The sequence below is a fragment of the Eumetopias jubatus genome, unplaced genomic scaffold (assembly GCF_037043125.1).
Source record: "Eumetopias jubatus isolate StellerSeaLion01/CBP00866 unplaced genomic scaffold, mEumJub1_p1.0 scaffold_6, whole genome shotgun sequence".
Taxonomy (NCBI): domain Eukaryota; kingdom Metazoa; phylum Chordata; class Mammalia; order Carnivora; family Otariidae; genus Eumetopias; species Eumetopias jubatus.
In genome coordinates, this window is record NW_028274812.1 from 119,176,746 (window position 1) to 119,248,579 (window position 71,834).

A 71,834-nucleotide genomic window follows, 5' to 3' on the forward strand; every position below is an offset into this window, starting at 1 on the left:
TATACTGGAATTAAAGTAAAATAATAAAAGTAAATGAGTGAATGAATAAATAAGTAAATAAAAGAATGAGAAGTGGGTTTGGCAGTTCAAATGAGATTGAAAACGGTAATCGTGTGCCTTGACGGCAGGTCTGGCAGAGATGAACAAAGGGACAGAATATTTGGTTACTCAACTTCAAGAGTTCTGTCTGTTATGGTGACTAAAAGCTCCACATGCAGATTTCATTTAACTGCTGTGTTTTTAAAGCCAACCACAATAGATTTGTCAGTCAAAATTTGAATTGGAAAGAGGAGAAAACAAGATCACCTTTATTGTATTCTAGATCCTTAAGTGACATTATTTCCTTCCGAGCTTTGAAAATATAAATGTAGATACATATATAAATAGAAAGATGTTTAGAGGTTTGAGATCATAGTGAATAGGCTAATTTGTAACTACTTTTAGATCTAATAGATGATGCACAATTTTGTTTTGTCACTAAATGTCCTTCTAAAACATTGTTTTGAAGGACTGTATATAATTGTGCTATAATTCATTTATTTAGTTCTTTAACATTTTGTACACTTAGGGGAATTAATTGAAAGCATCTTTAGCCTCTTTATTGAATGGTTGGCCTTCCCCTACAATAGAACATGAGCATCCATTTATTTACCATACCCTCACCCAACCTCCCCCAACTAAAAGGCTAAAAGTTTCCTCTTTGGATATATGAGTCACCTAAAGAGAAAAACTTCACATTATGATATTTCCAGTGAATTGTCAGTCAAGTCAGCCCAAAGCCCATCTTTTCATAAGCCTCTTACTGCTACAGTCTCTTAAGCCACCTTTTTTTTTCCTTCAGAAGACATGACACTCTTGAAATACATAATTTTATTTAGAAACTCTTTAAAGTAGGAAAAAAACCCTATCAAGAAAGACCAGGGGGAAAATGGGTTCCCAATAAAATGGAATTTTAGGACAACAAAAATCTAAAAGGCCACAAACAAGAAATAGCATCACTGATATTTGAACAATGGCTAGTTACTTGCATTTTTTTGGTATTGTTAATCACTGAATCTGGGTTTTCCTCTGAATTCCACACAAAGCATGCACCACACAACAATTTTATCATAAAATACCTGCTTTCTACACACATTTTAGGACAAGCTACCACCAGGAACAAATCAATACAAATACATCTCGGGCTGAACAATCTCAGTAGTGCATGACACACATTTTGCAGAATTCTGCCAAACAAAGGAGCTGAACAGGCTAGGGGCAAAGCAAATGAGGAAGAGTTAGGGAATGAAATATTTTAAATATTAATAATTAATTCAGACACGGTACTGTAACTTCTGCAAAAGAAAATTAACATTTAATAACATGCTAACGAATTTTATCCCTGAAGAGATTAGTGTACTGGCAAAGTATTCCGATAATAGTGGAGGGTGGTGGACAGCAGGTATGGAGAATACCCAGCCTTGCAGATCCCAAGGAAGCAATGGCATTTCACTGGTCACCCCCTTTGCCAGAGGTCCAGAAAGAACTTGCCTTTGCCAGACGTCCAGAAAGAACTTGCCTGCTGAACTTACACTCTAAGCAGCAAACTTTAAGGAGCCAAAGAGGAGTCCCCAGTGGGCAAGGAGAGCAGAGAAGAGAAACATGTTCAATGTAAACTTAAAAGACAGTAAAATGGGACACGACCCCCGTTCAAATCCCAGAGATGTGGGCAAGTCCCCAAAAGTAGTTGTTAGATTTAAAAACTGGACCCATCTCATTTCCCAAAAAACACTATGCATAGAAATTTCAGGAATAACTGGAAAAATCATCAGAGAAATGTTCGATGAAATTCAAATTCTTCAACTCAAACATCTCAGGGCTGAAACACACCCTCTATTCATCCAGGCAACAATGCCTCTTGCTTCTTAGAGCAGGGATCCTATTGGTCAAGGACACCAACTGGCTTTACAGACCAACTTTTTTAAACTTTCCTTTTGGGCCAAGATCTAGGTCTTTGAGGATTCAAGCAGCCGTCCAAGGCCTGTGAACAGCACATTCTAAAGGTCCAGAGGTCTGGTCCTTCTTCCTTCCTGGACACAATGTCAAACATGTAAAATCTCCAGTCATGTTACATTTTATATTTTGAAATATGGAAGCACATTTTAAATACTCCTAAGGCATTCATTTATTAAAATGTTCTCTGCCAAAATTTCACATTAGCTTAAAATTCAAATCAGACTTTACATTTCTCTGCTGAGATCTCCACCTCAGTGTATTACATAAAAACTCCTTCTCCAGGAATCAGTGTTATCAGCATCCACACGCTGAGCCCCATGGTCAGCCTCTTTGTTCCCTATGTGACCCAACTAGATGTTAATACCGCTCAGCTACAGGGTAAAAGTTCCTAACTCAAACTCATTGGAAAAGGGGTGAAACTTCTGCAAAGAGCACTTTATGAAGAGGTACTGTTTGCTCATGAAAAGAAACCAGTGAGTCTTCTAAGAATAATAAAAGGGGGTATTTTACAGGTAAGCACATGATTTTGAGGGAAGAATTCAGATGTTGTTCTGTTGGTCCAAGGTGTTAGTACTCTTCTTGTTCCTCCTGTGGGCCCCCTTCATCAGGTATCACAAAGCCTTCGTCTGTGCCATAGAGAATGTCTGCGATCCTCTACAATACAGGGTTGTTTTCCCTCTCTTTCTCCTAGCAAATCAATTCAATGCTCCTTAACTTTCCAAAATAGAAGTATCTTTCTCCAAGTCTTTGACGGTTAGTTTCCATACGTTGACCTGCTGCATCAATTCACTGCTTCGTCATCCCCATTGCCCACGCCAGGATTCTTTTGCACCACACCCGGCCAGCCTTAGAGATGGCAGTTGTTCTGTGTGTTGTAATGGGCCTCTGTGGAGCTGCACTGCTGGAGCTGAGAGGTTTCTTCGGTTTGTTCAGAGCTGGAGCAACAAAGGAGGGAGCCACTGTAGCTTCTTGCCCCATGTAGCATGTAGAGTTTACTTCAAAAAAAATAAATTTTCACCTCCAATCTGTGGCTGTCTTTCTCCTGGGTTCCATGGTTCCCTCCTTGCCGCAGTTCTTCCATTCCCCTCCCTATTTATTCTCCCTCCTTCTCTGCCTTGCTCTGTTCTCCCAGCAGCTGATCCACATGGAATTACCTCCTAGCTCCTTGATTGCTTCGAGTAATGAAAAGCATAATGAGAGGACTGGAGGAAGAGAGGAAAGTGGGCTGACCTGTTCCCCCAGCCCCCACTCCAACTCTGGGCAGGTCACAGGAGGCTGCCAGTTTCACTTAACTAGAAGGTCACCTATGTTATCAGGTGGCTGTCTACACAGTACTCTCTGCCTCCAGGGCCCCTTTGTCAGTCTATTCCTTCATCCCTTCAGGTTTGAGGAGGGTAACAATGCTCCTGCTGTCCCTAGCCTAGGCTACCTCTCTGTTGCTATGGTTTGCCTACACTCTGATGATCATAGCTTTGTAAATAGATCTTTTATTAAACTCTCTTCAAATTAACCAATTTGAGTTTCCCATCTTATTCCAGCCAGGAACCTGACTGATATACATTTAAACCCAACTTCCACCTGCCTCCTTCCTCCCAGAATGTCCCTCTCGTTGTTCTATGCTAAAACCTGACTATTTGTCCCTTGATAGTAGCAGGAAATATTAATGTCTGCCACGAGTCATGGGGCCAGTTCGGGAAACACCCATAATTTCTATCTGTAGTATCAGTAAATGAAGCTCTAGGACAAAGGATAAAACATTAATTTACAGAGTAGGCAATGAGTGATAAAAATGTAAGAAATCAGGGTACCCGTCAGTGTTGCAACATGAGGTCTCTTGGGAAATACCTCTACCTACACTAAACATGAAACCAGTAGAAGATTATTATAAAAAATATACAAAAAGTAGCTAAAAACCAAGAAAAGTGATCTACAGATATCAAAAGCTAAGAGGGAAATCCCAGCTGCAGCTGAGTGGAAGCTGAAACTTAATATTTTGTGCAGATACTGGAAAAGACACTAGCCAAAGAAACTAGAATTATTTTATGCATATCAGCAGTGTTGCTCTGGAACATGTTCATACAAGCTTGCAAGAGCAAACTGTTTCATGAATCTGCAAGTCAGTTGTTAAGCACAGCCATTATTAAAAATTAAATTATGTAAATTTGTAATTAATATTAAAAATGAAATAAATACTAAACATTCCTCACTTCCTAATTATTTTACTGCATGTTACTCTTGTATATGCTCTTGAGGTTATTTACAACTGTTGTAGGTATATGTTGAAAATGCTATACAAGGGTGTTCTACTGAACATCTCTTTTCAACTCTTAGTTCAGTGACATCACGTTGGTAACTTGAAATCAGCCATGGTGGGAGTATTTATACTACGGAAATCAGCAAATGCTGGAAGTCAGGGCTTTACTTACTTTTTGGTTGATTGTTTAGATCAGAGTTGGCAATTTTTTTCAAGGCCAGATAGAAAATATGTCAGGCTTGTAATCCATAGTTTCTGTCACAACTCCTCAATTCTTCTATTGTGGTGTTAAAGGTGGCATAGACAATATATAAATAAATGAGCATGGTTGTGTTCCGATAAAGCCATACTTACAAAGACAGGTAGCAGGCCCAATGCCTTCAGTTTGCAGACCTTGGTTTAGATTTAAGAAAGTGATGGATGCAGATTAAAATTAGCAGGATATCATGTTTGTAACCAATCCATTGTGAATAGCACAAAAACAGGAAAAAAGAGCCTTCCAAAATTTGAAAACTATTACCTGACTGAGCAAAACAGTTGTTCACATCATTGACAAGTAAGTGAAGTTCTGACATGTCCTTGGTTTCATTTTCCTTATTCATCAATGTAAATGAAAATATCCATCAGGGCATCTGGGTGGCTCAATCAGTTAAGCTTCCAACTCTTGGTTTCAGCTCAGGTCATGATCTCAGGGTCCTGGGATCAAGCCCTGCGTTGGTCTCCACACTCAGCTCAGAGACTGCTTGAGATTCTTTCTCCCTCTCCCTCTCCCCCTCCCCATGCTCTCCCTCTCTCAAATCTATCTTAAAAAAAGAATAAAGTATCTGTCCTATTGATAAAAATGAAACTGTAAAACCTTGACCTCTTACTTCTGTAAAAACACCAAAGTAAAACATTGACCTAAAACTGGTCGAGGATCATGAAATTTCTAGAACTATAATGGAAGAGATAGAGCCACTTGCCAGGAGCATAATGTAACCAGCGGCTACAGGACTCTCATAAGAGAAAAAAAGCCCTAACAAAAATGAGATCATCATAAAAAGTACAGACACAAAACATGAAACACCCAGAATAATCACAAGGAGATAAATGATGAGGACTTCTGGTCAAAGTGGTGCCAAGACTTTGATACTGGATAAATCCAACCACTCCACAGCTGCAGCACTGATAGACAAATGAAAAAGGAGAAACAAACAAAGAGAAGCTGCTGGAGGGCCCATGCTGCCCACACCAGAGCTAACAAAGACTAGGTGTGGCACCCCATTCCCCACACACAGCCAACCACACTAGCAGGCCAATGTCCCTTGGTCACCTAGAGGCAGAGACTGATCCAGGCCCAATAGTTCCTGCCATTCTGCCCCCAGCAGTAGGAGGAAGCACAGGTTGGTGCTTCTCGCCCCCTGTGGCACCAGCAAAGAACAGCAAGAAGCCTTTCAGCACTGGGGAGGCTGGAGACCAGGCCAACGGATATTTCCTCCTCTGGCTGATTGACCCCTTCCTCCATCTAGCAGCACCAGTTGGCCTATGGGGTCCATCCCCATGGATGACACCAGCTGAAACTGAGTGGGAGGCCCCAGTGGTACCAAGTGAATGAAACAGACCAGGACAGCACTGCAAGGGCTCTGAAAAAAAATTGTCTTTAGAACCACAGACCAAAAGAGGATTTCCAGGATGCATGCTAATCCTGAAAAGGGGGACTGTCTGCTAAAATAAAAGATTTGAATAAGATCCCGAGTCTCCCAATATAATAGCAAAAGTGTCCGGGATACAATAAATTATTGCTCTTGTCATACTGAGGATTAGGAAAAGAACAACTTGAATAAGAAAAGACAATCAATTGATATTAATACCAAGATGAATGAGATGTTGGAAGTACCAAACGAGAAATTTAAAGTATTTATTACCAAAAGCTTTGACAAGCAATTATGTATTTTCTTGAAACAAATGAAAATAATAGAAAATCTAAATAAAGAAATAAAAGTTGTAAAAAAGAACTAAATGGAAATTACAGAGCTGAAAGACAAAATAAATAAAATAATTGCCAGGTGGGCTCATTAGTAGAGTGGAGGATAGAATCAGCCAACATGAGAATAGATCAAAAGAATTTATTCAATTTGACAACAAAGAGAAAACAGACCGAAAAATATGGACAGACACACTGAGATTTTTGGAGTAATGACAAAAGAACTAACATTTTTATCATTGGAATCCTAGAAGGAGAGGAAAAAGAGTGTGGGGTTGAAAAAATATTCAAAGAAATAATGGCTGAAAAGTTTCCCAAATTTGGATAAAGACATAATCCTACACACTCAAGAAGTTGAACTAAGCCCAAGTAGGATAACCCAAAGACACCTGGAGTATTGAATTTGTGAAATCTAAAACAAAGAAAAAAAATCTTAAAGGCAGCCAGAGAGTAATGATACTACGTTTTTAAGGGAACATTAAATTGAATGACAGTGGATTTCTCATCTGAAACCACAGAGGCCAGGTAGAAGTGGTACAATGTTTTTCAAGTCCTGAAAGAAAAGAATTGTCAATCATGAATTCTCTATCTGGCAAAACTCTCCTTCAGGAGTGAAGGGGAAATAAAGATACTTAGACAAAGGAGAATGAAGAAAATGTTGTCACTAGCAAATCTATCCTTAAAATGGGTAGAATGGGTAAGAATGACTAAGGGAAATTTCCTGAACAGAAGGAAAATGACAGTAGGAGAAGGTTTGAGATTTCAGAAATGATAGAACAGCAACAGAATGGGTAAAAATAATTCTAAATATAACAAATTATCCTCTCCTCCTCTTAATGAGCCCCTTAACTCATTTGGTGGTTGAAGTAAAAGTTATAGCTCCGTTTGAAGTGGCACTCAAAATATGAAGAAGAAATACTTAATATAGTTATATTTAAAAAGTGGAAAGTGTAAGGAGTACTAATGGTACTAGAGGTAAGGAATCTATACTTCACTTGGACTGGGAAATTATCAGTACCCATTGAGTGTGATAAATTACATGTGTATATTTCAACACCTAGAGCAACCACCATCAAGGCTATACAAAGTAATATACTGGAAAAAAAGAGAAAGATTAAAAAACATGGTTGTGTTCAAATACAAAAGAGAACTTCAAAAACACAGAAATGCATATAGAGAGTGAGGCTGAAGTCTTGATTTCCATGTCTGGAAGCAGGCTTCATTCGCTGGTTATTTGGTTACTAAGTGGGGAAAAAAACGAAAAGCGCTCCATGTGGAAAGGAGAGTCAAAGATAGACTTTCTGCTTCTCACTAGGGGCTGAGGTTTGTCTCCTCCTGATTTTAAAGGAGATTGAGGGAAATGTTTCCAAACACTTGTGTACTATAGATAATAGATGAGAGGATATAGAACAGCTCCCCATCAGGAGGTGAAGAAGCCAAGCATGACTTCTCTGAGATTAAAGTTGTTCCAGACATCATGACAACATGATAGACCTGAAGGGCCATTGGAGAACTGGGATTTCAACTGGGAACCTACAGAGCTGGGGTGGTGGTGGCTAAAAACTGAAGGTAGGGAGAGTAGAGTATGGAGGAAAGAGGGGTGGAGGTGAAGCAAGAGAGAGCGTAAAAGAGAGGGACAACAAAACCATCTAGAATATAAGTTCCCTGGAAATGAAATTACTTTTATAAAGTATTTTAGTACATACTATGTCAATACATAAAATATAAATAAGTAGAGTGCAGATGACATCAATAACAGTAACTTCATTTTTATTTGTGTTGGTGAAGAGGGGCTCCTGCAGGTCTGGCTAGTTATCCTCCTAGATGTGCCTTCTCAGTGGCCTGCTAGTGAAGTTAGTTGTGGGTTGAAAAAATAGCACCCAGTCCTTCTAGTTAAATAACTACAAATGTCATCACATCTGTGTGATTCCCTATCTCTACCCTCAGGGATCCGATGACATTGACACACTTTGTTCCCTGGATATTAGTTAATAAACCCATCTCATGACTTCTTCAATGTTGGGTTTGGCCAGCAAACCCTGAGACAGTGAATGAAAAGATTACTCCAGACACCTTCGTAGGAGAAAGGAGAGGCCTGGGAACCAGACACTCTAGTGGCGAAAGGCCCTGAGCCAAGTTTTGTCCCCACTTTTATTGGGGTCTTATCAATACACCAAGTGCAAGCTCAAAACGAGGAAGAAAGTGTAACCTTAATGGTCAGGACAACAATATATGGAGCAGTGTGTGATAAGGGCAAGCAGTGCTTGTGACATTTGTGCAAGGCAAGGTGGCAAGGAGTTTGTGAAGTGTGTGACCACCACAGGTGCCTGTTTTTCTTCAAAATTTAAACATTTACCCTCTAGATGAGAACCTTGAGCTGCAGTAAGAATCTGACAGCTTTCAGCCTAGAAACTTCAAAGGAAGCCCGGCGTTCGGGGCACTCCTCTTTTGCTTTTTCAATTAGTCTCATCCAGGGAGGCATATACAAGTCAGATTTTGTCTATACAGAAACTGGGAATTCCCACACTTCAGTCGTCACACACTGGGCATTTCAATGAGCTCCTGACTCTCATACCTCTAGGTCCTGTAATTTGATAGGAAGGTAATGAGAACTTGGACTTTAAGCTAATCGGACTTAAATGAAATATTCAACTTAAGCAGAGGCTATAATGGAGTAACACATTGGGGCTAATGTATTTCCCATTTGGGAAGGATGTGAATTTTTGGGGGCCAGAGGAGCAGTGTGTGATATAAGGGTGGAATAAGGCAAAGTGAATTCTAAAATGGTTCCCAGGAATATTGCCCCTTGGTATACATGCCTTATAAAATCCCCTTTCCTTGAGTGTGGGTGGAATCTGCAAATGTGATGGGAAAATCACCCCTCTGGTTGGGTTATGTGTTGACCACAGTTGACCTTAAGAAAGGGAGATGATTTGGGGTGGGTATGATCATAGAGGTGAGCCCTTAAAATGACTAAACTTCATCCCGATGAGGGAAATTCCATGTGAAGGAGATTCTCTGTTGTTGACTTTGGATATGGGGAGAACCATCTGGCAAGGATCTAAGAGTGGCCACTAGGAGCTGAGAGTGTCTCCTGACTGACAGCCAGCTGGAGAGCAGGGACTGAACTCCCACGAGAAAATGAATTCTGCCAATAGCCAGCAAGCTTGGAAGAGGACCCCAATACTCAGATGAAAACTGCAACCCCAGCTTGTGACTTCAGTCTTGTGAGACTTTAAGTGGAGAGCCCCATTGAGTCCAGCATTCACTTGTGCCTTTCCAATAAATGAGTGTTGTTTTAAGCTGCTAAGTTTGTACTGATGTGTTATGGCAGTAGAAGGAAACTAATACAATATCTTTTGCTCAATAAATTTTACATACTGCATCTCAAGGTAGTTTTTTTTTATATAACTGGAATGCTTAATGATTGATATACATTTCACATATCCATTCTTGATTTTTCTTTTAACTTGTGGTTGTATTTATGATGAGTTTTAAATACAAAGTTATTTTTTAAATTTTTTATTGTTATGTTAATCACCATATATTACATCATTTGTTTTTGATGTAGTGTTCCATGATTCATTGTTTGTTCATAACACCCAGTGCTCCATGCAGAATGTGCCCTCTTTAATACCGATCACCAGGCTAACCCATCCCCCTACCCTCCTCCCCTCTAACCCTCAGTTTGTTTTTCAGAGTCCATCATCTCTCATGGTTCGTCTCCCCCTCTGACTTACTCCCCTTCATTCTTCCTCTCCTGCTATCTTCTTCTTTTTCTTTTTTCTTAAAATATGTTGCGTTATTTGTTTCAGAAGTACAGATCTGTGATTCAACAGTCTTGCACAATTCACAGCGCTCACCGTAGCCCATACCCTCCCCAAGTCTATCACCCAGCCACCCCATCCCTCCCACCCCCAACCACTCCAGTAACACTCAGTTTGTTCCTGAGATTAAGAATCCCTCATATCAGTGAGGTAATATGATACATGTCTTTCTCTGATTGACTTATTTCACTCAGCATAACACCCTCCAGTTCCATCCACATCGTTGCAAATGGCACGATCTCATTCCTTTTGATGGCTGCATAATATTCCATTCTGTATATATACCACCTCTTCTTTATCCATTCATCTGTCCATGGACATCTTGGCTCCTTCCACACTTTGGCTATTGTGGACATTGCTGCTATAAACATTGGGGTGCACGTACCCCTTCGGGTCCCTACATTTGTATCTTTGGAGTAAATAGCCAGTAGTGCAATTGCTGGATCGAATGGTAGCTCTAATTTCAACTGTTTGAGGAACCTCCATACTGTTTTCCGAGTGGTTGCACCAGCTTGCATTCCCACCAACAGTGTAGGAGGGTTCCCCTTTCTCCACATCCCCACCAACATCTGTCATTCCCTGACTTGTTAATTTTAGCCATTCTGACTGGTGTGAGGTGGTATCTCATTGAGGTTTTGATTTGGATTTCCCTGATGCCGAGCGATGTTGAGCACTTTTTTATGTGCCTGTTGGCCATTTGGATGTCTTCTTTGGAAAAATGTCTGTTCATGTCTTCTGCCCATTTCTTGATGGGATCATTTATTCTTTGGGTGTTGAGTTTGATAAGTTCTTTATAGATTTTGGATACTAGCCCTTTATCTGATATGTCATTTGCAAATATGTTCTCCCATTCTGTCGGTTGTCTTTTGGTTTTGTGGACTGTTTCTTTTGCTGTGCAAAAGTTTTTTATCTTGATGAAATCCCAATAGTTCATTTTTGTCCTGGCTTCCCGTGCCTTTGGCGATGTTTCTGGGAAGAAGTTGCTGCGGCTGAGGTCGAAGAGGTTGCTACCTGTGTTCTCCTTTAGGATTTTGATGGACTCCTGTCTCACGTTTAGGTCTTTCAACCATTTGGAGTCTATTTTTGTGTGTGGTGTAAGGAAATGGTCCAGTTTCATTCTTCTGCATGTGGCTGTCCAATTTTCCCAACACCATTTGTTGAAGAGACTTTTTTCCATTGGACATTCTTTCCTGCTTTGTCAAAGATAAGTTGACCATAGAGTTGAGGGTCCATTTCTGGGCTCTCGATTCTGTTCCATTGATCTATGTGTCTGTTTTTGTGCCAGTACCATACTGTCTTGGTGATGACAACTTTGCAATAGAGCTGGAAGTCCGGAATTGTGATGCCGCCAGCTTTGCTTTTCTTTTTCAAGATTCCTCTGGCTATTCGGGGTCTCTTCTGGTTCCATACAAATTTTAGGATTATTTGTTCCATTTCTTTGAAAAAAGTGGATGGTATTTGATGGGGATTGCATTGAATGTGTAGATTGCTCTAGGTAGCATTGACATCTTCACAATGTTTCTTCTTCCAATCCATGAGCATGGAACGTTTTTCCATTTCTTTGTGTCTTCTTCAATTTCTTTCCTGAGTATTTTATAGTTTTCTGAGTACAGATCCTTTGCCTCTTTGGTTAAATTTATTCCTAGGTATCTTATGGTTTTGGGTGCAATTGTGAATGGGATCGACTCCTTGATTTGTCTCTCTTCTGTCTTGTTGTTGGTGTATAGGAATGCCACTGATTTCTGTGCATTGATTTTATAGCCTGCTACTTGACTGAATTCCTGTATGAGTTCTAGCAGTTTTTGGGTGGAGTCTTTTGGGTTTTCCACATACAGTATCATATCATCTGCAAAGAGTGAGAGTTTGACTTCCTCTTTGCCGATTTGGATGCCTTTGATTTCTTTTTGTTGTCTGATTGCTGTGGCTAGGACTTCTAATACTATGTTGAATAGCAGTGGTGAGAGTGGACATCCCTGCCGCGTTCCTGACCTTAGGGGAAAAGCTCTCAGCTTTTCCCCATTGAGAATGATATTCGCTGTAGGTTTTTCGTAGATGGCTTTTATGATATTGAGGTATGTACCCTCTATCCCTATACTCTGAAGAGTTTTGATCAAGAAAGGATACTGTACTTTGTCAAATGCTTTTTCTGCATCTATTGAGAGGATCATATGATTCTTGTTCTTACTTTTGTTAATGTATTGTATCACGTTGATTGATTTGCAGATGTTGAACCAGCCTTGCAGCCCAGGGATAAATCCCACTTGGTCGTGGTGAATAATCCTTTTAATGTACTGTTGGATCCTATTGGCTAGTATTTTGGTGAGAATTTTTGCATCCATGTTCATCAAGAATATTGGTCTGTCATTCTCCTTTTTGATGGGGTCTTTGTCTGGTTTTGGGATCAAGGTAATGGTGGCCTCATAAAATGAATTTGGAAGTTTTCCTTCCATTTCCATTTTTTGGAACAGTTTCAGGAGAATAGGTATTAATTCTTCTTTAAATGTCTGATAGAATTCCCCGGGGAAGCCATCTGGCCCTGGGCTTTTGTTTCTTGGGAGATTTTTGATGACTGCTTCAATTTCCTTAGTGGTTATAGGTCTGTTGAGGTTTTCTATTTCTTCCTGGTTCCATTTTGGTAGTTGATACATCTCTAGGAATGCACCCATTTCTTCCAGGTTATCTAATTTGCTGGCATAGAGTTGCTCATAATATGTTCTTATACTTGTTTGTATTTCTTTGGTGTTGGTTGTGATCTCTCCTCTTTCATTCATGATTTTGTTGATTTGGGTCATTTCTCTTTTCTTTTTGATCAGTCTGGCCAGGGGTTTATCAATCTTGTTAATTCTTTCAAAGAACCAGCTCCTAGTTTCGTTGATCTGTTCTACTGTTCTTTTGGTTTCTAGTTCATTGATTTCTGCTCTGATCTTTATTATTTCTCTTCTCCTGCTGGGTTTAGGCTTTATTTGCTGTTCTTTCTCCAGCTCCTTTAGGGGTAGGGTTAGGTTGTGTATTTGAGACCTTTCTTGTTTCTTGAGAAAGGCTTGTATTGCTCTCTACTTTCCTCTCAGGACTGCCTTTGCTGTATCGCAAAGATTTTGGACAGTTGTGTTTTCATTTTCATTGGTTTCCATGAATTTTTTTAATTCTTCTTTAATTTCCTGGTTGACCCATTCATTCTTTAGTAGGATGCTCTTTAGCCTCCATGAATTTGAGTTCTTTCCGATTTTCCTCTTGTGATTGAGTTCTAGTTTCAAAGCATTGTGGTCTGAAAATATGCAGGGAATGATCCCAATCTTTTGGTACCAGTGGAGACCTGATTTGTGACCTAGGATGTGATCAATTCTGGAGAATGTTCCATGGGCACTAGAGAAGAATGTGTATTCCGTTGCTTTGGGATGGAATGTTCTGAATATGTCTGTGAAGTCCATTTGGTCCAGTGTGTCACTTAAAGTCTTTATTTCCTTGTGGATCTTTTGCTTAGATGATCTGTCCATTTCAGCGAGGGGGGTGTTAAAGTCCCCCACTATTATTGTATTGTTGTCAATGTGTTTCTTTGCTTTTGTTATTAATTGCCTTATATAATTGGCTGCTCCCATGTTCGGGGCATAGATATTTACAATTGTTAGATCTTCTTGTTGGGTAGACCCTTTAAGTAGGATATAGTGTCCTTCCTCATCTCTTATTACAGTCTTTGTTTTAAAATCTAGTTTGTCTGATATAAGGATTGCCACCCCAGCTTTCTTTTGGTGTCCATTAGCATGGTAAATGGTTTTCCACCCCCTCACTTTCAATCTGGGGGTGTCTTTGGGTCTAAAATGAGTCTCTTGCAGACAGCATATTGATGGGTCTTGTTTTGTAATCCAATCTGATAGCCTGTGTCTTTTGATTGGGGCATTGAGCCCATTTACATTCAGGGTAACTATTGAAAGGTATGAATTTAGTGCCATTGTATTGCCTGTAAGGTGACTGTTACTGTATGTTGTCTGTGTTCCTTTCTGATCTTTGCTGCTTTTAGGCTCTCTCTTTGCTTAGAGGACCCCTTTCAATATTTCTTGGAGGGCTGGTTTCGTGTTTTCAAATTCCTTTAGTTTTTGTTTGTTCTGGAAGCTTTTTATCTCTCCTTCTATTTCCAATGACAGCCTAGCTGGATATAGTATTCTTGGCTGCATATTTTTCTCGTTTAGTGCTCTGAAGATATCTTGCCAGTCCTTTCTGGCCTGCCAGGTCTCTGTGGATAGGTCTGTTGCCAATCTAATATTTTTACCATTGTAGGTTACATATCTCTTCTCCCGAGCTGCTTTCAGGATTTTCTCTTTGTCTCTGAGACGTGTAAGTTTTACTATTAGATGTCGGGGTGTTGACCTATTATTATTGATTTTGAGAGGGGTTCTCTGTGCCTCCTGGATTTTGATGCCTGTTTCCTTCCTCACATTAGGGACGTTCTCTGCTATTATTTGCTCCAATATACCTTCTGCCCCCCTCTCTCTTTCTTCTTCTTCTGGGATCCCAATTATTCTAATGTTGTTTCGTCTTATCGTATCGCTTATCTCTCGAATTCTGCCCTCGTGATCCTGTAGTTGTTTCTCTCTCTTTTTCTCAGCCTCTTTATTTTCCATCATTTGGTCTTCTATATCACTGATTCTCTCTTCTGCCTCATTTATCCTAGCAGTTAGTGCCCCCATTTTTGATTGCACCTCATCAATAGCCTTTTTGATTTCGACTTGGTTAGATTTTAGTTCTTTTATTTCTCCAGAAAGGGTTTCTCTAATAACTTCCACACTTTTTTCAAGCCCAGCTAGTATCTTTAAAGTCACGATTCTGAACTCTAGGTCCGACATCGTACTAATGTCCGTATTGAGTAGGTCCCTGGCTGACGGTCCTACCTCTTGTTCTTTTTGCTGAGGTGATTTTTTTCGTCTTGTCATTTTGTCCAGAGGAGAATAGATGAATGAGAGAACAAAATGCTAACAGGTTAAAAACATCCCCAGCAAATATACTGTATACAAATCAGGAAAGACCTGAAACCAGGGGAAAAGAAAGGGAAAGAAAGAAAAAACAAAGAGGAAAAAAAAAAAGAAAAAAGATAAAAACAAAAACAGAACAATACAAAAAAAGCAGAATATGATCAAATATGATCAGGCTAGTGCATAGATCAGTGCCACACACTAGATTTTGGGCGTATTTTGGTCTGTTAGAAAAAAGTGTCTCCTAAAATTTTAAAGGAAGAAAGACATATATGTACAAAATAACGGTTGATACAATGAAGGAATGGAAGATGACTGTAAAGATGAAAATTATAAAAGATTTTATAAAAGGACTTGATAAGATAAGAAGTTGTTTGAAAAAAGAAAGAAGAAGATTTAAGTAAAAAAAAAAGAAAGAAAAAAGGGAGAGAATGTGATCAGGCAGGAGACTAGAACAGAGCCATACACTAGTGATTTAGGGTATATTTTGATCTGTTAGAAGAAACTGTATCTCAAAATTTTAAAGAGAGAACAACTTATATATATATGCCAAAAATAAGGGTAACTACTATGAAGGGATAAAATATGACTCTAAAAATGAAAAATAAAAAATGTTTTTTTAAAAAAGGAGATTGATAAGATGTTTGTTGAAAAAGGGAAAAAGAAAAATAAAAAAAAACAGTTAACAAAAAAATAACTTTGATGAACTAATGAATCATGGTAAAAAAAAAAGCCATGAATTCTATGTGCAGTATTCCCCTAGCGCTGGAGTTCTCCCGTTCTCCTTGATCTGTCAACTTGGTCTTGGCTTGCTGGCTGTTCGTGCTGATCTTCTGGGGGAGGGGCCTGTTGCTGTGGTTTCCAAATGTCTTTGCCGGAGGCTGAATTGCCCCGCCCTTGTCGGTCTGGGCTAAGGAAGCTGCTTGGGTTTGCTCTCAGGAGCTTTTGTTCCCTGCAAGCTCTCGGTACAGCCTTGGAGGACCAGGGCAAAAATGGTGGCCTCCCAATCTCCACCTGGAGGAGCTGAGAACTCGGGGCCCCGCTCCTCAGTGTGCCCCCAGAGAAAAGCAGTCACTCCCTTGTCCCCGGTCTCTGGCTCCTCTCCGCGCTCACCCGGCCTGTGACCGAGCGTTTGTATCTCTGGCACCCGACCCCGTGTGGAGTCTCCAAACCCAGCAGATCCCTGCGGTGCGTTCCCGCGCCGCTCCTCCCCGGAAAGGAAGGGGAGTCTCCCTGGCTCTGCCGCTTGTGGGGTCCCTGCTGGAGGAGCAGTGGCCAGACTGGGCCGCGGATCACGGTTTATGGCCACCCCGAGCTGAGAGCCTGCGCCTTGGCTCCCTCTCTGCAGCCGGCTTCCCTGCTCTGATACCTGGGAGCTCTGCTGCACTCAGGCACCCCCGGTCTTTCTGTGACCCCAAGGGTCCTGAGACCACACTGTCCTGGGAGGATTCCACCCCCTGCTTAGCCACTGGAGTGACGTCCCTCAGCGGAGCCAACTTCTAAAAGGTCCGATTTTGTGCTCCGGGGCTCTAGCACTTGCCAGAAGCGGCCGGCGGAGGCCCCTCCCCCGCGGTCTATCCTCCCGAATATCGCCTCGGATTCACTTCTCCGCACGTCCTACCTTCCAGTAAGTGGTCGCTTCTCTGTTCAGAGAGTTGTTGCTACTCTCCTCTTCGATCTCCTGTTGAGTTCGTAGGTGCTCAGAATGGTTTGATCCCTATTCATCTGAATTCCTGAGACCAGACAAAATCTAGGTCTCCTACTCCTCCGCCATCTTATTCCGCCCCCTTAAATACAAAGTTTTAAAAATATAGTTTAATGATGTTTTTCTCTATAATTTCTTCATTTTGTTCTTTAAAATTATCCCACTACTTTTTAATAAAATAAATATTAATATTTTCTCTATATTTTGAATACCTTCTTATTTCATATGTGAAATTTTACTCTGTCTCAACACCACCATATATGCATTTATGTATGAGCTCTTTTTACTTTGCTAGTAATAATCAATAGACCCAATGCTAGTTTTAGCATTCACTGCATCCACTGCACTAGAAATTTATTTTTATTATGTACCACATTCTTAATTTATCCAAAATGAAGGCAGAATAACTTGTTCTGTCCTTGAAACTAGTCTAACCTGGCTTTTTTTTTTTTTTTTTTTAAAGAAGCCAGAGTAAATGCCCTAGGACATAATTAAAAACAATTTAAACCTTTATTGCAGTCTCTTGAGAAATATCAAATTTGTATTATATTTCTAACACCATGAAAAATGATTTAAAATTCTTTTAATATTTCTTCTTCCCCTAAAACTTCATACTAGAATTTTTTCACTCACCACAGTTTCCTTACCACAATGTTGCCCTCCCTTCCATTCTACCTCTAGGTGTCATAATGATCAAGCATATCTTAAAAGACTCTCAAAAATTGGTCTCTTGACCTCTTGGATCCCACTGATTTCCACTCACTGTTTGTAACTGCCCTTTACCCCACAAACCAGGGTTGACTCCAGAAAAAGGTGTGAGCCCTTCTGTGCCACGGAGAAGTAGAGAGCATAACTGGTAATATGAAAGCTTCTTAAAAATCTGTTTCTGTCCGCCCTCCCCAAATTTTCTTAAAAAGTTAACAGATTCCTACAAATATAGTAATGTTTCCCAGTCTCATTAATCTTAAGAAAAATTAGGTTCTGTTTCTGTGCATTTGATTTCATTCTCCAGCTATCCTTTTTCTTGGTGGCAGTATGAACATGTTTTAATTGTTTGGCTTTAAAATAACTCATCAACATCTATTACAGCAACTCCCCATTTTACTTATTAACAACTATTTGTGTACAATTATTATTCTGGACAAAAATTAGAAATATTTTATTAATAAAACTATCTTATGGATATTTAGATTAAAGCATTACCAAATCTAAGTATTTTGTTTGGGAAATTGACACAAGCTGTCTTGTTCAAGAACATGATTATCTTTATTATTAAACGTCTTTCTGTTCTTAGGTCAACTCTTTTCTTTTTGGGGGATTGTACACATGGTTGGTGAATTTTATTGCTTTGAGTTTTGTATGTTTATTGCTCTTATAAATAACTTTTTTCTCTAACAGACTTAGTGGTTTGGTCTGCCAGAGACAAGTGATGCTACCTCACATCTGCTCACTGGCTGGAGAGTATTTAATGATTTAACTCAAACACAACCTCGATGAATCTTTTTTTTTAAGCAACATTCCATATTTGGTTATGCCCTGGCGTAGTAACCACTTCCTTCAGCCAAGGCAACCCTCTCCTCCTTCTTTAAATGTTGGGTTTACTATTGGAGGGTTTTATATTTGAGAAGTCTGGCCCAGAAACAAGAACTGGATAAAAGTAACTTTGGGTGAAGTTTCCTGTTCAGTCTCAAGGAGGTGCCTGACAGGTCAGGGGGCTTATTTGTCAAAAGATCAATTTACTTAACAAAAGACCAATTCACAGCAAGTAGCCCAAGCCTCAGTTTGCTGAATGACATGACTAGATTTAGTACATTTAGTAATTTAACACAACTTTGCTTGAGAAATAGTTTTACTGAATTTACTCATTACTTGTCTAGTGAACATAACAAAATGTCAGGATTTCAGATAGAAACATTTCAGTTTATATTTAGTACCAAATCCTTTTAAGAGTTGTATTTTATTTCATGAATTTTAGTATTTTAAAGGTTTTTTGCTAATTTCTCTAAAGGATCAATTCATAACATTTACCAAATTCAACCAAAATATATCTTAAATAAAATTTTTATTCCAATTTATATTAAAACATTTTAAACAACTTCTGAAATTGTGAAGTGTAATTGACCAGTTTTCATTTTGTGTTTGTAAATGCATTTATTATAAATCTTCATGAAAATGGGGGGTTGTTTTGTCAGCAGAAAGATGGAGTGGAGCCCAGACAGCAAGACAATGGGGATCATGGGAAAGCGAGAGGGCCCCAGAAACTCGGAGGTCTGGGACTGACAGTCTCCTAATACACTTCCAACACATCATTATGAATATCTACAAACTTTAGAAATAGGAAAAAAAAGAAATGAGTTTGGAGCACATTAATAATTTTGGCAAATTTGGTAAACTGACCATTGGCAAATTTGTTCCTTAGTAAACTAGATTTTGGTGGATTGGGCTCATCAAATTAACCTGGATCCTTTCCAGATCTGTAAAAGGTCATGTACAGATCCTCTGAAGAGTCCCCTCCATGCTGCTTCCAAGGTAGCTTTATGAATGGACCAGCATGTCATGGTGCTTCTCTGCTTAAATTCCCTCTATTTTTCCTTATCTTCTATCTTCCTGTGAGGAAATCCCAGACAACTTTGAATGGTGCTGTCATCAAACCTCACAAGGGCTAGGATAACCGAATCCCACTCTCTACTCACATCAAACCACACGCTGTGAGTGTCCCATCTACCCCTGCACTCACATAAGCCTTTTTGCCTGAAATGAACGGAGCCCTTTATCTGCTGAGCCAACACCTCCTCTAAAAGACACACCTGAAAAGCTTGACTTTCAACTCTCTCATTACTGCCACACCATCAACTCTCCATTCTCATCTTGAAAAATTATTATTCATGAATAAATCTACCACTAATCATCATCTTCTAGTCCTATGTTGCCAACCCTTTCCAAGAGAAAAGAAAATAACTGAACTAATGGGTACCATTATTGTTTTATAGTTTTAAGTGTCCGCTGAACTTTCAACACTGTTGGGTCTTGCCTTTAGTTAGCAGTATTTCACATTGCCCTTTAGTGGTTGTTACAAACTTCTCTTTTATTTTTCCCCACATGTCTCCCCTCCAGTGTGTGACGTCTTAGAAGATAGCATCCATGCATGTTCACCTTTGAAACCCAGGACTTTAACTGTGTAGGTGTGTAAAAAATATTTTTTTAAAAGATTTTATTTATTTATTTGACAGAGAGACACAGCGAGAGAGGGAACACAAGCAGGGGGAGTGGGAGAGGGAGAAGCAGGCTTCCCGCTGAGCAGGGAGCCCGACGTGGGACTCGATCCCAGGACCCTGGGATCCTGACCTGAGCCGAAGGCAGACGCTTAACGACTGAGCCACCCAAGCGCCCAGGTGTGTAAAAAATATTAAGTGACAGTACCCACTATCTGACATCTGTTGGATTTTGTGGTGAAGAGAGACAGAACTATCGGAAATGAAACTACATAGATGTATGTGTCAGAGCTTAGACGCAGGGGGACTCCTGATCATGAAGGTGAGGAATATAGGGCACTCGGGCATGTGGCACAGGATGGGGCTTTTAGACATTTGTCAGTAGTCACAATGAGAAGCGTCCGGTCTCTCTTCCTCTCAGTCAAACCTAGATGAGTGCCATAATTCTCCACGTAGCCCACAAGGCTGTATTCACTCTCTTCTTCTTTCCTCAGTTTGTATTTGCATTCAAGTTTCCACACTTGGCAGCACACTCAGAGGAAGACCAGATTCTGAGACCTGAAATTATAGCTGAAATGGTAGTTCTGTGCAGTGGTATTCATGGCCCTTCAGAGAAGGAACATGTAGTGGGTTCAAGGTTAAATATGTCTACTATACTTTCTGCTCCCTTTATCTGATGAGGTAAGAGGCAGGGATTTAAAACTATCATGATTCTGTCATCTGAAGAGAGATGAGAAACAACAAGAAGAATTTTCTGTCTTTGTTAATGATGTTTAAAAAATGAGCTCACTACTAATATATTAAAAACTAATGTGTGTGTAGCTCAGCATAGATTACAGAGGACTTTTACAAATTATATCTGTGTTCATGACAGTGGTCCAGTGAGGTGTGTACTCCTTCTACAGATGAGGCGAACCAAGACTTTCAGAGCTGAAATGGTTTATCCATGGCCAATCTGCTACTAAGTTCACTCCTTCTTCGGATTTCTAAAATGTGACTTTAAAGAGATAACTGTGCCAAGAGCAAGGGCCTGCTTTATATGTGTCATTGAAAATTCATTTAACTGGGTTGATATAGGGGACATATGTAAGCAGCTTTATAAAGATTTAGACAAATTTAGGGACAATTGCTGGCTAAATTTTTATTAAAGGGAAATAAAATTCTGGGGCGGTATTTCTATCATCTATTATATTACTACTGGCATTAAGGAAGTCGCAGAATCTTTCAGAATATATAGCATTTTAAAATTCCTGAATTAATGCAGAATAGGGTCCCGAATGGCCCTTCTGGTCACAGATGATTATTATTATTATGTTCACAATGAACTCCATTGACCAAGCACATTTTCCAAGGGATACTGACCAGGGATGATGACTTCTCCCTGAATTTCCACAAAGAGTCCAAAACTTTTATCTTTCATCCTAGGCGAACAGAGGATGTCCCCTGGGGAGAGTCTCCCTACTGTAACCCTGACCCATTTCATGACTATTTCTTGATCGCATCGACTAACAACACGAGGCACACACTACCTTCATCCTAAGTGCCCTGCCTCCACAGAGGCCCAGCAGGGTGACTGAGGTAAGCACCTGGAATCAAGTGTCCGAGTTGCCTTCCCCTCAGGCCAGACCAGCAGTGGCTGCCCTGAGTAATGTGGTGGACTGTGAGCAGCACAGAGAGCTCTAGAAAACGTAGAGAATGCTGACTGGCTCAGGGGGAAGCTGCAGACAGAAGCCTGAGCCAGAGCCTTGCAGTTGAGATTTTAGCCAATCAGAAAAAGGGTTCTAAGCTGACACTTTTGTTGCTCATTGAAAAGTCTGTGTGAAGAGGCCTGAGAGACTGGGCAATGCCCAGGTCTGTTGCAGCCTCTACCACACAGTCCCACAATAGAGTGGGGAGAATTTCCCCTTAGGACAAGAGGGAAGGGATGGGCCAGAGTTCTCTGTTCTGAGGGACACTGAGGTGGGGCTTGAGGGGACTAATGTACCTTCCAGATCCCCTTTTGACCATGCTTCCTTGCCCCCCAACCTTATTCCAGCTCTGAGTTCAATGTCCTTCCTTTCTCCTTCCATCCCACCATGGAAACTCTTCTTATTCCAGAGCTACCCTGATCCTTAGTACACCACTGCTAGTGGAAGCCCAGGGACTACGTCTCAGGTGCCCTGGAACCATGCATCTAATATAGAATACTGGAATGACTCACTGCTTTCATGTGCCACTAATGGAAACTTCTTGTACCTCTGCTCTATTTCCTCTTACCTGGTAAACTCCTCATATTCTGCTTTCAGATCCCGGCCTCTATTATAAAAGGAGAACCTAAAATACAGGGAAGAGATAGAAGGAGGGAGAAAAGACAGGGAGATGCTTAATGTTTTGTTTATTAATGTTTGCCACACACTGTTCTAATTGCTCTATAACCATTTAGAACTGACCCTAGTCATGGCAAGAGGAGTCTGATAAATAATAGATCTGTTAAAAAAACACATTGATACTGCTACCATTCAGTTTGATAACTTAGGACTACTTGCACAGTAAGTGCCACATCTGTACACAATCTCTAACTCTTAACATTTGCTCCCTCATTAACACCATTCAGGCCCAAGGAAATGCTTCTCCACGTCTTTTGCTTCTACCCTTGTAACTAGAGGTGATAGTGTCTGAATGCTGTGAATGTTTGTGGATTGCGCCTTTGCTGACATAGGATGACCCTGCTTAAAAGTGAACTTAACTTTTCAAATACTTTCAGTCAAAGAGCACAAATGTAAAAGATTTTTGCGTAGGGGCGCCTGGGTGGCTCAGTTGGTTAAGTGTCTGCCTTCGGCCCAGATCATGATCCCAGGGTCCTGGGATTGAGCCCTGCATCAGGCTCCCTGCACCGCGGGAAGCCTGCTTCTCCCTCTCCCACTCCCCCTGCTTGTGTTCCCTCTCTCGCTGTGTCTCTCTCTGTCAAATAAATAAATAAAACCTTAAAAGAAAAAAAAAAGAAAACAATCATTAAAAAAAAAATTCTTGCATAATGAAGCATCAGATGCCCACAGGGCTGGGTGTCACTGTTTTTCTTTTTTTTTTTCTTGCACCACATATTAACCCAGTATTCCCAACACTTACACATGGCAGCTGAGGAATATTTTACAATATTAAACAAGTCATATTTGTCTTAAGTTTATATATATGATGATCTGGATATAAAATGCATGAAACGTGATCCACATTTTACAAGAACAAGCCTGGGGCAAAAGAGGTTCAGTAATTCGCTGACTCTCATAAAGTCTATTAGTGGTAGAACTGCAGCTAAAAACCATTTCCTCCTAAGAATTATACTTTTCCACCACAACTTAAGGCTCCTCAGAGTGTCTAAGATAATAGAAGTGAACATCTCGGAGACAATAATTCTCTTTTCTCCGAAATATGATCCCACTTATTTCCTACTAAAACTCCCAGGTATACAAACTAAAAACGCCAAATGTCACAAAGATGTCTACTCTTGAGTCATTTTTCATTCAGTTCTTTAAATCCTTGAGGCATACAGTCTCTAGAATTTCTATAACTGGGAGAAAATCTTCACCTCAAATGTTCATCTAGTGTAATTTGATGAAAACATACTGCCAGGCTGAGAATCTTCGTAAAAAATTGGACTAAGAACCTTCATAAAAAATGTCTGCCCAGAGACAGGTGAGGTATTTCAGCTCCAGTGCTGATTGGTTCACTTTCTAGGGACTCTGAACCTAGGACTGAAAACCTTCATAAAAATTGAGAACCTTCATAAAAAATGTCTGCCCAGAGACAGATGAGGTACTTCAGCTCCAGTGCTGATTGGTTCCCTTCACAGGGACTCTCCAATCCTACTGTGGATGGAAGCTTTCACAGGTTTTTATTCTCTGAAGTGAGTACTCAGAGCCACCAGGTAGGAGCTGCGTTGACTACCATTTCTTTCTCCTTGTTCCCAATGATGCCTGGGAAGATGGCTCTGTGGATCCCCAGAGGCCTCTGGACAGCAGCTGAAATGATGATCCTGGTGGTGCTGAGCATCCCAGTGGCTGAGGGCAGAGACTCTCCACGTAAGTGCAGAGCACCTCTTCCCCAGAGCCACCACCCTAGGGAACGGGCTCGGAAGGACCTTTGGGCTGGGGTGTGGAAGGTTCTATGATCTCAGAATACAATCTTTTTTTTTTTTTTTAAGATTTATTATTATTTATTTATTTAGGGAGAGAGCACAAGCAGGGGGAGCGGGAGCAGCAGGGAGAGGGAGAGGGAGAAGCAGGCTCCTTGCTGAGCAGGGAGCCTGATGTGGGGCTCATCCCAGGACCCCGGGATCATGACCTGAGCCGAAGGCAGTCGCTTACCCGACTGAGCCACTCAGGTGCCCCCAGAATCCAGTCTTTTATTACAGATTTTCTCTCTTTGGGGAAGAGAGCTCTGTTACATTCTCATTTCCATCTCTAAGGATGAGATGAGGACAATCCCCATACTATGGACTCAATCCATCCTGGGGATGTCATAATGGGGAGGAAGAAACAAAGTGTGCATTTGCTATCACTGATAGGACAGCGTGACATTTGGATTCCTTTTGAAAATAAGAATTTGTTCAAAGGAGACACAGCAGGATTTTCCATTTCAGGGTCCCCCAAGACCTTGTCCTGGCTACACACTATGGGATTCTCTGTTGGAGAAATGTAGGGCAGTGAAGGTCTCTGTAGTCTTAGTATTTGATAAAAAGGACTCTACATTCCTGATTCTTTTTTTTTAAAGATTTTATTTATTTATTTGAGAGAGAGAATGAGAGAGAGAGAGAGAGCACATGAGAGGAGGGAGGGTCAGAGGGAGAAGCAGACTCCCCGCCGAGCAGGGAGCCTGATGCGGGACTCGATCCCGGGACTCCAGGATCATGACCTGAGCCGAAGGCAGTTGCTTAACCAACTGAGCCACCCAGGCGCCCAGATTCTGAGTGGAGTGCGCATTGAGGCAAACTCTTGGTATTTGCGTGAAACTGGGTGACCACAGACAGGGAGTCTTAACTTCAAGTTTCACTGGTTTATGGTCAGATAGTAACTTGTGTGGGATTCGGAGAGTTGAGTTGATGATGGACTGAATTTAGGAGAAAGGAGAATGTAAAGAAGAGAAATAGCGCATACTGAGAAACCATTTCAGCCACAGGGTTAGTAACTTACCATAAATTCTCTCTGATCTTCCTAACACCCCTATGTGTGGGGATTATGACTTCCGCTTTACAAATTATAAGTATGATATGGATACTTCGTTTAGTAACCTACCAAAGCTGGTAAGTGGCAGGGTTAAATTGAAATCTATTTTATCTTATTCACAAGACTGTGTTCTTTCCATGAATAAAATGTTTTTTTCTAGGACTTGGAAGGTGTGTGTCCCTTTTAGCCCAGCAGGAATGAGCAAACTTCACACTGCAATTGGGTGGGTGTGACAGAAACCCAGTGTAAACCCACCCATGGGAAGGAAGGCCCTTTGCAGGGCACCAAGAGAATATGTTGTCAGGAGGAGGTCAAGCTTAATTTTAAAAAAATTTTTTTATTGTTATGTTAATCACCATACATTACATCATTAGTTTTTGATGTAGTGTTCCATGTTTCATTGTTTGTGTATAACACCCAGTGCTCCACGCAGAACGTGCCCTCTTTAATACCCATCACCAGGCTAACCCATCCCCCCTCCCCCCTCCCCTCTAGAACCCTCAGTTTGTTTTTCAGAGTCCATCGTCTCTCCCCCTCCGATTTCCCCCTTCATTCTTCCCCTCCTGCTGTCTTCTTCTTCTTCTTCTTCTTCTTTTTTAACATATATTGTATTATTTGTTTCAGAGGTACAGATCTGTGATTCAACAGTCTTGCACAATTCACAGCGCTCACCATAGCACATACCCTCCCCAATGTCCGTCACCCAGCCACCCCATCCCTCCCACCCCCCACCACTCCAGCAACCCTTAGTTTCTTTCCTGAGATTAAGAATTCCTCATATCAGCGAGGTCATGTGATACATGTCTTTCTCTGATTGACTTATTTCACTCAGCATAACACCCTCCAGTTCCATCCACATCGTTGCAAATGGCAAGATCTCATTCCTTTTGATGGCTGCATAATATTCCATTGTGTATATATACCACATCTTCTTTATCCATTCATCTGTCGATGGACATCTTGGCTCTTTCCTGTCAAGCTTAACTTTTGACCTTTCTCCTTATTCTCTTGAACTCTTGTGCTTAGGTGGACACTTGTTTGTCTCTGAGGTTCCCTGGAGTTCTATGGAAAATGGGATTTCATGTGAGAACGTCCTGATCCGAGTACAGGGATGAATGTAAAATCAACCCGACTGCCCTATTTTCCTCACTTCTCAGGCTCAGGCAGGGCTCACAGGTCCTAAGGCTTGTTCCTCCCTCCCCTCCCTGGAGGAAGGCAGTTCTGGAAGCCCTCAGAGGAGGGCAGGCAGGCCTGGAAAAGAGGATGCCCCGGGCCTGGTTGAGAGGCGTCCAAGGTGGGCGGCCTTCAGGTTTATCAGGCTGCCTGACCTCGCCCCACAAGGCCCGCGGGGCGGTGGCTGTTGGTTGGGCTGAGGGGCAAGGGCCTGACTGACCTGCGGTGATTCCCTGCAGAGGATTTCGTGGTCCAGTTTAAGGGCGAGTGCTACTTCACCAACGGGACGGAGCGGGTGCGGCACCTGACCAGATACATCTATAACCGGGAGGAGTACGTGCGCTTCGACAGCGACGTGGGGGAGTACCGGCCGGTGACGGAGCTGGGGCGGCCGAGCGCTGAGTACTGGAACCGCCAGAAGGACGTCGTGGAGCAGACGCGGGCCGAGGCGGACACGGTGTGCAGACACAACTATGGGATTGAGGAGAGAACGATCTTGCAGCGGCGAGGTGAGCGCCGGCCATTCGCCCTCCGGGGGCCCATCCCCCGGGCCCAGCAGAGACCCCGCGCGGGGAGGGGCGGGGACGCGGGGCCGAGCTGGGGGACTGACCCGGCAGCCGCGCACTGTTCCTGCTGAGGTGGGTGGGTCCACCAGCGGGGCTGCGCTTCCTCTGACGTTTTCGCCACCTCTGCGCGGCCCCGGCTCCCTACTTGAGTGTTTGGTTTCTCCCTCCGCACCTTTCGCTAAGCGGAGCCCAGGGAGCCCCCCATCCCCGCCCCGGTCCCCGCAGTGAACTGCCCCGGCCCCTGCGCAGCTTAGTGGGCTGGGCCTGGGGAGGGGAGGGTACCTTGCACACGTGGTGAATATGTTACAGTCGTCACCGGCCAAATTTTGACTTTTTGGTTTCAAATTATGATTCATCTTAATTGTTATCTTAAATGGCTGTGACTAGTCCCGGACTTCTTTGAGGCGAGGAACTGCCTTATCCTTGTCTGCCTAGTAGTACCTGAGGCAGTGACTGTTAGGTAATGTGAGTGCAAACCTTTGTGGAATGAATGAATGTATTCGGCTGCCCATCCACTTAGGCTCAAGGGAAAATAGAAGGGTAAATAAGCCTTAAAAATGGACTCTATTAATTAGTCTTTACTATTTTGCTTAATCCTTTAAAGTAAACTTTGTGCGTTGGATCTTAATACCTTAGGATTTGTGAATGCAAAGTCTAAGAAAAAAGTGTTTACTAAAAATATAAATTATATTTGGATGGTATTGTAAGGCAGAATTTGAATTTCTTAGAAAATCTCCACAAATGTCAGAATAGGAAGAGCTGAGGTTTGGGAGTCAATAAGTTGATGCTATTAAATTATTAAATAAAAATTGTTTCGGGTCTCCTTCGGCCTAAACCTTGCCTATCCTCCTGCTTCTGTCTGCATCCCCTCCTCCCTGCGTCACCAACCACTTCAGGGGTAGACGTTCGGCAAGTTAATTGTAGCCATTTAATAAGCACCTATTTCTAGACAAATACTTTACCAAACACTATCTACATTAGGCCATTTAATTTCCACTTAACTGCCTTGGGCGTTAGGGATTAGCAACTACTTTATGTATCAATAGGGATATGGGGCGCGCCGGGGTGGCTCAGTTGTTAAGCGTCTGCCTTCTGCTCAAGTCATGATCCTAGCGTCCTGGGATCGAGCCCCGGGTAGAGCCCCAATGGAACCCGGAATGGAGCTCCGAATGGAACCCCGCGTCAGGCTCCCTGGGCTCCCTGCTCCGCGGGAAGCCTGCTTCTCCCTCTCCCTCTCCCACTCCCCCTGCTTGTGTTCCCTCTCTTGCTGTGTCTCTCTCTGTCAAATAAATAAATAAAATCTTTTAAAAAAATAGGGATGGAGGGAAAGAAGTCCAGATTTATTATTTTTATTTTTAAAAATTTTGAGAATAATGCCCTGTGTAATACAGCCATCTAAATTTTAAAAATGCTTTATTTTGTCAATTAATATCAACAGAATAACTTTCATAGAATTAGATTACTATGATTTCTTCAGACTCTGAAAAGTAAGCTGACTCCTGTGTTTATCCAAGCTAATAAAGTGGCTAAGCTCAGATCCTAATCCAAGACTCGGAATCCAGGGATCTTTCCACCCTGGTACCAAGAGAGGACTCTTCTCCACGGGGAGACTTGCTGTGTAGTCCCACATCTCAGTGTCTTTTCTTGTCTGTTACTCCCCTCAGTGGAACCTACAGTGACCATCTCCCCGTCCAGGACAGAGGTTCTGAACCACCACAACCTGCTGGTCTGCTCAGTGACAGATTTCTACCCAGGCCAGATCAAAGTTCGGTGGTTTCGGAATGACCAGGAGGAGAGAACTGGTGTCGTGTCCACTCCACTTATTAGGAATGGGGACTGGACCTTCCAGATCCTGGTGATGCTGGAAATTACTCCCCAGCGAGGAGATGTCTACACCTGCCATGTGGAGCACCCCAGCCTCCAGAGCCCCATCACAGTGGAGTGGAGTAAGGGGCAGTTTTTCTTTTCACTATGGGCCCCACAAGACAGAGCTTCCTCCAGCCCGTCCCATTCTAGTCCTCATCCTTGATGTCGCTACTGAGCTGGAAATGCAGGAGATGAGAGCGCCTCTTGTCCCATGGCAGGGGCATTAGAAGAATCTTGATCGCACTGTCTTTCTAGATACTAGGGAGATCATTCCCCACACCCTGGCCCTACCACCCAGCCCTGTAGCTCTGAAGGATTTATTACTCTGGCTGGTGACTGGGGTCTTGGAGTCTGAAGTTAGGGATGTGTCTGGAGGAGCAGGTTTAACTTCCCCCTCTCTCTCACACACCCACCATGTGTGAAGATCTCTCCGTGGGTCCTTCCTTCCCCTAGGGGTGGTCAGAATGGAGCACTGGGTTCGCCTGGCACCTCCAGCTCCTCTACCTCAGGCTGGACTTCAGGCTTCCCAAAGGGACCCTGTGGGGTGTGGGGACAACCCTGACACTCAGGCTCTGCTCCCCAGGGGCACAGTCTGAATCTGCCCAGAGCAAGATGCTGAGTGGCATCGGAGGCTTTGTGCTGGGGCTGATCTTCCTCGGGCTGGGCCTTATCATCCGTCACAGGAGCCAGAAAGGTAAGGCCCTCTGGGGAAATGCGGGAGAAGAGCTGTGCCTGAGGCCCTCTGCTCAGCGGGAGCTGTGCCTCTAGATTTAGCTCTTTCCTTCTGACCTTGGAAGGAAGGAGGCTGGGCTGGTGGTGGAAGGAGATGGAATAACTACGGAGAGGCTTTGGAATCTGATGTTACTGGTTGAAAGGAGCCTTATCATAGAGGTAACAGGTGGAGTATATTCTAGGGCTTCCTTGCAGTTCATCATTGTCTCGCTGGCTCCTTTCTGAAAGCTTCCTTCTTTAAGAGGGTCAGAGCATCTGCTTCCCTTCCTTTCATTCATTTGGGAGGATTTTAGCTTAGGGCAGTTAAGCTCTCGTGGTTGCTGGGTAGGGAGAAAGTAAAATTTGAATGAAGTTGCTTATCTCACCTCCCTTTGGGGTGAGTGAGACACTGGCTATTTGTGTAATGAGACCTTTCTCTGTATCACTTCTTTTTGTAGGACCTCGTGGGTCTCTGCCAGCAGGTACTATTTCTGCTCTGATTCAGTGGGGGTTTGGGCACGAGTGAAAGAGGGAAGAGATTAGGTGAGTGCACCCGGGCACAATGGTCTCAGTTCATGGCCTAGTCCCTGCTACAGAGATCAAGAGTTAGGGAGAAGTTTGCCCAGTTTGTGTAGGCAGATCCAGCGTTGTTCTCCAGCGCCAAGTCATAACCTCGGTGGTATCTTTCTGGGAAACGTGGAACCAGAGCCATGTCTTGGGTGTTAGACACCAGGATGATGCCCACGTTGTGTTACATGCTGGTGGCTACTGCCTGTGTGAGTTTATAAATGAAAGGCTACTACCGGTGGAAAGAAGGTGAGTTATCGTTACGTTTACTAAAACCTTAACATCCCCCAAATGAAGGATCACGGCTGCTCCATCACCTCCCACACATCTGTGTGAGGCTGGAGTGCCACGTTCTCTTGAGTTGATTTCACCTTTACAGAGACATTGGGGGAGGTGATGACAATATGCCCTGGACCTCAGCTTTCTCTGATGCTGTAGTGGCCCCGAGAGGAGGGGAGAGGGCATGTCCCTCAGGGTCCCCTGTGCTGATCACTCTCCTTTCTACAGGGCTCCTGCACTGACGCCTGAGGGTACCTGGGATTCCGCCGTCTGTAATGCCTGCCTGTCCTTGCCCAGAATTCCCAGCTGCCTGAGAGCCCATCCCCCACATGGATCCGAGCCCCACAGTGCCTCTGATACAGTCACCAGGTGCCCTCCTGGGACCCCTGCCTGGCGGATCTGACTGCGATGCTGCTCCCTGCACTGGTTTCAGAGCCTCTGCTGTGAGCTCCTTGCTAGCAGCATCTCCTCCGTCCCCAAGGGCTTTTCCGTTTCCATTCTTCCTCCTCAGATTGTGCAAGAGGAGCACACAGAAGCCCTTTAGCTGAATGTAGAGATTTTATCATAATTAAACATGATTATTGGTTCTCTGTACCTGAGTCTCTTCTTAATTGGATGGAGGCAGGAAACCAATGCAGAATGAAAGGACCATACTGCTCCTTGAAGGCAGAATGGAGGCGTCTGGGGGTGCCAAGTTACAAGCAGGCAGAGGAGAGAGAAAATCAATTCAATAGTCACATCCTTCATGGGTATTTAGTATTGTTGAGTGCAGTGGCCTAAGGATGTGCCCGCCTCTCTTTAGGTTTGGTGAGTATTGTGTATATAAGCTGATAGTGGAATTATGCGAACACAGATAGAGGGGCCCCTGGTGCCTCAGAGAACCACAGTGATGTTTCAAATATATCTTGGCAAGTCACATTGGTCAAGGTCCATTTTTATTTTTGAAAAAGTATAACTAGCAATAAGAGTACTGTTCCTGGTTTCACATGATAGGAACCCAACTCAAGTTTACTTTGTCTATGTTACAAGGAAGTCTGGAGTCAAGTGGATTTCAGAAGTGACTAGATCGAGGGGCGCCTTGGTGGCTCAGTCAGTTAAGCATGGGGCTCTTGACTTCGGCTCAGGTCCTGATCTCAGGGTCGTGAGATCCAGCCCTGTGTCGTGCCCTGTGTCCAGTGGGGAGTCTACTGGAGATTCTCTCTCCCTCTGCCCCTTGCAATTCCATACATTACTCAGTGGTTACCACAATATGGGTAGTCACCATTTGTCACCATATAACGGTCTTATAACATTGTTGAGTATAATGACTTTTTCTCTCCATGACTTATTTCTTTTATAACTGGAAGTTTGTATCTATTAATCCTCTTCACTTATTTTGCTTAACCTCCCATCCATCTCCCCTGTGGTAACCACTAGTTTGTTCTTTGTATTTGTGAGTCTGTTTTTTTGTTTGTTTTGCTTTTTAGATTCCATATATAAGTGAAATCATATGGTATTTGTCTGTCTTTGTCTGTCACTTAACATAATACCCTCTAGGTCCATCCGTGTTGTTGCAGTTGGTAAGATCTAATACTCTTGTGGTAGAGTAATATTGCATTGTATATACATGCCACATCTTCTTTATCCATCCTTCTATTGATTGACACTTGGGCTGCTTCCATACCTTTACTATTGTGAATAATAGTATTCATTATTGGGCACAATAATGTGTGCCCAATACATTGCAACATTGCAACGACATGCAATCAACATAAGGGTGTCTCTGCATCTTTTTCTGTCTGTCTCTGCATCTCTGTCTCTGTTGTGTCTCTCACTCTTTCACTGCATCTCTGCCTCTGTCTCTCTGTTTCTATCTTCACCTTTGCCGTTATTTATCTGGATCTCTTTTTTTTTCTGTTCCTTTTTGTATTTCCTATTGTCTGCATGTATCCCTTTGAATTAGTATTTTTGTATTGTTTGGTAAATACCTAGTAGGGCAATTGCTGGGTTGTAGAAAAGCTCGACTTTTAACCTTTTGAGCAACCTCTGCACTGTTTTCCAGAGTGACTGCACCGGTTTGCACTCCCACCAACAGTGCAGGAGGGTTCCCCTTTCTCTACATCCTTGCCAACATCTGTTGTTTCTTATGTTGTTAATTTTAGCCATTCTGACTGGTATGAGGCGGTATCTCATTGTATTTTTGATTGGTATTTCCCTGATGATAAGTGATGCTGAGCATCTTTTCATGTGTCTGTTGGCCATCTGTATATCTTCTTTGGAAGAGTGTCTATTCATGATTTCTGCTCATTTTTTTAAACTGGATTATTTGTGTTTTGGGTGTTGAGTCTGAGAAGTTCTTTATAGATTTTGGATACTAACTCTTTATCAGATATGTCATTTACAAATATCTTCCCATTCCATAGGTTGCCTTTTAGTTCTGAGGTTTCCTTTGCTGTGCAGAAACTTTTTATTTTGATGAAACCCCAATAGTTTATTTTTGCTTTCCCTTCCTTTGTCTCAGGGGACATATCTAGTAGAAATTGCTGAAGCTGATGTCAAAGAGGTTGCTGCCTGTGTTCTCCTCTAGGATTTTAATGGTTTCCTGTCTCACATTTAGGTCTTTTGTCCATTTTCAATTTATTTTTGTGTACTATGTAAGAAAGTGGTCCAGTGTCATTCTTTTGTATGTTGTTTTCTAGTTTTCCCAACACCATTTGCTGAAGAAATTATCGTTTTTTTCTATTGGATATTCTTTCTTGCTTTGTCTAAGATTAATTAACCATAAAGTTGTGGGTTCATTTCTGGGTTTTCTATTCTGTTCCACTGATCTATGTGTCTGTTTTTGTACCAGTATCATACTGTCTTTATCACCACAGCTTTGTAATATACCTTGAAGACCAGAATCATGATGCCTCCAGCTTTGCTTTTCTTTTTCAAGGTTGCTTTGGCTATTTGGCGTCTTTTGTGGTTCCATACAGATTATAAGATTGTTTGTTTGAGGACTGTGAAAAATGCAGTTGGTATTTTGATAGGGATTGCATTAAAATGTATAGATTGCTTTGGGTAGTATAGACATTTTAAAAATATTTGTTCTTCCAAATCATGAACATGCAATGGTTTTCCATTCCTTTGTGTCATCTTCAATTTCTTTTGTCAGTGTTTTATAGTTTTCAGAGTACAGATCTTTTGCCTCTTTGGTTAGGTTTATTCCTAGGTATCTTATTCCTTTTTGTGCAATTATAAATAGGAGTGGTTCCTTGATTTTTCTTTCTGCTGCTTCACTATTGGAGTATAGAAATGTACCAGACCTCTCTGTATGTTGAGTTTGTATCACGCAGCTTTACTGAATTTGTATAACAGTTCTAGCAATTTTTTTGCTGGAGTCTTTTGTGTTTTCTATATAGTGTAGTGAAAGTGTGACTTCTCCCTAGCTGATTTGGATGCCTTTCTTTCTTTTTGTTGTCTGATTGCTGAGGCTAGGACTTCCAGTACTATGGTGAGAGTGAACATTTCTGTCTTGTTTCTGACCATAGAGGAAAAGCTTTCAGTTTTTCCCCATTAAGGATGATTTTAAGTGTCAGTTTTTTATATATGGCCTCTATTATGTTGAGGTGTGTTTCCTATAGCCCAACTTTGTTGAGGGTTTTTATTATGTGTGGATGTTGTACTTTGTTAAATGCTTTTTCTGCATTTATTGAGAGGGTCATATGGTTCTTATATTCCCTTTGATTAATATTGACTGATTTGCGAATATTGAGCCACCCTTGCAGTCCAGGGAGAAATCTCACTTGATCCATAGGGGATGATTCTTTTAATGTACTGCTGGATTTGATTTGCTAGTATTTTACTGAGATTTTTTTTTTATCCATGTTCATCAGGGAAATTAGCCTATAGTTCTCATTTTTAGTGGAGTCTTTATCTGGTTTTGGAATCAAGGTAATATTGGCCTCATAGAATGGATTTGAAGTCTTCCTTCCATTTCTAGTTTTTTGGAAAAGTGTGAGAAGAATAGATGTTAACTCTTCTTTAAATGTTTGGTAGAATTCCCCTGTGAAGCCGTCTGGCCCTGGACTAGTTTTGTTGGGAGATTTTTTCTTTTATTACTGATTCAATGTCTTTGCCGGTTATTGATCTTTTCAAATTTTCTATTTCTTCCTGTTTCAGTTTTGGTAGTTTATATGTTTTTAGGAATTTATCCATTTCTTCCAGGTTGTCCAATTTGTTGGCATACAGTTTTTCATAATATTCTCTTATAATTGTTTATAATTCTGTGATGTTGGTTATGATCTCTCCTCTTTCATTTGTGATTTTATTTACTTGGGTCACTTTTCTTTTTGATAAATCTGGCTAGTGGTTTATAAATTTGATTAATTTTTTTCAAAGAATCAGCTCATGGTTTCATTGATTTCTTCAGTTGTTTTTTTAGTTTCTATATCATTTATTTCTGCTCTAATCTTTATTATGTCCTTTCTTCTGCTGCCTTTAGGTTTTGTTTGTTGCTGTTGTTGTGTGTGTGTGTGCTTTTTTCCTTTAGGTGTAGGCTCCTTTTGGTATAAGGTTATGTTGTTTATTTGAGACTTTTCTTGTTTTTTAAAGTAAGCCTGTATTGCTATATACTTCCCTCTTAGGTCCACTTTTGCTCCATGCCAAAGGTTTAGACCACTGTGTTTTCATTTTTATTTGTTTCCGTGTATTTTTTTTATTTCTTCTTTGATTTCCTGGCTGACCCATGCATTGTTTAGCAGCATATTGTTTAACCTCCATGAATTTGTGGTCTTTCCAAATTTTTTCTTGGGGTTGCCTTCAAGTTTCACAGCATTGTGGGCAGAAAATATGTATGGTATGATCTCAATTTTTTTGTACCTGTTGAGGCCTGAGTTGTGACCTAGGATGTGACTATTTTGGAGAATGTCCCATGTGCCCTTTAAAAGAATGTGTATTCTGCTGGTTTAGGTTGGAATGTTCTGAATATATCTGTTAAGTTCTTCTGGTCCAGTGTGTCATTCAAAGCCATCGTTTCCTTGTTGATTTTCTGCTTAGATGATCTGTCCATTGATGTAAGTGGGGTGAAAAGTCCACTACTATTATTGTATTATTACTGAACTCCTTCATGTTATTGTTTTATATATTTGGATGCTCCCATATTGGCTGTATAAATATTTACAATTGTTAGATCTTCTTGTTGGATTGACCCCTTTATTATGATATAGTGCTCTTCTTTATCTCTTGTTACTGTCTTTGTTTTAAAGTTTCGTCTCTCCAAAATAAGTATTACTACACTGGCTTTCTTTTGCATGATAAATTTTTCTCCACTCCCTCACTTCCAATCTGCAGTTGTGTCTAAAATGAGTCTCTTGTAGGCAGCATATAGATGGGTGGGGGTTATTTTTTTTTTAATCCATTCTGACACCCTATGTCTTTTGACTGGAGATTTAGTCTATTTACATTCAAAGTAATTATTGATAGATATGTGTTTAGTGCCATTTTATTACTTGTCTTATCATTGTTTCTGCAGATTTTCTCTGTTCCTTTCTTGTCTTTGTCACTTTTATTCTTTCCTTTCCACTCAAAGATTCCCCTTTAATATTTTTTACAAGGCTGGTTTGCCACCCATGAGCTCCTGTAGTATTTGTTTGTCTGGGAAACTCTTTATTTCTTCTTTTTTTTTTTTTTTTTAAGATTTTTATTTATTTATTTAATAGAGAGAGAGAGAGAGAGCATAAGTAGGCAGAGCAGCAGACAGAGGGAGAGGGAGAAGCAGGCTCTCTGCCAAGCAGGGAGCCCAATGCAGGATTTGATCCCAGGACCCTGGGATCATGACCTGAGCCGAAGGCAGCCGCTTAACTGACTGAGCCACCCACGTGCCCCTCTATTTCTCCTTCTATTCTGAATGATAACCTTGCTGGATATAGTATTCTTGGCTTCAGATTTTTCCCATTCAACATGTTGAGTATATCATGCCACATCTCTGGCTTGCTAAATTTTTGTTGAGAAATTTGTATCTAGCCTTATGGGTCTTCCCTTGTTAGTTAAGGACTTCTTTTGTCTTTCTGCTTTTAGGATTTTTTTCTTTATTCCTCTTTTTGGTAAATTTAATTATAATATGTGTTGGTGTTAACCTGCTTTTGTTGATTTTGATGGGAGCTCTCTGTGCCTCCTGGATCTGGATGTTTGTTTCCTTCCCCCGATTAGGGAAGTTTTTAGCCATTATTTCCTCAAATAAATTTGCTGCCTCCTTTTCTCTCTGTTCTTCCTCTGAGACTCCTATGGTACAAATGTTACTATGTTTCACGGGGTCACTGAGTTCCCTATGTCTGTTGTTGTTTTCCATAATTCTTTCTCTTTTTTGTTCAGCTTCATTATTTTCCATCATTTTGTGTTCTATATCACTTATTCATTTCTCTGCTTCTTCCAGCCTTGTGTTCATTGCATCCATCCTGTTTCCAGTCTCAGTTATTGCATTTTTCATTCCTAATTTGTACTTTTTGGGCCTCCCTGAAGTCTTCCATTCTTTTCTCAAGCCCAGCAAATGTCCTTATGATCATTGCTTTAAATTCTCCATTGGTCATGTTACTTATGTCTGTTTCACTTGGGTCTCTGGTTGTGACCTCATCTTGTTCTTTCATTTGGGATGAATTCCTCTGTCTTGACATTTTCTCTATGTCTCTGCCTTCTTCCCTATGTTAGAAAAGCCTGTTACATTCCCTGCTCCTGAGAGTGATGGCTTGATGAAGAAGAGGCCGTATAGTGTCCAGTGCCGGCACTTCAGGGAGTATGTCTGCTGTGTGCTGCAGGTGCCCTGCTCTTGGGTTTTGGCTGCTCCATTCTTCATGCCGGGTGTCTGCAGAGGCTCTCCTTGCCTGCAGGGGGCTGTGTTTGATTTGGTTCTTGACCAGAATGTGGCAAGTTTTAAGTAGGTGTGTGCTGGTCTGCTTGTTAAATGAGCCTTGATACTGCTTCCACTAGAACTGGAGCTTTGCAGGACTCTCTGGTTGGGAGACACAGTGTGGACTGGGGTTTCTGCTGGTCTTCTGGGGAGGGGGCCTGCCAAGCTGGGACTGAGGCAAACTTGACAGAGACAGGCAGTCATGCCAGAGTGCAGAGGGGTGGAACTTGTTGTAAGCAGGTTAGGCAGCCAGTTCAGGGCTAAGCTACTTTCTGCAGGCTGCTCTGTGTTTATGCTGAGGGGTGGGGGAGGAAATGGCACTGGCCAGCTCCCTTGTTCCCAGAGAGGCATCTCCCTGAGCCCTGCCTCTCGGGGACCAGCTCTAAGTAGAGGGAATAATCCCTCCCCACCCTTCATGTGTCCCCAGCGTTCTTCAGATCGCCCCCTGCCCTTTAAAACTCCAGTCATTACGTCCTGCTGGTTGCAAGAACTCAGGAAAACCAGCTCCCCTCATTTTCCCAGCCAATGACTTTGGGGAAGTGTGTTCTTCTTGCACGTTCCACCTGTGTGCTCCTCTCTCTCTTGCCTTTCTCTGTGACCATGGCTCCCTCCTGTCTGCAGCACCCTTGATCTGTTTCTCCCCCAAACCACTGCTCTGCACTTCCTACCTTCCTTGACGTGGCTTCTTCTCTCCCTTTAGTTGTGAAGTTTGTTCTGTCAGTCTTCAGGTTGATTTCTGTGGTATTTAGAATGATCTGATAGTTATCTAGTTGTGTTCAAGGGGTGAGATAAGTCTAGGGTCCTCCTGCTACACTGCCATCTTAGTTCCTCTGTCCTTTCATTTTGGATAAATTTCTTTGTCTCCTCATTTCATCTGCCTCTCTGCATCTGTTTCTCTGTGTTAAGAAAGTCAGCTATGTCTTCTGCTCGTGAAATTAGTGACTTTATGAGGAAGAGATCCTGGGATGGCCTGCAGTGCAGTGTCCCCTGTTCACCAGGACCTGGCACTTCAAGTAGTATCCTATATGTGTTGCTTATGCACTCTTGTTGTGTCTGAGACACTTTTCCTTTCAGTGCAGTCATTTGCACTGACTCTCTGCCTATTCTGGGCTGTGTTTGCTCTCTGTGGTATTAGTGGAGCCCAGGCAGCCCAGCTCTGAGGGTGTGTCTGCTAGGAAAATTGGGAGCAGGATGGTGGTTTTAGCAAAATTTGCACTGGGACACTAGTCTCATGCCAGATCCACTGAAGCACTGCAGTGTTTGGCGGCTGCCTGCTGGACTGGCCAGTGGACAGAAGCTAGGTGTGGCCCATGGTGATGGCTGGGTTCAGCAGGGCCCAGCACATGACAACGGTTGGGGGTGTGTGGCTGGTTACACTGTGGGGTGGCAGCTCTGCACAGCACTCAGCAGGGGCTGGGTGCTGCGTAGTGCCTGGGTGCTGTGCATGGCGGGTCACAGTATGCGGTGGGACCTGTGCACCCTGCCAAGGTTGTGTACTCTGCAGCTTGGCAGGGTGCCAAACTTTAATAAAATTTGCTCTGAGCCCAGGGCTGAGGCTAGTGGGCTGGGAGTGGGTGAGTCCTCAGGGGACCTCATGGGCCTGGAACACTGCTAGCAGGTTAGTTAGCAGGTGTCTGAGCAGTGCCACCTCCTGCAGTTGGCTCTGTGTTTATGCTGGCAGGCAGGGCTGGAAAATGGTGATGGACAGCTCCTTCTTTTTCAGAGAAGCCCCCCAACAGGCTCTGAAATCAGTATGAACAGAGCTGTCTCCTGTTTGTCCCCATCCTGTGGAAACCGTCTTTTTTATGTTGCCTCTTTGTGCAGGCTGCTGTCTTTTTAAAGTCAGTGATCCAGCTATTACTCACCTTCCCACCTCACCCAGGGTGGAGTCAGCTGACTTTTAAAGCTCCAGGCTCCAAGTCTCACTGATTTTAAAAATGCACAGAATTTAGCCCCTCTGGTTTTTAAAGCCAGATTTTATGGGGATTAGTCTTCCCTGGGAAGCTTCTTGGTGCGAGGGCCTGTTTCTCAGCCCTCTCCACGTGTGCAGCTCTGTCCCTCCTGCAGACAGCTTCCTTCCACCATTCTGACCTGAAAGGTTGACTTTCAGGTGCAGCTTCTTCTCTATTTAGTTGTGGAGTTTGTTCTGCCAGTCTTTGGATCACTCTCTGGTTTACTGACTTGGATGTGGATGATATCTAGTCATGAACATGGGACAGGGAAAGCTCAGGGTCCTCCTACGCTGTCACCTTCCCCAAGTCTATCTTTTCATTAAGGGTCTCATTGAGGTCCTCCACTCTTTTCTCAAGTCCATTGAGTATCTTTATGACCATTACTTTAATTCTTTATTAGGCATATTAATTTTCTCCTTTTGGTTTAACTCTTTTCCTGTGATTTTTGTCCTGTTTTTTCATTTGGGACACATTCCTCCTCCACAAAATGATCTCCTCATTTTGTCTAACTCTCTGGGTCTCTTTCTATGTGTTAGGAAAGTCAGCTACATCTCCTGCCCTTGAAATTAGTGACTTTATGAAGTAGAGGTCCTGTGGCGCCCTGCAGTGCACTGTCCCCTGTTCACCAGAACCGGGTGCTCCAGTGTTGTCTCCTGTGTATGTTGCATGCACCCTACTGTTGTGGCTAAGCCACATTTGCCTTCAGTTCACTTATCTACAATGGCTCTCTGGGCCTATTGTAGGCAGAGTTTGGTCCCTGTGTTAGTGGGGCAGTCTGGGGCTGGGTTGGGCTTGAGTTGAGTCAGACCAGGTGTTTGCCAGACATAGGGTAGCACTGAACTGCTCGTTCCTTTCTCTGTGTTGTCTCCTGAGAAGCTTTTGTTGTTGGGTGGGGACTGCAGTCAGACCAGATGTCTGTCCCCAGCCCACTGCTGGGGCTGTGATTGGACTCATGTGTGCAGTTATCTTCCCTCTTCCTCATGCAGGAGTCACTTTGGAGTGGTGCTGGCCCCTGTCAGGGCTGCTTGCATCCTGCCAGACATGTGGCATTGCTTCAGATGGCCTTTGGCCAGAGGTAGTGTAGGGGGCAGGCCCACAGGAGAAGGCGGGGCAGGCTGTGAGGTGTTAGAGGTGTTATCAAGGTTTGCGCAGGTCTGATGTGGAAGGGATCCCGGAGCTGAGGTCTGGTTGAAGTGGGTGTGTCACTAAGAGAATGTGGGGGTGGGGTGCACTGTTAGCAAGCTAGGTAACAAGTGTTGGTGCTGCTCTGGTTCCTGCAGGTGTCTGTGCATCTAGGGTGAGCAGCAAGGGATAGAAATGGCACCCATCAGCTCTTTTGTTCTTGAAGAAGTCTCCCAAAGATCCCTGCCACTCCAGCACATGCTCTGAGATTAGTAAACAAAACTCCCTCTTGTATACCTCAGGTGGTTTTCAAACTGCCGCTTGTGTGCTGTATCTCCCCGGGGCTGTTTGTTGTGTTGTCTGGGCAATGACTCAGTTTCCTATTGCCCTCTGGCCAGGAGCCAAGCCTGCTGATTTTTTAAAGTTCCAGGTATTAAGCCCTGCTGATGATAAGAACCTGCAAAATTCTGTCACCCTTGTTTTCAAAGTCAAAAGTTATGGGGATTCATCTTCCCTGTGTGGGTTGCATGTGCCTGGAGAACCTAGTGTGAAGGTCTGCTTCTTTCCCCTCTCTGAGCCCACAGCATCCCATCTCCTATGGACAGTCCTGTGGGTCCATTCAGCTCCTGACTGCATCTCTGCCCTTCCTTCCCTCTTGGATGTGAACTCTTCTCTCCATTTAGCTGTGGAGAGTCTGTTCTGCCAGGCTTCAGGTGGTTTTCTGGGGTATTTACACTGATGTAGATGTTATCTAGTTGTATCCATGAGATGAGGTGAGCCTAGGATCCTCCCACTCTGCCCTCTTCCCCGGAAGTCTTCCTCTGCCCTTTTTAAAATCAGTTTGTTTTCTTTGTTCTTGATTCGTATGGGTACCTTTATATTAACCCCCTGTTAGATAGATGGTTTACAAATATATGTTTTATCTCATTACACAGGTTGCCTTTACATTGGCTGATTGTTTGGCTGTGCAGAAGTTTTAGAATTTGATGTAGTCCCACTTGTTTATTTTTGCTTTTGTTGCTTGTGCTTTTGGTTTTATATCCAAAAAATTGTTGCCAAGACCTTTTTTCTCAAAGTGAAAAAAGTCATTTCTTTTTTATTGAGGTATAATTGACATACAACATTATATTATTTTCAGGTGTCCAGCATGACTTGATATTTGTATATCTTGTGAAATGATCGCTACAGTAAGTCTAGTTAACATCTGTCGCCATAGAAAATTAATTCAAGTATAAATGATATACAATATTATATGAGTTTCAGGTATATAACATAGTAATTCAATATTTATATGCATTTTGAAATGATCAGTGTAATAAGTCTGGTTACCATTTGTCACCCTACAAAGTTAGTACAGTATTATTGTCTATTCCTTGTGCTATACATTACATCCTATGATTTATTTATTTGATAACTGGAAGTTTATTCCTCTTGATACTTTCACCCATTTTGCCCACCACCTAACCCCCCTCTCCTCTGGCAACCATCAGTCTGTTCTCTGTATCTAGGAGTCTCGTTTTATTTTTTCATTTGTTTCATTTTTTAGATTCCACATATAAGTGAAAATGAATGGCTTTCTCTGCCTGATTTATTTCATTTAGCATAATACCTTTAAGGTCTATTCATGTTGTCACAAATGGCAAGATTTCATTCTTTCTTATGGCTGAGTAGTATTCCATTGTGTGATGTGTCTATGTGTGTGAGTATAACATTTGCTTTATCCCTTCATCACCAGTGGACACCTAAATTGTTTCCATGTCTTGGCTATGGTAAATAAAGTTGCAATGGATATGAAGGTACAGTTATCTCAATTTTTTGAGGAACCTCCATATCGTTTTGCATAGGGTTGAATCAATTTACATTCCTACAGTGTATAAGGGTTCCCTTTTTTCCATAACCTTGCCAACACTTGTTATTTCTTATTTTCCTGATGATAGTGATTGTAACAGGTGTGAGGTGATATCTCATTGTGGTTTTGATTTGCCTTTCCCTAATCATTAATAATTTTAAGTACCTTTTCATGTACCTGTTGGCCATTTGAGTACCCTTCTTGGAAAAATGTCTATTCAGGTTATTTTGGTCCAGGATGGCAGAGGAGTAGGAGACCTTAGTTTCATCTGGTCCCAGGAATTCAGCTAGATAGCTATCAAATCATTCTGAACACCTGCAAACTCAACTGGAGATCTAAGAAAAGAATAGCTGCAACTCTACAAATAGAAAAGCAACCACTTTCTGCAAGGTAGGACGTGTGGAGAAGTGAATCTGAGGCCATATACAGGAAGACAGACCTCAGGGGGAGGGAGCCTCTGTAAGCCGCTACCAAAAAGTGATAAAGCAGCAGAGCACAATATCAGACCTTTTAGAAAAGTCTGCTCCAGTGAAGAATGTCCCTGCCTGAAAAGCGCTCAGGTGGAGAAGCAGGGCAGAGTCCCACGTGGGACAGTGTGGTCTCAGGATTCCCTGGGTTCCCAGGAAGACCGGGAGTGCCTGAGTGCAGCAGAGTTCCCAGGCATCAGGATGCGGAAGCTGGCTGCAATCAGTGAGCCCAGGAGTGGGCTCTCAGCTTGGGGTTGCCATAAACTGTGAACCCCTGCACGGTCAGTTGACTGCTCCCCAAGCAGGGGGGCCCAGAAAGAGGCAGAACGCTGAGACCCCTCTTCCCACCCCCCACCCCCCCAACGCCCAGAGGAGCAGCAGTGCCCTGAAGGAAACTGCAGGGTTTGGAGACCTGTATTGGGGTCGATTGCCTGAGATAGAAAAACTCGGTCCCAGGCCAGGTGAGCATGGAGTGCGGCTGGAGACCAGGGAGACAGGAATGATTGACTGCTTTTCTCTGAAGGCTCACAGAGGAGTGGAACCCCAAGCTCTCAATTCTGGGGCTGGAGAGTGGGAGGCCGCCATTTTAATTCCCACCCTCTAAAGCTGTTGTGGAAAGCCTTCAGGGAACAAAAGCCACATAGAGCAATCTAGAGCAATCCAGAGCAGTTACTCAGCCTGGCCCCCTGGCAAGGGTGGAGCAATTCCGCCTGGGGCAAAGACAACTGAGAATCAGCGCAACAAACCCCTCCCCCAGAAGATCAGCAGAGGATTAGCTAAGACCAAGTTTACAGATCACAGAGAACCGCAAAACTGCCATGCTGAAGGAAAATAGTATATAGAATTTATGATTTTGCCCCCCATGATTCTTTAGTCTTTCAATTTGTTTCTCTTTCCTTTTTCAGTGAATTTCTTATTTTATCAACTCTTTTTTAAAAAATCATTTTATTTTCATTGTTATAGTTATATTCTATCCTTTCATTGTATTTAATTTTACGTTTGTATGTATGTAAGTTTTTCTTTCTTTACAATTTGGGATACAGATTCTTCTAACTGGCAGACCAAAATACACCCAGAATCTAGGGTATGGCTCTGTTCTCTGCACCTGTCTGATCATATTCTCTCACACTCTTTTTTCTTTTTGCCTTGTTTTGTTAAAGTCTTTTTAAATTTTCATCTTTACAGTTACAACCTATCCTTTCAATGTATTTAATTTTATTTTTGAGTATAATGTTTTTCTTTCCTTACAAATTTGAGATGTAGTTTCTAGTAACAAACCAAACAAAATAGACTCAGGATATAGTGCATTGATCTGTTCTGTTCACCTGTCTGTTTATATTCCTCTTTTGTGTCTTTTAATTTTCATTTTTACAGTTACAGTCTATCCTTTCATAGTATTTAATTTTGTTTTTGTACATATGTAGGTTTTTCTTTCTTCACAATTTTGGGATTTATTTATCTAACAAACAGACCAAAATACACACAGGATCCAGTGTATTGCACCATTTTGTCCACCTGTTTGATTATATTCTTTTTTAAATTTTATTTATTTATTTTTTGGTTTTGGGTCTCTTCTGACTTGTTTAGTGTATATTTCTCTGTGGTTGCTGTTGCCAGTTTAGTATTTTGTTCTCTCGTTCACCTATTTTTCTCTGGACAGAATGACAAGATGGAAAAACTCACCTCAAAAGAGAACAAGAGGCAGTACTGACTGCCAAGGACCTACTCACTATGGACATAATTATAAGATACTGGAACTAGAGTTCAGAATAATGATTGTAAAGATACTAACTGGGCTTGAAAAAAGTATAGAAGACACTAGAGAATCCCTTTCTAGAGAAATAAAAGAACTAAAATCTAATCAAGTCAAAATCACAAGGGCTATTAATGAGATGCAATAAAAAATGGAGACTCTAACTGCTAGGATAAATGAGGCAGAAGAGAGAATTAGTGATATAGTAGACCAAATGATGGAGAATAAAGAAGCTGAGAAAAAGAGAGGTAACAACTACTGGACCATGATGCGAGAATTTGAGACATAAGTGATTCCTTTTTGAATTCTTAGAGTTTATAATTATATGCTAGTGGAATTATTTTATATATGTATATTTCTTTCCACTGGAATGTAAATTCTCTGAAGCCAGTGAATGTATGGTATGTATCACAACACTGGTACTCAATGACCATTTTTATTTTTGCATTATGATTAAATTAGTGAATATATTAGTAAAGTTTGGGGCTTAGTCCAGCCAATAGAAAGTGAGCATTACTCTGCTTTCCTTTACTATTATTCCTTGTACATACATATTCTTTAGGGTTACATCACTGGGAGGTCTATAGTGTGGAGCAGGATTTGGATACTCACGGTTTCCTAACTGGGATAAAATGAGCAATATCTTAAAAACCAACAAAACTTCAAACAGAATGCTTCTTTGCCTATTTTTTTTCCTTTGTCTTTCCTGGAATACTTAAAAAAAACCTTTGTATTATGGAAAATTTCTACTATTTGTAGTACTGGAGAGAATAGTGCCATGTATCAATAGTCTGGCTTTAATAATTATTAATTCACAGATAATTTTGTAAACCCACCCACTTAATCTTACACATATATGGGATTAGTTTGAAGATAATCTTACACATCATGTCTTTTTCTTGACAGATATTTTATTATGACAATCTAAAATATAACTTTCTAGAAACATAATATTGCCATTAACGCCCTAAAATTAGATAATTTCTTAATACAACTAGTGTTCAATTTTTCCAATGGTCTCAAGAATTTTTTAACAGTTGTTTTCTTTGAATATGCATCCAAACAAAGCCCAACATTTGACTGATACGTATCTTCAGTTTTTTTTAATGTGAAGTTTCTCTGTTCTCTGTTTTTCTTTGCAAATTATTTGCTGAAAAATGTGATTTTTTAATTATGTATCTTTAAATACTGTATTAATATTAAATACTAATAAAGTCACACTTTATGTACACAATCAGAAATAACTCAAATGGAGTGCCTGGGTGGCTCAGTCGTTGAGCGTCTGCCTTTGGCTCAGGTCATGATCCCGGGGTGCTGAAATCGAGCTCAGTGGGAAGCCTGCTTCTCCCTCTGCCACTCCCCCGCTTGTGTTCCCCCCTCGCTTTCTATCTCTCTGTCAAATTAAAAAAAAAAAAAATAATAATTTTTTAAGAATCACATAATTTAATATCATGAGGTCTGATATCTAACTCTGTTTACAGTAATGTAATGTGGTAATCTACTTTTAACTTTTAGCTGATAAAATGAAATGATTGCTTTGTTTTTAGAATTAATTCCATTTTAAAATTATATGAAGACTTTATGAATGAATTCCCTTAATAAAATTCAACTTCCATTAAATTTGTTTTCCTCAGTATTTCATTGGGAAGGAGTCTGAGTAGGTCAACATTTGTATATTCCTGGAACACTGGTCATAATGTGATTCAATATAACCCTTATATTACAATAACACACACAAGGCACGTGCACACATGCACACACCATGTCCAAATTACTCATGAATCATTGAAATTTATATAACATTTATTTGAAAGCCTATTGACAAAACTCTTCCTGAGTACATTTGTGCATTTTCAGATGATCTACACTTTTTATACTAAAATTTTTATTTTATACATTTTATATCATAATTGCCGACATTTCCTTTTTTAAAATACACTTTATTTTAGAGCAATTTTAGGTTCACAGCAAAATTGAATGGAAGGTACAGAGGTTTTCCATATATCTTTGTACCCACCAAGCACAGACTCCCCTACTATCAACATCCCCTACCAGAGTGGTACATTTATCATAATTGATGACACTACATTGACAGATTATTAGCCCCCAAACTCCATAGTTTACACTAGAGTTCACTCTTGTGTACATTCTGTGGGTTTGAACAAATGTGTAATGGCATGTATCCACCATTATAGTATCATGCAGAGTAGTTTTACTGGCTTGACATCCTCTGTGTTCTGTTACTTACATTTTCATGATAACTTCTAGGTCAGATTCCCTAAATTTACTAATTCATAGTCTCTATTTTTAATTGTTCTCTTACTTCTACCTCACAATTAGCTTTTGATCCTTGAATCTTTCCCACCTTTCCCCAAAGTAAACATGCGTAAGATCTGTTAAATATAACAAACCTTTGCCTTAAAAACCCAAAGTCAAATATTACAACTTATTATTATAAGAATTCTCTTAGCAACCCTCCACCAGTGATATGTCACTGACAACCATACCTTATCTGTTCTCTTAGCCTAACTGAACCTCAGAGTCTCTGAGTTTCTGGGGAAAAAACCCTCTCACTAACTTACAAAAAGAAATTCATTCATATCTCCATGTTTGAATATGCTAAATCATTAATGGACTCAGAAAAAGAAAAGTGTTTTTTTATATGATATGATCCATTCTTTTTAAAAAAATTAATTATGGATACAACTAGCAACGATTTCTTATGTATTTGTATACTATGTGTAAGGCACAGCCTATATATCAAGATTATTCAAATTCTGTCAATAACTACAAGCCAAGTATTATCACTTCCACATTATGGATGAGAAATATGACTCAGAATATATTTAGTCAGTATTATAAAATTTAAAATACCAGCCATAAAATGCTGAGTCTTGAATTTAGGATTTAGGTTTCTATCAAACTATGTTCTATCAATTATTGTATTAAAATTTTTTTCCCCCAATTACACTTTAAGCTCATTCATGCAGGTGGCACGGACAGAGACAGCCTCATACATTCTATACCTATTCCACAATAGTGTCTTAGATACACTGCATGGACACAGTAGGTGCAGAGTGAAAAGACTGAGGCAAATTTGTGCCTAAAACAATTTCAAAGGACAAAATGACTCCAAGTCAAGTCACATACATTTTCAAGAGTGAAGTCTTGGACACACTCAAGAAAACCAGAGAATTCATCTGTTGATCCATTTCCTCTGCCAGAGTTTCCACTGGGAGGCAATGAACCCAGAAGAAAATATAGCATCCGTATCTGCCAGTACATTATCTCCACCACATTGTCCCTCCTGGGATTTCTCTCTCATAGGCCTCTTTTTTCCTTAATGAGAAAGGGTGAGAGGAGAGGGGCAGGGAGCTGGGGTTATCAGAGTGTTTTGCTATTTCCCAGGGTACACAGGGATTCAGTGAGCTTTGACCTAAGCTGATCTGCCTAGAACCATCCTGCAGCTATGTTCACTCTACTGTCCCTGACATGCCATGGTGGCATAGGAAAGTCTATTGCTTATCTAGCGGGGATTCAAATAGGAGGTGAGGCAAACCACACCTGTGTTCTCAGAAACTTAAATATGTCTGTGGTTTCTACTCCCATTCTTTTTCCTGTTGTTACTATCTTTAAGTAAGAACGAAGTATTTGGTTCTTCTCAGATTTTCACCTTATGGTCTTATTCTAATACCCCTGTAACAGACTTCCGTTTCTTTTCGTGCCTAAAGAATTCTTATCTTCTCATGGGTGAGGAACGGCGAGGAAAGCTGGTCCTATCATCATTCATTCTTCACAAATTGAAATTTTAAAGTTTTGGAAAACAATTTTGACTTTCAATACTTTTGAAATTGAAAATTTCTTTATCTTAACTTAGTTCTCTGTCATAGCTTTTTAAAACTATACTAAAAGGAGTATGAACTTATATCTTGTTTTTGTGTGTGTGTGTGTGTTTCTTCTATAAGAAATCTATACCAAGGACAAAGGGCATATACTACTTTCATTGATGTCTGAATTGGGGGGGAGAGTGATAATGCCCAAGCGTGGGAATAATAAGAAGAGAAATATTAACCTCAGCTAAGATATCAAAATATTATCAGTCTATACTTGCTTGCTCTGGTATTACTGGGCATGAAACATAATCCAGAAAGTGAGATTAAGTGGACCTGAAGCATAAAGGACCATGGTCCTAGTCAGCCCTGAGATGAAAGACAAGAAAAATTTTACTAAGAGATCTCATAAAGGGAAATTTATTGTTTCCATGGGAATACTGGATCAGGGTTACAAAGAATTGGGTAACTAGGTAGAATATCCCAGAGATGTCACTGTAGGTAACAATTGAGAAAAGAAAAAAAAAATCAGGCAGTCAAGGGGGGGAGAATTTCAAAGGATATGTGAGCTCTCAAAGGATATAGGGGGACCTTAAGTTCCAGAAAAGAGAAGAGAGGAGGAGCGTTGGAAGAGAGAAGGAATATGATAAACTCGGCCAGGAAACAGTGCTAGGTCACCTATCAAGTCCACTCTTCTGCTCTGGTCGGTGGGCATGCGGTGCACCTGCAATAGTACAGACATGAGATGGCTGGATCCTCGGGGGCTCCTGTATTGTCATCATGCCTTCCCCCAGACTCCTACAACCTTTCAACCACATTTGTGTCCACAAACTCCTCCCACTTTCCTTCTTCCTGAGCTGTGTCTCCAGCTCTCAGCTCGAACAAATCTGAATCCTTACCTCCTTTTCTAGGGTGTGGCTCACAAAGGCCCTTGATGTCTGGAAGCACCACCTGAGTGCAGGCCTTGGATAATGAAGACAGTGCCCACCACGATGCCCACAAGGCCCACAGTCAACCCCAGGGCACAGACCACAGTCTCTGTCAGCTCTGACATAGGGGTTGGAATCTCAGGTTCTGTAAAAATGAGGTTGTGGAAGTCAGAATACGGAGTGTTGGTTCATGTACCCATGTGTGCGATGGGGCAGGAGGAATGGTTTTGGTTCCATGAGGACTCAGGGCACCGCGGTTAGGGAAGAGAGTAAAGTCTATTATTCGAAACCTTTAAAGTGTGGAAAACATGAGATTCTGGGGCTAAAAGGCAGGATACTCTGGACTTGACAGAGAAAGAAGGTGCCAAGGGGGTGGAATTCATACATACCCCAGTGTTTCAGAAGTGGCTCATCCAGGCCCCAGTGCTCCACCTTGCAGTCATAAATATCATCAGCAGAGGGGAGGAAGGTGAGGTAACTGAACTTTAAGAAGGAATGATCCCTCTTGGCGAGAAAGCGGGTTTCAGAAACACCTTCTGTGACTGAGTGCTTATTCTTCAACCATGTGACATTGATCACAGGAGGAAAGATGTTGTCGACAAAACAGATGAGGGTGTTGGGCTGACCCAGCATCGCAGGAGACTTCAGAAACACAGTCACCTCAGGAACCTCTGTGGTGAGGAAGCAGCACTGATATGAATTGCAAAGAGATCTGCCCTGAGGTTCTGCATTGTGTCCTGCAAGAGCCCTCCCACCAACAGTTCCCCATCTGATGGTAGAAGCGTTCTTGCTTACCTTCTGCTTGGGAAACAGTGTAGATACACTGCCTATACTTTATCCTTGTGCCCTTCCCTCTGTGGGCATGCTTATTAAAGTAGCAGATCTATAGAACTTCTCCTTGAGGGATTCAAGGAACATGGTATGGGAGTAAGGATCCTTGTACAATATGGCAATATTTCAGTTTTGAGATGGCAGAGGATGAGTGTTCAGTAATTACTATGAGAAGATATGGGGAAAGATCCTTGGAAATTAGTCAAGGGTATCTATCGTAGGGAGGAAGGGAATGAGACCTGGTGTGTAGGAAGGTTTAGTAAAGAGAGGCAGGGTGGCGGACACATACCATTGGTAGCAGCGGTGGAGTTGGACCGTTTAGTCAGGATGTCCAAGTTGTGTTTTCCTACAGCCAAGTTTCTCAGTGCGCCCTGTGGGTCAAAACTGGTAAATGTTTGAAACACAGGCAGCTGCCAGACAGTTTCCTTCTTCTCCAGGTCCACGTAGAACTCCTCATCTCCATCAAATTCATGGGTGAACTGGCCAGAGGGACCATAAGACTGGTAGACATTTACGCCATAGGAAGCAAAGTGGTCAGCTGATCAGTAAGGGTGAGGAGCAAGAAGTAGAAAACAGAGGGAGAAAAGAGCCTTATTAAACCAAGTGACAGAAGAAACTGGCTTTCAAATATAGTGGGCTTCATCTTTGGCACAGTCTTTAGGCAAATTTCCCAGCACCTGCTCCCTGCTCCCTCTCTCTCAGTGTTGATAGTTGTCCAGTTAGAATATAGTCTGCTTTTCCACTGTCATGTAGGCCCCACGAGAGCAGAATTACAACGGCCTTGTTACTGCTGTTCCCTGTGTACCTAGATCAGCACCTGGCATGCTCAGTTGGTTTATGACAAATATTATAATGAAATGAAAGAAGGAAGGAACAAATTATCATGGTTTTAGCTTCCTTTCTCAGAATTCACTTTACTTCCCTCTGCTTCATGAGTTTTATCTCTTACTTAATTCTTTCATCAGTTAATAACATATACATTTTGATTCCTCTTCCCCCAGGACTGGTTCAGAGCAGAACTTTTACTACAGTAGTTTTCCTTCCTTCCTCCCTCCCTCCCTTCCTCCCTCCCTTCCTCCCTTCTTCCCTTCCTTCTTTCCTTCCTTCCTTCCTCCTCTTCCTCCTCCCCCCCTTCCTGTTCCTCCTTCTACTTCTTATTTTTCCAAAGAAAAGCACACAGGACCATATTGTTTTAAAAGAGTTTCTTAACTGTTATAGGATATACGAAAGATATGACAAGGTCAGTGACAATATGACAAAGTATATAAAAAATAAACAATGTTCCTAAGATCTCGATTTTGTTAACAATTGTAATCCTCAGAGGAGAGCACTCGATTTCATCAGAAATACAAAATGGAAGCTTTATTAGATTTTAGATTTTTGTCACTTCCTACCCTCCCCCCTTTTTTTTCTTTCGAGGAGGTTATTAAACCTCTTTCCTTATTTTGACTCAACATTTCTATCTGTTTAGGATTCTGGGTAAACTATGGCCCTTTTCCTCACATGGACAATATGCTTGTGTAAGGATGCCAAAACTGAATGGCAGAGTAGGACTCCACCCAGTGAGCCTAACTGGACATCTTGTGAAGACATATGTGAGCTTTTTATCATTTCCTCTTTATGTTCCTCCTCATTTACTGAACATCAGCGAGATGTCAGACGTCATGAGGAGCAGGGGGTAAAACACCAGTCAGCATGGTTTCTGTCATCAAGGAGCTTATTGCATGGTGAGAGAGTTAAGTGAGCACAGGAACGGGGACAGTAAGCTGAGGTGAGTCCTGCAAGGGAAGAGCAGCAGTCTTCTGGTCCCACCTCCTCCACAAACACCTCATCTGCCAGTCAAACCAAAGATTATTATTCTTTCACGTTCCTTGGTCTTTGCAGGGGTTTTTCTCCTTGAAACAAAGTTATCTTTACGGATTTCCAGTTCCTTCTTGAAGTTCCTGTTTAGTTACCAACATTTTAGCCAAGTTGTCTCACTGAACGTGTTTTTGACCACATTATGACCTCCAGCACCTCCATCCCAGTGTCTTGCTCTCCAAATTTATCTATACCTCATCAACTCTCTCCCTACTCTGCCCAGTATGACCCCCTTCGTCAATTACTTAAAAGGCCCTCCAACAAAGCCTCTTTATCCTCTATACTTTATCCTTGACTCCTCTTTCATACAGGAATATATGCAATTATTGTTTTCATCTGGTACTTGTCCTGGGCTGCCAACTGTTGATGAACGTCACACTGCTGAGTTCCAGTCTCAGCTGTGTCCATGGTCCTGCTCAGCAATGGTCCTTCTGCTTTCCTGCACCAGGGGGCAGATAGCATGTCTTTTCCTCATTGAATCCCCCAAATTTATCTCACTGTGTGCTCAAAAGTGTGTATTGATTGTCAATTGCTATTCTCAAGGATCACAGAAATTTGGGGGAGTGGAGACTGACAGACACAGAGGTAGCAGAACCATATGAAAGTCAGAATCAGCAGTGACCAAGGCTGTATTATGACTTGTGAGCCTAAGCACTATTGGGCCCTTTTTTTTTTCTTAAAATATTAAAAATCATATTTTGTGACTGCACTGGTACAAAGACAGATGTAATTCAGGCTGTATTAAAAATTCAAACATTTTCTTCTACTCTAAAAGTTCCTTTTTTCTTCTAATTTTAAAGGAAATTAAAACATTTTAATGGTGGCACTGTGCTTACTGCACCTAATGGATAAGTTGAGCCTGACCAGGGTGCTCTGGTGTGACACTGAAAAAAGGAAATCGGAAATTCTCTGGAGAAGCAAGTGAAACTTCATTGCAAATGAAATTGGAATGGGAGCAGTCAGCATTAACAAAGTTGGTGAAAATTAGAGTACACCCCATTTCACTTTCCTTCTTAACTTTTTGGTTTTTCTACTTTGGTTTTTACAAACCCACTCCTCATGTCAGTAAAACAACAATACAAAGGACCAGGGATAGATCCTGGAAGGAAAAGATGATAAAGGAATGCCCGAAGAGAGGGTGGCAAGAGGTGGACAGTGAAGGTGGGTGTGGGGGGAGGGATTAAATAATTAATGTGTACTTGCCCTGTTTTCCTTTTAAGGGTCTCCATTGGGTAGAATGAAAGGTCATTTGAGTTGACAATTCGAGAATAATATAATTTAATTAACCAAGTTTTTCATCATAAAGTTCTCAATTTAAAAAAAATTTTTTATTACGTTATGTTAATCACCATACATTACATCATTAGTTTTTGATGTAGTGTTCCATGATTCATTGTTTCAATTTTAAAATAAAAATATTCTCTACTTTGCTAAAGAAAAAAAAATTACGGTAGCAGCCCAAGTGTCCATTGTTAGATGAATGGATAAAGATGGTATATATATGTATATACACAATGGAATATTAGTCAGTGATAAAAAGAATGAAATCTTGCCATTTGCAACAACATGGATGGAACTAGAGAGTGTAATGCTAAGCGAAATAGTCAAGGACAACGACCATGTGATTTCACTCATTTGTGGAGTTTAAGAAACAAAACTAATGAACAAATAAAAAAGAGACAAATCAAAAAACAATTAACTGTAGGGAACAAACTGACGTTACCAGAGGGGAGGTGGGGGGGGATGGTTAAAACAGGTAAATGGGATTAAGAGTACACTTATCTTGATGAGCACTGAGTAATGTAGAGAATTGTTGAATCACTGTATTGTACAACTGAAACTAACATAACTCTGTATGTTAACCATTCTGGAATTAATATATAAAAAATTAAGCCACACTTGTAGTAACAATCAAGAAACAAGAATGATCATTGACATTACTATGTCTTCATTATTGGAAAAGCATTTCTAAATACATATTTGATTTGATTATTTGTGAAGTGACATATATGAGGTCATATGGTAGAATGACTTGTCTAAAGGTATTCAACTGGGTTTGTTTACCCACTCCCTCCATGCAAGTTTCCAGCATGAAAATGTGTGGAAATCTGAGACAAAGAAGAGGACCCCCTTCTTTATATCTACATAGTATACGTAATTCATGGAACTCTTTACCCCAAAGTGAGACTACAGAAGAAACATATAAAAAGCTTCAAAATGTTGTTCAGAGACATTTGGGAGCAATAGTTTATGAATTTTTAGTAACAAAACATCCACTCGTGGACATATCCCTAATCTTTGAGGTAATCATGAATAAATGCCATTGAATCTTCTAGACTATATTCACTGGATCAGATATTAAAAACGAATGATGTCCTTGATGAACTCAGCAACAGCACAGGAAGCAAAGAGAGTGGGCTGGGTCTCTAGTTTCCTGAAGGAAAGATGACTATAATTTTTAGATCTGCTTAATGTTGAGAACACCTTTGAGGAGTCTCTGCTATTTCTACGTCAATCTCTATTTTTTTTCCCCTTCCAATTCCTTTTCTCAAGTCTAGTCCCCACATCCCTCAGCTGTGCACTCACCCACAATGTCTTCACCACCAGAGGGGCTCATCACGGTGGTCAGGGTAAGAGTCCCCAGAATCAGAACTCTGTTTAGGGTCATTCTCTTCTCAGTGCAGTTTCTGAAGTTGCTGTCCTGAGTTGCAGAGCAATGGTGAGGACACAACTGAGAAGAGACTCTAAAGACATCCACACCAAACCCTGCTAGGTCAGGTTCTGGCCAATCAGAAAACTCCCTTCTGATGACACCTCAGTTGCCAGTTGAAGAGCTTATACCAAGAAGCCTGGAAGGGACTGGGAAATCCCCTTGTTCTGATGTAGCCTCCATTCACAGTAGACCGGGGGAATTATCTAGGAAAAGAGGGAGGGTGTTAAATCAGAATCTTCTTATGGGTGTGTAGGCTTGCTGGTGGCAAGAAGGGTGGGAATTTCTGAGTAGCTTCATGTTTAGATATCATCACTAATATGGTGTTCTTTGGATTTTCTAGGTTACAATCTCCAAAAATTCTCCCATGAATTGATTCCCTCCCTGACAGTCCCTATCTTCTCTCCAATTAATGTGGGTTAATTGTCTTCCTTTTTTGTTTCCATAGTGCATGTAAAATTTTCCAAATTTTTATTGACCTGCCTGGAGTATTTCTGCTGGTGGTAGGCAAGGAATACCTTTGCTTCTCTACTTATGTAAATCCAGTTGAGTTAAGTTCTTCTCATGTTCTCAAAAGCTCCAGTATTTGCACCTGGGACAATAAAAAGAAGTCATAATGTCATGAGTGCTGCCTACAGTAATTGCAGCATCTTTCACCTCAATTTTTTCCTGTCCGGAGTATTCTCTGTGCTCTGTGTTTTAGCGCTATCTATATTTAAAGGCAATTTAGGGACACTGATTACATTAAAGACAGCTTGGGCTGCCCCACTCTATGATTTTTAGTTTTTAAATTTTTTTTACAATAAAGAGTGTAGGTCAAATGTTGAGGGCAGAATGAGGGGAATTGCTGTGACTTAGAAATCGGTTCCCTTCCCAGAACCTCATGGATCTTTTCATATTCTTTATCCTGCCACATATTCCAGATATTTGTGAGGGACTAAGGAATTGAACTAAGACAAAGGCAATCATTAGAGGGAGACTTATTTATTTTTTTCCAGAAGAATCGATTTTTTGTGTGTTATGGAAGCCACAAGTTAATGGGAGGTTCCACTTAGAGTCAATCACTCTGTGCCTGTTGGATGGCCTTCTGTTTCTCAGCACACTGTCATATCTCATGAGACTGTGGGGAGAGTGAGTCAGGAAAAGCCCTGGCATCTGGGAGTCACCTGGTACTATTAAGCAGGCCTTGGTGTTGCCAGGAGCTGGTCTGCAGCTCACAGCCAGGTTCTGGTGTTTTCCTGGTGAACATAAACAATGTCACAGAATAGCAGTATCAGACAGCCACTCAGTGACTGTGATAGATCAAGACAAAACACAAGGCCACTCAGTAGTCATGTCTGAACACAGACAAAACACAAACATTGTCCAAGCCACAAAAATGACCAAGCATCCATCTTTTCTAGATGGTATGAAGCCTACTGCTTCGTTATGAATTAGAGCTTTAGCCTCAGTCTAGTCTTCCTTTCTTCTAGGTAAGATTTATTAAGATGCCCAATTTTAGAATTACTCCTTCCCACCATCAACTTCCTGACAATCCTCCTAAGAGCAGAGTCCCTCTCTCTTAAATCCTCTTCAAAGTCACCTAACACAAGCCCAAACCCTATAGTAGTTAAGTTGTCAGTTTTACGTGTTGGTTAGGCTCTAGCCCTCAGTTCTTCAATCAAGCATTAATGTGAGTGTTGCTCTGAAAATATTCTTTAGATGTGATTACAGTCCATAATCAGTTGACTTTAAGTAAGAGAGGTCTTCCTAGATAATCTGGATGAGTCAGAACCAACTAGCTGTAAAGTCTTCAGAGCAGAACTGTGGGGACCTGAGTGGCCCAGTGGGTTAAGTGTCTGGCTCTTGATCTCAGCTCAGGTCTTAATCTCAGGGTCGTCAATTCAAGCCCTGTGTTGGGCTCCATGCTGGGTGTGGAGCTGACTTAAAAAAAAAAAAAAAAAAAAGAGCAGAATGAGGCTTCCCTGAGGGGGAAGAGATTCTGCCTGTGCCAGTAGTCGTGGCCTGCCTTTCCTGACAAACGGCCAGCCCTGTTGATCGTATTTGCCTAGTGCATCCCGCAATTGTGTAAATTACCTCCTTGCAAGAATTCTCCTGCTGGATATTTCCTGCTGGTTCTACTTTGGTTCAAACACCCTCTTACTGAGATGCCCCGTGATTCTCCACGGTGAGTTTTCTCCCTCACCACAATGAACAATAAAGCCGACTTCATCCACGGGTGTGCTCCTGATGGTCTTTGTCTGGAGGCATTGACAGCAGCTCATCAGGGTGCTGTGAGGAATATACATATGCTGCACTTGGAATGAAAAATTCCTAGGTCACCCACCATATCTGTAGTACAGTAATATCAGCCCCACTTTTCAAGGAGGATACTGAGTTTCAGAAAGGTGGAGGAATTTGCTCAGGGTCACACAGCTGGTGAGTGCAGAGCTGAAATGTGACAAGGGTAAGCCATGAGTCTTTGTAGGGGTTGGGGGTTTCTTGTGTGGATTCAGAATACAGGGTCCTAACATAATTAGGATAGATATTTGACCTTATGGGTGGATTTAGTCTTTCAAGTCTGTGCCATTATGGATCAAGAGGGATTCTGAGGTTCTGCTGAGGCATGCTTCATTTAACCATGCAGCATCCTTCTTTCTGTGCAGGAAATAACATGTTTCTGTGCTTTTCCTGGATCCAGACTTACCTGCTTTGTACTGTTAAAATCAGAAACAAATGGAGTCAGCCTCAAAAATTCCCTAAACAGACAAAACCAGGTTAGACATATAAACAAAGCTTAATGTAGCTTATTTTGCAAGGCTAATTGAACAGGATCATTTCTTGCTTGTGCCCTTGGAAATGACAAAGGAACTTGAACTGTTTCCCATGGTTGATATGAGGTAACCACTGAAAACTGTAAAATTGTAGCCGATCCCTGTGATGAATAAGCAGTCACTGCTTTCTCATAACATAAGCTACTTTATAACAAGATACCCCTGAGCCTCCTTCCACCTTCTGGTTTAAATACTTCTGGTTTGCAAACTGTCTTTTTGGCATGTGCAGAATAAATTTTTACTAATTACTACTTCAGTGATTCATGGGTTTTACTTCGGCTGTTTTGAACCTTTGATATTTCCTTGCAGAAATTACTTAAGATTTTGACAAATGGATAAAACCTTTCTTGATGACGCTCAGAATTTTACCTATTAATATCATCTTTAAAGAAAATTGAACTTAAATTAGGAAGTTAGGATGTCAGCCACGTGGATCAGAATTGCATCTTGAATGGGAAGTTGAAGGTCCAGTCTCAGATCTCAAATCCTGGGGGACAGTGAAGTCCAAGCAAGCCCAATACATTAACTAAGAGGAGATGAGCTTTGTCTGTAACCTAACTCTGTGTCTCATCTCCTCCTGCCATCACCCAAGGAACCTGTTCTAGTCACTTTTGTCTTCAGATCATAATTTTAACATAAGGTAAAATTAGTAGCAAATTAGATTCAGAGGAATGGTGTACCATTTTTGACAAAAACTAATTTGTTACCACTGTCCAAAAGGAAAATGAAAGGCCCTTTTTAAAATAAATTAATGGTAGAAATAAAATTTGGAGTTTAAAATATTACCTTGTCCAATAATTTTCTCAAAAAGCACTAATTTCCTCCATTGATTTAACTTAAAATTATCGATATAAATGGAATGTGTCATTATAACTGACATCATTGGAAGCCCTATAAGAAATTATTTAGACAGAATGTAGGTTAATTCTAATTAACACTTATAACATTTTCTAAGGACTTGTGTATTTTCAAATTCTTTAGTTCTGACTTTCAACTCTTTTGCCCCGTTTCAACCCTAGTTACTATGCATTGGTGAAGTTTTACTAAAAAGGCCAAAGCCTCTCCCATCTTGCAGTAGTTAAAGATGCTTCACAGCAATAACCGAGTCCAGAGCAGCAAAAGTAGGAAGAAGACAGTTTTGTAATCCAATAAATAATTATTCAACACTGCTTTTGATCTTATCAGCTGCATCACCTTGGGCAAGTCACTCAAAATATAGAGCCTTAGTGTATTTTCTATAAAATGGGATGAAAATCATTACATGATAGTATATGAAGAAGTAAAATTATAAATAAGTACAAATTATAAAGTTTAAATATAGTCCAGTGCCTGGCACATGGCAATACTCACAAATGATAGCAACTCTATACGACAAATATTAATCATGCTAGGCCAGGGATGGCCTATAGCTTTTCCCTCATTCATCCAACCTTGTCCCTGTGGCAGTGAGGATTTGTGAGAGCCTGTGAGCCACAGGAGATCACTAGGAAATAGAATGTTTTGTGAAGGATGTTGTATCGGTCAGCTTTTTCTATATAACAAACTACTGTAAAATGTAACGATTTCAGATAATGTTTTAGTATTTTCTCATGATTCTGGAAGACAGCGAATGGTGCCACACCCATGTGGGCACTCTGTTCTGGGCCAGCTCAGCTGTTTTCAGGTGCTCACATGTCTGTGGCATCCACTGCTTCAGCCCAGACTGCTGGGCCTCTCCATTTGGGCTCATCATCCAGCAGACCAGCTCAGACTTATTCACAAGGTGCTGGAAGTCTCCCTAGTGCAAGAGAGAAGCTGCAGGGCTTCCTTAGCCTAAATTTAGACTCACAACTTCACTTCCACTACATTCTATTAGTCAAAGCAAGTCAACAGTACTATATCAATTTAAGAGGTGAGTTAACATTGCAGTTCTTAATACCATGAGCTGCAAAGAATTTATGACTATTTTTGCAATTTACCACAAATGTTTTCTGGTTTTGGGGTACAATATATCAATGAGTCTTGCATGTGAGAGTTGGAGTGCTTCCATACATGAAAAGAATTCAACCCACTCACTTACTAAATTTTACTTTCTCCCCATAACTTTCTCTAAGGAGATGTGAACTAGGATCTGTTGAATTCCAACATGCACTAGATGCTATGATTTGTTCTCTCAAAAAACATTTTAGGGTTTCCAGATGAAAGCACAGAAACTTGGAGAATTGTAAGTGATCTTCTTATGGTCACCAAGCACATTCTGTTGCAAAGGCATGTGTACTGATGTCTGGTCACGTGGCCTCTCAAATGACAAAGGTAGTTGTAGAGGCTGCTTTTAGGCAAACAGGCTGGAGGGATGGAATACAGACAGGCCCACAGGTGACCCACCTCAAAATATCCACAAGCCCTCACTGACCCATGGGCTACTTTCAACCAGGCACAGTTACCAAAAAGGGGAGAGTTCCATGGGTTGCCATACCTCCTCATTTTCCCCCTTTAAATGCAGCCCCCCCCCCACTGCCTCCTTGCAGACAGCTTCTCCTCTGTGGTCTTACCCTCCCCTGAGTATTCAATAAACTTCTACCTCCTTTGTTCTGCCTCAGGTGAATTCTTTCACCTCCAGCGCCATTGGCTTCCACTTGATTATCGCCCCACATTTGGGGGCCCCCATGTAATCGAGAGAGACCCCATCTAGGCACCACATTAATGAAGCAGATGGGCATTGCAAAGGGGATTATTCTATTTTTCTTTTAATATCACCCCCACCTATTCTTTGCCACCAATCACTCCTGTATATGTATGAACCATTTGCTTTCTCTCTTAAACTGCTAAAAAACGTGAAAAATTGCTTCCAAGTTCAGATCTACTTTCACTATAGCTCAAGAGAACTCTTCAGCTAAACTGAGTAGGTTATTTGATGAGGACTGTGTGCTGGGATCATAGCATATGATCAAATGCTTGTTGAATTGAACTGAAGCTCTTAATTCATCAGGTTACAGAACTGACTGCCTAGAGACCGATGATCTTCAGGTCCAGTGGTCATTGGTTCTCTTCCAGGAACTCTCCAGTCCTAATGTAGTTATCATGAACATTCATTATACAGAAAAATTTACTTATCATTAGGCAATAAAGCAAATGAAAAAGACTCTTAAATAAAATTTTAAATTTAATTGTTTATTTTCAATTACATTTTTAAACCAGATGTCAACACATATATTTAAAGCATTTTGCCTAGAAAGCTTTAAATTGGGGTTTAATCAGAATTTAAAAATACAAGTGATAACACAAGTAAAATTCTAATGTTCTTTTTTTCTTTTTAAGAATTTATTTATTTATTAGAGAGAGAGAGAGAATGAGAGATAGCACGAGAGGGAAGAGGGTCAGAGGAAGAAGCAGACTCCCCGCTGAGCAGGGAGCCCGATGCGGGACTCCAGGATCATGACCTGAGCCGAAGGCAGTCGCTTAACCAACTGAGCCACCCAGGCGCCCAAAATTCTAATGTTCTAATAACTGACAGTGTTAGAGAAAAGTAACCCACATGTGTGTAGTAAAGTTTGGGAGTTTTGAAAAAGTATTTCAAACCAAATAAGTATTTTATAAAATTCTGTTTACAATAATGGAATTGATTATAAATCATTCCTACTAGAGTATTTCTCTATAGTATAAACCCTGGCAGTTGCTTTTCCTTTTTTACAATGGGATTGCCCTACTTAAGCCTGATTGCTGAAGGATCCACTTCAAAGAAGCATCCACTTCAAAGGCTATCTTGAATAAACACATTGTCAACCTAAGGACTAGATAACGAGCCGGTGCCCCACTCTGATTTTTCTGTTTGTTTTAAAGAAAGAGTTCATTTAGATAACTAAATCCCCCCTTTCTTTTTTCTCTTCCTGTGCCTTTATTTCCCCTCATGTAAAGACAGGTATCATATGACCTCACTGATATGAGGAATTCTTAATCTCAGCAAACAAACTGAGGGTTGCTGGAGTGGGGGTGGGGTGGGAGGGATGGGGTGGCTGGGTGATAGACATTGGGGAGGGTATGTGCTATGGTGAGCGCTGTGAATTGTGCAAGACTGTTGAATCCCCTCATGTTTTAAATTCACCAACAAAGAGTGAACCTGCGAAACCCTGGGTCTCCACTCTCAGCCTTAATGAAGGCAGGACCCCAGGCTTGCTCCTTCCCACCCCCGCCCGTGACCTCACTGTATGGCCCCAGGCTGCTGTGTAATTTCCAGCATTTGTAAGTAATAAACCTTGTCTCTTTCAAAGTTTCCTGTTGGTTATTGCTGAGGGCCTCTTGCCGTCTCATTAAGAATCACAGGGGTTGGTCCTGCAACAACATTGTTTATGGATAGCCTGAGGTAGGCACAAAACATTATCTCATTAAAAGAAAAGCTTTGTCTTGCACCTGAGAGATGGTAGAGCTTGAGAGGCTTTAGACTGTGCTCTGAAGAGAGAGGGTAAGCGGGAGGGGAAGAACCCACTACCCATTAGGCCTCTTCTTTCAGCCTGTGCACTTGAGAGTCGTGCATTCATTTTTATCTTTGAGATTCAGGAATATTGAAGTCCACAGAATTTTTGCAATCCTTTGTAAAAGGAACGTCTTTGGGGCGCCTGGTTGGCTCAGTCGTTAAGCGTCTGCCTTCGGCTCAGGTCATGATCCCAGGGTCCTGGGATCGAGCCCCGCATCTGGCTCCCTGCTTATCAGGGAGTCTGCTTCTGCCTCTCTCACTCCCCCTGCTTGTGTTCCCGCTCTCGCTATGTATCTCTCTGTCAAATAAATAAATAAATAAAATCTAAAAAAAAAAAAAAAAAGGAACGTCTTCATGTGGTAGAAAAATGATACTACACAGAAACCTGGATTTATACAAAGATATGAAAAGTACTGGAAATGGCATAAATGAAGATTAAATGGAAAAATCATCTTTTTCCTCCTCCCCCCACTTTTTAAAAAAAGGTTTCTCAACCACAGAACTATTGGTATTTTGAGCAGGATTTTTTTTTTTTTTACTGAGATATAATTGACATATAAAACTATATTGGTTTCAAGTGTACAACACAATGATTTGATATTTGTATATATTGTGGAATGATCACCACAGTAAGTTTAGTTAACATCCATCACCATACATAGTTATACTTTTTTTCTTGTGATGAGAATTTTTAATTCTTTCTCTTAGCAGTTTTCAAATATACATTTATTTAACTATTAATAGTTAACTATTGATAATATTGATAATTTCAATACATTGATAATAATGATGTGATTTGAAGTAGGTAAGATTTGGGAACCAACAGCCAAGAAAGAATTCTTGAGACATTTTCAGTGCAAAAAGGTGTTTTTATTATAGCAGGAGTTAGGACCCCTGGGCAGGAAGAGCTGCATTCTAAGTGTGAGGGGTGACTGATTATATATTGTGGAGTTACATACTTTGGGAGTTCAAGACAAGGGAAGTTCTCAAAAGGATTTTCATATCTTAAAGAAGACTTACAGGATCCTGGAGGCCTGACTATTGTCAAGCTAGGGTTGTTTTTCCCTCTAGCAAGGCATTAATATTAAGATTGGGGGTTCCTGGAGGAATGTTTTACTCTGCCTGCCTCAAGTATTTGTCAATGAGTTGCAAGTTATAAGGAGATTTAATTTTAGCTACATTTCTTTTGCCTTTGTGCTCCATAGCAATAATACATAGTTAACTATTGATAGTAATAAGTTTACTTTGACAGTTAATCAATAAATGATTAACTATAGTCACCATGCTGTACATTATATCCCATGACTTACTTACTTTATAAATGTAAGTTTGTACCTTTTGTTAGTTATTTGGATAATTCTCTTTTGTAGGGGTTTTTCATGTGCATTGTAGGATGTTTTGCAGCATCCCTGCCCTCTACCCCATAAATATCAGTAGCCTGCTTCCCAGCTGTGACAAGGGAAGGTATCTCCAGACATTGCCACATGTCACTTAGGGGACTCATTGTTCTATAAGGTTACAGACTCTCTAAAGCAAAAATAATAGCAGTGCATTGTGTCCTTATGGAATATGAAAAAGTAAAGTATACTGATGTGGAAATGTTGGGGTTTGGAGCCGACAGCCAAGAAAGAATTCTTGAGACGTCTTCGGTGCAAAAAGCTGGTTTTATTAAAGCACGGGGGACAGGACCTGTGGACAGAAAGAACTGCGTTGGGGTTGTGAGGGGTGGTGATTTTATACTTTCAAGCTGACAAGGGCTTAGGTGACAGAAGGAACCTCCAAGGTATTTTGGAAACTAAGTTTCCAGGACCCTGGGGAGCTAGCCATTGTTAGGAAAAGGTCATTTATTATTCTTTAGCAAGAAGTCAGTCATGAGACTGTTCGGTTGTGTGTCAATGGGCCATATGCTTGGAGGATGATTGCTAACATATATCTTGGTGGGGGGGTAGAGATAAAAGAAATTTCGAAGGGAAGTGTTATATGTAAAAGTAGACTCACAGGGTCCTTGGGGAGTCAGGCTAAGATTGCCTTTTGCCCTTAGCAAAGTGTCAACACTGCTTGAAGCAGCTGAGCTCCCAGAGGAAGATCACTGCTTATTTCAAGGACTTGTCAATGGGCTGGAGGAAGGAAAGAAATGTAATTCTTTCTTTTGCCTTTGTTCGCCACATCATATATGACAACAACTGCACAAAAAGTGGGAAAGAGAAATTTAGAGTATACTGATCTGAGTTCTTGCATTAGAATTTGAAGGTAGACTATACTAATATGCAGTAAATCCTAGGGCAACTGCTAATCCAAAAGTAAGCAAGAAAATTAAAAAACGAGCAAAGATCTAATATAATTATAATAAAAAATTTAACAAAAATAATCAACCATTTTAATAATTGTATGAAATGTAATTGGTATAAACATATTCAAAGATAGATGACTGGATTGAATAAAAATGGCATGATCAAACTATCATCTGTCTCTAAGTGACCCATTTTAAATATAAACACATAGCCACACTAAAAGTAAAAGGAGCAGAAATATATACCGTGCAAACAAAATCAAAAGAAAGCTGGAATAATTAGGTCATTCATAGGCAAAGTGGATGTCAGAACAAGGAATATTATGAGGGATAAAGGGAGACATCACTTAATGATAAAGGGGTTATTTCTCCAAAAAGATAGAACAATCCTAAGTGTGTATATACTTAATGACAAGAGTTTCAAAATATACGAGACAGAAGCTGATAGGAAGAAAAGGAGAAATAGAAAAATCTAAAATTTTGGTTGGAGACTTTACACTCATTTTTGAGTATTTGATAGAAAAATTAAACAGAAAATCAGTAAGGATATAGAGTATCTGAGCAATACTATCAACTAACTTGAATACATTTATAGAACACTTCACCCAGAATACACATTTTTTTTTTCAAATACAGTAAAGGTATTTTCTTGGACAACGAGAATTTAACCATCAATGAAGAGGAAAAAAACATGGAAAACGCTAGAAGAAAACATAGGGAAGAAGCTCCTTGACATTTCCCTTGGCAATATGTTTTTGGATGTGACATCTCAAACACAAACAACAAAAACAAAAATCAACAAAATGAGAGTACATCAAGCTGAAAACCTTCTGTACAGCAAAGGAAACAACAAACTGAAAAGGCAATTTCAGAGCAGGAAAACATTTAGTAAATCATATACTGAATAAGGGCTTAATGCCAAAATATATAAAGAATTCATACAACTCAATAACAAAAATACCAATCTGATTAAAAAATGGGCAGAGGAACTAAAAAGACATTTTCCCAAAGAAGACGTTCAAATATCTAATAGGTACGTGAAAAGATGCTCAGCATCACTAATCATCAGAGAAAGCAAATCAAAAGCACAGTAAGATATCACCTTACACCTGTTAGAATGGCTGTCATCAAGAACACAAGAGATGGGGCATCTGGGTGGCTGTTGGTTGAAGGTCTGCCTTCTGCTCAGGTCCTGATCCCCGGGTCCTGGGATGGAGCCCCACATTAGGCTCCCTGCTCAGTGGGAGTCTGCTTTTCCATCTCCCTCTGCCCCTGCCCCAGCTTGTTCTCCCTCTCTCAAATAAATAAATAAAATCTTAAAAAAAAAGGTACACAGAGGTAAGTGTAGGCAAGGATGTAGAGAGAAGGGAACCCTTGTATAGTGTTGTTGGAAATAGAAATTAGTTCATCCACTGTGAAAACAATATGGCGTTTCCTGAAAAAATTAAATTTAGAACTATCATATGATTCAGTAATTCCATTCTGAGTATACACTCAAAGGAAATTGAGACAGAATATCAAAGGGGTATATACACTCCCATATTTATTGCAGCATTATTCACAATAAGCAAGATATGGAAACAACCTAAGCGTCCATCAATGAGTGAATGGATAAAGAAGATGTGTACACACACACACACACACACACACACACACTGGAATATTACAACCATTAGAAAGAAAGATATCTTTCCATTTGCAGAAACATGGATAGACCTTGAGCATATTATGCTAAGTGAGATAAGTCAGACAGAGAAAGCAAGTACTGTATAATATCCCTTCCACGTGGAACCTAAAAATTCAAACTCATAGAAAAAGAGTAAAAGGGTGGTAACCAGGGGATAAGAGTGGTGATATAGGACACATGTTGTTTGACGGTACGAATTTGCAACAAGTAGTAAATAAGCCCTAAAGATCTAATGTATAGTATAGTGAATAGAGACAACAATATTGCATTATAATCATCACACCTGTGAATATTAATAATAGGAAACCTGACTAAAATGGAGTTGGGAGGACAAAAGGGGGAGCTCAAACCAATACCACTTGATGCCAGTTACAGATCTTAACAGAATTGTCAACAGGAGAGAATCATTGATTACAGGCTCCAACAGGAAAAGATGTACATTACATCTTCTACAAGAAATCAACCACCTCAGCAACTTGGCCAATGACAAACTGTCATCACTTGAATTCTTGCTTTGCTCCAATACATTTTTGTTCAAAACAACTCTTGCCAACTTTCTCCTTCTTTTCCACAAAATAATGTTCCTCTCTTTTGTTTGCTGACCTAGCTGATAGTTTTTGCCAAAGCTTGTTTTGTCCCAAATTGCAATTCTCTGCTATTCCTGAATAAACCCATTTTGCTGGTAAAATAGCTGTTTTATTTTTATGTTCAACACCTGTCAAGAGACCAGAACTTTATTATTCTAACACTGAAAAGAAAGGATAATTTTATCATGTGATAGATGTGCTAATTATTGATACAATGGCAATCATGTTAAATATATAAATGTATCAAATTAGCATGTTCTACACCTTCAATTTATACAATGTTATGTATCAAATATATTTCAATATAAGATGAAATAATAAAAAATAAAATAAAAGGGAATACTTTAAAATCTATTAAACAAATTAAAGTTTTAGTGAAAAACTTTCTAACAAAGAAAACTGTAAAAGGCTCAGATGGCTCTGCTGGAGAATTTTACTGAGCACTGAAGAAATAAATAATACCAATTCTACAGAAAGACTTCCAAGCTTAAAAAAAGAGAAAACATATCTCAACTCATTTTATGAGGCTAATATTTCCATGGTAGCAAAACCTGAGAGATATTACAAGAAAAGAAAACAACAGATGAATATACCTCAAGGATATATATATATATCTCCCCTCAATTATATACTATCAAATAGAATCCAAGAATTTACAGAAAAGATTAATCGTAACTAAGTGGGATTCATCCCAGTCATGCCAAGATTGTTCCACATATGATGTAACTTATCATATTAATAGAATGGAAAACACCCCACAATATAATCATGTCAATAGATGCAGAAAAAACATTTGATAGAATTTAACCTCTTTTCATGATAAAAATTCTCAGCATGTCTTCAGCCCGACAAATGGTGTCTACAAAAAAACCTACAACCAACACCATGATTAATAGTGAACAACTAAATGCTTCCTGCTAAAATTGGGAACAAAACAAGGATGCCTGCTCTCACCGCTCCAATCAAGAAACGTATGGAAGATCTTAGCCAGTTCAGTAAAATAAAACAAACAAACAAATGGCATACAGATTGGAAGAGAAGAAATAAAAGTCTCTTTATTCACAGACAATATATTTGTCTGTGAATAAAATCCCAAAGAATCTACAAAACTTACTACAACAGATGAGTTTAGCAAGGTCAGAGGTTCAAGATCAATATACAAATATTGATTTTATTTCTATTTACTTGCAATAAACAATTAAAAAATAAAATAAAGAAGTACCATTTATATAGCACCAAAACCCATAAAATACTTACCTATAGTGTTATAAAACATATGCAAGTCTGTATGCTAAAATTATGGACCACTGATGAAAGAAACCAAAGATAAAATAGTCTTGTTCCTTGATGAGAAGACTCAATATTGTTAAGATGTCAATCTCTTCGATTTGATCTATAGATTCAATGCAATCTTATTTAATCTATCAGCAGGATTTTTTTTGTGCAAATTGACAGTGGAATTCTAAAACTTATTTGGAAATACAAATAAAAGAAAATAGCCAAAACAATTTTGAAAAAGTAAATGATTCATGTTACCTGATCACCAGATTTACTCTAAAACTAAAGTAAGACGGTATTGTATTGGTGAAAGCACAGGCATATTGATTAATGAAACAGAATGGTCCATAATTAGGCCCACATATATACGGTCAATTGATTTTTGGCATAAGTGCAAAAATAATTCAATAAAGGATAGACTTTCCAACAGATGGTGCTGGAAAAATTGGATATCCATATGCAAAATAATAAATCTTGATCCATAACTCACATCTCATACAAAAATGAACTCAAAATAAATTATAGAGCTAAAGGTAAACTTAAAATCATAAAACTTCCAGAAGAAGGTAAAGCTGCTTAATTTTTAATCAGCAAAAACTGGAAATAACGCAAATGTCCCACCCTTAGGAAATGGTAAAAAAAACCATCCTACATCCACACAATGGAATAATATTCAACCCTAAAAAGGAACAAACTGAAGATTCATGCAACATCATGATTAATTTCAAGTCACTGTGCTATATGACAGAAGCCAGACTCTAAAGCCTATATACTGTATAATTCTATTTATATGACATTTTTGCAAAAGCAAATTATAAGGATAGGGAGAGGGGTTGACTCCAAAGGGTACAAGGGAATATTTGGGGTGATGAAACCATTCTACATCTTGATTGTGGTGGTGGTACATGACTATATACGTTTGTCAAAACTCACAGGAATGTGAATTAAAAAAGGTGAATTTTACTCTCCATATTATGCCTTAATTTAAAAACAACCAAAATCATAGCTATCAAACCCATAATATAATTAGAAATAGTTATAACAGAAAAAAGGAAGACCTCTTATCCAAAACCCACAAAATACAGCTGAGATAAATTTAAAAAGATCTAAAACACTGAGATATGTATATATATATGATGATGAATTTAAAGGTTCAATATTGTTAAGATGAATTCTGTCAAGTTGCTTTAGGGAGTCAATCAACTTCTCAGCAGGATTCTCCCTCCCCTTTCTTTTTTTTTCTCTTTAGAAATTGCTGCACTAGTTCTAAATGTATATAGATATGCAAGACCTGGGATAGCCAAAACAATTTTCAGAAAAGAAGAAAATTTGGGGAACTTAATTAAACTTTTAGGATATGATGGGATAGTGTACAGCCCAATTAGCAATGATCCTGTGTCCTTACTACCCAAATCACATAAAAAAGATGTGATGACTAAAAAAAAAAAAAAAAGTGATGACTACTTCTAGAATATGGAAATTTATTTTCTCAGTCCCCATCCAATGGGGAATTGATATATTAATTAATAACATATTAAAATAGAATATTAATTAATAATATAATTAATCATTATTATTAACATATTAATTAATAATTACTATTACTATAACCAATATAATGACATCTGTTTTTCTTAGAGCCATCCAGATTTTGTAGCTGAGAAGGAGAGATTCTTGATCCTTCAGATAACTGAATACAAGCTGTCATAATTCTGGAAAAGCTTTGTTCTTTAAAAAACCTTGGCAGTGGAGTTTAAGAGAATGAGGAGACAAGTTTTTGTAGGTAAGGGGAGAGTAGATATGTTTCTCAGGGTCCCGTGTCCAGGCTACAAGTGTGCTGCGGTCATCATAGATTTTTGAGAAGGCTTTTATCCAGCCTTGTATTTCTCAAATACCTTGGCATACACCTCTGCCATTGCTGGCAGGCTGGGAGGTGACAAGGGATTATGAATTTATAATCAGAATTAAGGTGAAATTGACCACTGAAGTGTCCAGGTCATCTGGATGATAAATGCAGACACCATGAAAGCCCACCTGCCTTTGTTTTTATTGATGGGGAAAGTTCATCCGTGCTGTGTGTCTCTTCCAACCACGCACTTTAGGAAATATCCCATCTCCCTAAACTACAGAAATATTGGAGAAACAGTTGTCTCCTTACGTAAAGTAAATGCATGCTTAAAGAAGGAAACGCTTTTGAAAATTAAACAGCGTGGTTGAGAAGAGAGTCATTATAAACCAAGCAGTAAGTGAAGTAAAAGTGTTCTTCTTTAGTCTTGCCTCCTCATTATTCCTACTGAATATTAGATTCACGTTGTTAATTTTAGAATTTTATGTGGTATTTTATTTATATTTTTTCTCTTTGGCTTTTCACGTTACACCAAATACATTAGTAAATTTGTTACATTTTTTTGTTTCCTACTTTTTAGCTTTTGTTGGTGTTGTGAGAAAGACACTTTTCTGTAAGAGTAACTCTATTCCTGTGAGTTGTTTTCCAGAGACAAGTGATGCTGCACTGGATCTGATCCTCATTGGGTGGAGAGAAAGTGTTCAATGTCAAATCACTGTCCCATTAAACACGACTTCTGCAAATGCTCTTAGTAAGTTCTCGTTTAGCTGATGTCCTCTTTGTGGGCATGAGGTGGTAGTGGTGTGGATGTTGAACAGAGCAAGGCAGGGCTGCAAAGCCACTCTGGATGTATCTTTCTCGGCCCCTGATATCCTGAATCAGTCTCCAGGATTTAGCTCTTTTGGACAAATGGCAATTATTAATACAGTAATCAGAGATAATGAAATAGATAATCTCCAAAGGAGAACAACAAAATATTTCAAAAAAGAAACAGCATTTTTATAAAGTAAGCAATAAAGTGGAGACAAAAGCTAATTATTTTTTAAAAATTACTCAGTATAGGGATGCCTGGGTGGCTCAGGTGGTCAAGCGACTGCCTCTGGCTAGGGTCATGATCTCAAGGTCCTGGGATCGAGCCCTGCATCGGGCTCCCTGCTCAGCGGGGAGTCTGCTTCTCCCTCTGACCCTCCCCCTGCTTGTGCACGCTCTCTCTCTCTCTCACTTTATCAAATAAATAAATAAATAATTTAAAAAATTACTCAGTATAGTGTCAGATATACATATATACCCACACATCCACACCACACATTTATTATTTATTTATTTATTTGTTTGTTTATGAGTACTTTGAATACTGACTTTTGGAAACACATTATTAATTTTTAGAATGTCATGTAGAGCTTGATGGAAACTGCATTAAATCCATCACTTATATTCCTCACTGCCAACATTGTATTCTGCCCCACTTTTTTCATCTTTGGTGTCCTCAGAAAAGTTTTATAATGTTTTCTCCAATGACTCTTTATATCCCTTGTTAAATATATGACTTAGTGTTTTGGGTTTTTGTTATTCTTATTCTTGTTAATGGATCCTTTTTTCTTTTCATATATCTAAATATGTTTTTCTTCTACTTCTTCATGGCTTAGTCTGCCAGAGACCAATGATGCTGCCTCTCATATGGTTTTAATTGGCCTGAGAGGAACATACCCAATGTCTTATTTTGGTTTCACTTAAGCCCACCTTCCCCAAAGATTGTCACCACAGCCTGGCTGGAGAGACCTGGGTTGTGGAGTTGCGGATTTGGGTGAAGAAATGTGATAGCGTGTCGAATATGGATGTGCCTCTCAGAGTGCTCCTCTTCCCTATGGAGGAAAATGTTCCATATGCAAAGAGAAGCGAAGGGCTCAGCAGTCAGATGAGGGAATACCTATTATCTCTCTGATCTAGGTCACAACCAAGTGTTGCACTTAAACCAAGGTTGGGCTCACAATCTGGGTCTGTAGGGAAAGGACAACTATAAACATCAACATCTTAAAGTGTTTCCACTTCTAGAAATGCAGAAGATACTTCATTTATTTGTGTCTGCTCAGTTTCAGGATGTGCTCTGCTCACTAAACAGCCAACAAATCCCAAAATCAACTATATGTTTGCTCTGAATCGATCAGGGGTGAACCTGATTCTTGCAGTTTCAGAGTCAACCAACACATTCTGGGACATGTCAATGGTGGAAAGGAAATCAGGAAGGGAGGGAGGGGATGGATTCAGCTGTTTGCATAGAAGACTTATTGCTGGTTAGTTTCCTGGAGGTGAGTGGGGCAAAGGCAGAACCTAAAGTATGAATGGCTGATCCTTCCTATTCCTTCTCTCCTCCCCTTCCCCACCTAAGATAAAGAAAGCCAGGCTTTTTTTGGCTTTTGACATTGATACTTTCCTTC

The 71,834-nt window shown here is 40.6% G+C and overlaps 2 protein-coding genes across 3 annotated transcripts; one reads left to right on the top strand and one right to left on the bottom strand.

The window, feature by feature from the left end:
* The first annotated feature begins 23,779 nt into the window (after positions 1 to 23,779).
* Positions 23,780 to 30,874, top strand: LOC114222182 (HLA class II histocompatibility antigen, DQ beta 1 chain-like). Of its 2 annotated transcripts, XM_028120589.2 has the most exons (6): positions 23,780 to 23,975; positions 26,531 to 26,800; positions 28,522 to 28,803; positions 29,307 to 29,417; positions 29,893 to 29,916; positions 30,509 to 30,874. In XM_028120589.2, exons 1-6 carry the CDS (start codon positions 23,864 to 23,866, stop codon positions 30,520 to 30,522), a joined length of 813 nt encoding a protein of 270 aa, XP_027976390.2. In that variant the 5' UTR covers positions 23,780 to 23,863; the 3' UTR covers positions 30,523 to 30,874. The 2 variants fall into 2 exon arrangements, with proteins under 2 accessions (XP_027976390.2, XP_027976391.2); XM_028120590.2 differs by lacking the exon at positions 29,893 to 29,916.
* Positions 30,875 to 48,722: 17,848 nt separating this feature from the next.
* LOC114222184 (HLA class II histocompatibility antigen, DQ alpha 2 chain) lies at positions 48,723 to 54,482 on the bottom strand. The gene is made up of 5 exons (XM_028120591.2): positions 54,325 to 54,482; positions 50,168 to 50,416; positions 49,437 to 49,718; positions 49,018 to 49,192; positions 48,723 to 48,842 (listed from the first exon to the last, which is right to left on the bottom strand). The coding sequence occupies exons 1-4, from the start codon at positions 54,404 to 54,406 to the stop codon at positions 49,038 to 49,040; spliced, it is 768 nt and encodes a 255-aa protein (XP_027976392.2). The 5' UTR covers positions 54,407 to 54,482; the 3' UTR covers positions 48,723 to 48,842; positions 49,018 to 49,037.
* Positions 54,483 to 71,834: the final 17,352 nt, after the last annotated feature.

What these genes read in the sequence shown, in the direction of transcription:
- LOC114222184 (XM_028120591.2), bottom strand. Translation starts at nt 54,406, where the DNA reads ATGACCCTAAACAGAGTTCTGATTCTGGGGACTCTTACCCTGACCACC. An exon ending in CTCCACCGCTGCTACCAATG is followed by an intron (nt 49,719 to 50,167) that starts GTATGTGTCCGC and finishes TCCTCACCACAG; the next exon opens with AGGTTCCTGAGGTGACTGTG. An exon ending in GCCACTTCTGAAACACTGGG is followed by an intron (nt 49,193 to 49,436) that starts GTATGTATGAAT and finishes TCATTTTTACAG; the next exon opens with AACCTGAGATTCCAACCCCT.
- LOC114222182 (XM_028120589.2), top strand. Translation starts at nt 23,864, where the DNA reads ATGATGCCTGGGAAGATGGCTCTGTGGATCCCCAGAGGCCTCTGGACA. An exon ending in CCCCATCACAGTGGAGTGGA is followed by an intron (nt 28,804 to 29,306) that starts GTAAGGGGCAGT and finishes TCTGCTCCCCAG; the next exon opens with GGGCACAGTCTGAATCTGCC. An exon ending in CCGTCACAGGAGCCAGAAAG is followed by an intron (nt 29,418 to 29,892) that starts GTAAGGCCCTCT and finishes TTCTTTTTGTAG; the next exon opens with GACCTCGTGGGTCTCTGCCA.